Source organism: Littorina saxatilis, linkage group LG1 (assembly GCF_037325665.1).
Source record: "Littorina saxatilis isolate snail1 linkage group LG1, US_GU_Lsax_2.0, whole genome shotgun sequence".
Classification (NCBI taxonomy): Eukaryota; Metazoa; Mollusca; class Gastropoda; order Littorinimorpha; family Littorinidae; genus Littorina; species Littorina saxatilis.
In genome coordinates, this window is record NC_090245.1 from 62011202 (window position 1) to 62083290 (window position 72089).

Below are 72089 nucleotides of genomic sequence, written 5' to 3' on the forward strand. Positions count from 1 at the left end.
GGCAGTCTGATAGAACGGTGCAAGGTCTCGGCAAACCAAGACTATGCCATACTCGTAGCAAAGCCGCCGAATGGTACCGTAAACCAAGAATAGTGACGTAAGAAAATAGAATGTCGTCTTTTGATTTGGAACGTGACGTGTTTTAGAATGGAGATGTGGTAGTGTGTGTGTGTGTGTGTGTGTGTGAGAGAGAGAGAGAGGGAGAGAGAGAAGGAGTGAGGGAGAGAGAGTGTGTGTGTGTGTGTGTGAATGTCTGAAGAGTACTCGGGTCCAACGCGAGCGTTTTTTATTTCTGAAAAAATAAAATGAAAGGTAAAAATCTGGTCATCATTATTTGAAAATGTTGCTGTTTCTCATGTTCTAAATCTTGTGCTTGATTTTGTACATAGCCATAGGCTCTCCTCTCCTCATGTCTTGAAATCAACCTTCATTTCTCTGTTGCACATTATGTTACCTGAATGAGCTGTTTGAGGAGGTGGTCACGCTGCGACTGGCCTATTGCAGCTATGAGAAGGCTCTGCGAGCACAAAGGGATTATCAAGAAACGGTGCCAGAGACCCTAAGTGCTACTGCGGGGCCTGTCGACAAAGCCGACGTTGTAGCCAGGCAGCGTCGACGATTCAACTGGCGACCGACAATAATTATATTAGATTACCTCCACCTGTTCCAAGATAGGCTAAACGGTCATGATGAACAGAAAATGTTAACGGATGTACTTACACTTTAAACAGCATATTTGAAACCTGAGTAGATCTGCGAAGGAAACTGGTCCCTCACTGTGGCAACAACACAGGCAGGCAAAATCTTCCTGTTTTTCCTGCCCGTAGTGTGCCAAACCCATCGCACAAAACTGCTGTACGCAACATGTCGATATGTCCTGGAAAGATACAGGCAACAGTTAGAAGGATGTATGAAGTTTTTAAATAGTACATTAAAATTAATGATTCTTGGGATGTTAAGACTACCAAAGATTAATTTAAAATTAGTGCAGTATTGATCTAATCTTGATTACTTTTTTCTTTTCTTTTTTTAATAGGGCTTGGTGGGTGGGTAGTTCCAGTTGAATTTAGATTCAACCAGGAAGATGAAAGATGCAAGTCCTTAAATAAAACACAGTGTCACTTCAATAACGATGCTAGAATGATTCAGAGATGAACCTAAGAAATGTGAAGCAGTGAGAACTAAATGTATAGCCCAATCTTTGTTACTTTTGTTTTTTATATGAACGCAAGTATAAGTTTACATGAACAAGGAGGGTGTAGGGCGGAGTAACCTGATACATGTTTGTACATGTATGTAGAAACATACAGCCTACCTGTGTGGCTCATCCTTGTTCTCAAACTCTTCTTTCCACCTTTTCCTCAGTGACTGTTTGAAGAGGACGATAACTGATTCAATGGTGTACCTGGTATTGACAGATATGTTTTACATTATTGCAATTTTCAAAGTTTTTTTTATCATTATTATTATCATTATTATTGTTATCATCATTATTATTATTTAAGTTATTGAGACATCCCAGTGCACTAAGGGATTATAGAGCAAATCGAGAAAATTCATTATTGAACGAAGCGCATATCGCTGAGTTCAATAATTATTTTCGAGATTTGCTCAAAAAATCCCTTGGTGCTCTGGGATTGTTTCAATAACGATATTGTCAGTACCGCCAGAGAAAAAAGAAGATTCAAAACGCACATTTTGCTTCGCGCATTTGGATAGGCGTAACTGTGTGGTCAGGTTTGTGTCAGATCTACTTTTGTGTGGGCTGTCTCAAGTGTGTCGTGCTTTTGTCACACGCAAACTCTTGTTTTAATTTCTGTTGGTAAATTCTAGAGTACCCAGTCAGCACATCAACATTGCCCCAATATTGAGGCAACATTGCCGGTCACAGTGGCTCAATTTTGAAAGTCAATATTGGATCAACAGTGGAAGTGCAAATTTTTTCAATATTGAGGCAATGTTGGATTTCAATGTTGGATCTATGTTGGATTTCCATGTTGGATCAATGTTGGACTTCAATGTTGGAACAATGTTGGATTTCAATGTTGGATTTCAATGTTGGATCAATGTTGGATTGCAATGTTGGAACGATGTTGGATTTCAATGTTGAGACAATGTTGGGGCAATATGGTGATAGCGTTGACAGTATTTGTTTTCATTGACATGCTCACAATTAAGCCTGTGAAAAAAGTTCATTATATTTTTTTCTTTCAAAAATGAACTTTTTTCACAGGCTTAATTGTGAGCATGTCAATGAAAACAAATACTATATCAACACTATCACAACATTGCACCAATATTGCCCCTAGCATTTTATGTAACTTTTAAAACCTATTCACATACTCTTTAAGATTAAAACTATTTCAAATGTGTTGCATTTGCATCCGGCATTTGAAAAGTTGAATGTGTGTGTCAAGACTGAGCAAACAATTGCCAGACAATCAGATGACTGTATTGTTATTATATCAATTTAAAGGGACACAGATGCAGATGATGAGCTCAAAAATGTGTTCAGGTTTAATATTGTCTAACCAAAATGTGACTGTCAAAAGGTCACAAGAGCAGATTTGAAACGTGGAAGTAGAACAATTCGTCTGCTTCTATATAAATATAATTTATTGCAAAATTCATACTTTTCGAAGTAATAAATCATGCATTCTAGTCACAACTCCTAAAACAGTCTACTATGACAAAAGAAAATCATACAATTTGCACCAATTTCTTTGGGGGGGGGGGGGCTGTAGTAGAAAATTTCTTCTACTTCATTTTAAATTAGCTCGTTTTGTTATTAGGCCAAAATTTTTTTGTCTGTTTAGGGTAACCCGGCCGACCCTAAAACTTTTTTCTCAATTTCTACTTTAATAGCTTTTCAAAAGTCATATTTTTTCCAATTCTCAACGGAATATGGTCATGTTGCATATCAACTGAAAGGATTTTCAATGTCTGAGCTACTTAGACCATTTATGAAGCTCTGTGATAACTATTACAATGAACATTTGTCTTTAGGATTCTAAAAAAAAAAATAAAAAAAAAGTTGCCGACCTACCGACCCCTAACTTTTTTGGACATGTTACCCTAAACAGAACTTTTTTTTTTTGGCCTTAGCGACTTTTATACAGCTCAACTTTGGCAACAGGTACAGCTTGAAACTTGATTTTTTTTTTACCTCATAAACATAACATATGTTCGGTTTCATTCACAATAATACTTATTACAGTTGGTTTTGTTTTGACCAAACAAATCACTGGAGTTCTCGTAGTGAATAGTCATTTTTAGAGAATAATAGCATTAATTGAAATTTTCTGACATGCACACACAAACATGTCACTCTAATAAATAGTATTTTTACAGTTTCAAGTTTATTTGTTCCAAGTAAGCACATAATACTGAAATTGTAAATGCAGTTGCGGTGACATTCTCACTAATTCATGCTGAACGATTAAGGCTTTTATGACATAAGTCATAGTCATACTAGTTATTGCTTATACATAAGACATAAGACAGTTATTCAACAGTTCGTTTCGGGTGTTTTTTGCAACACAATATGCCCTGATGGCCAGTTATGAAAACAAACAAGTCAAGAAGATAACTATATTCTGTTAAAGCAATGACAGAAATAATACTGTAATTAGCACAAGAAGTAATTAAGATGAATGGCAAATAATCAAGAAAATAACAATCATTGAGGTCTTTTCTATAGTCTCTCTTCTCCCTCTCTCCTCTCCTCTCTCTCTCCTGCCCCTCTCTCTCCTCCCTCTCTCTCTCCTGCCTCTCTCTCTCCTCCCTCCTCTTCTGCTGCCTCTCCTGCTCCCTCTCCTGCTTCAGGCCCCCTTTGTCGCAGTTGCGTGTGAGACAATACCCAACCGTCAAATCCATATCGGTATCCGTGATATCTGGAAACCGCACCCTCACTGCTCCTGCAATTCACATAACTCAAGCTTTACTTCACCAGACAATTTACTTATTACTACATAATTATATTATGTAGCAAGATCAGAGTAATATATATATATACTAGATGAATACCCGCTTTGCCGGGTAGCCGGCTACTTCGCCGGGAAGAAGTACTTAGAGCCGTACGCCGGCTTCGCCGGGTCCGAACAATGGACCCGCCAAGCTTAGGTCCCTCCCAGATTCGTGGAATGGGAACAGCACGAAAATGATTCAGTGGCCATAATGCCATTCCTGACCATATCGAGTCCCATCCTTGTCGACGAATGTAACCGTGTTAATCACCTTTGGAGGCGAACTCCACTCAAACAGGATTGAGCAATTTAGAGCCCTTTTGAACTGTTATGGCTTCTCAAAGGAAGGCCATAATGATAAAATCGTTTACAACTATACAAAAGCCGCCAGACCACATCACAAACAGAACTGAACAATCCACAGGTGTTGCCCACATAGAGACACACACACACACACACACACACACACACAAACACAGAGAAGCCGTATATATAGAGATAGATGACAGTGTATTTTTCGCGTGGCTATAAATTGATTCGACCTTTGCACTTTTACAGTGAGGATAATTTACGGGTCCAATTTACGTTCTGGACACTGCGGTGACCTTCTAAAAATAGTAACAGAACGCCGGGAATATCCGAAGATGCCCCCTCATACTATAGTGCACCATACGAAGGAAGGGAGGTAAACGCTGAAAACATGGAGAAGATAAGGAAGAGTTACTGGGAATGGTAAAATGAACAGAAAAACCAAAATCGGTTCAGCGCTGCGCGCTGAGAGCACGTGTTGAAATATCTCATCGATGATATTGTGTCCGGGGTGTAGCTGAATACGGTGTCCAAATTTGAAAAAGATCCACCGAGAACTTTGGCTTTGGTGTGTCGGTATGGGGGCCCGGGTAGCTGAGGTGGAACCAAAATCGGTTCAGCGCTGCGCGCTGAGAGCACGTGTTGAAATATCGACCAGGTTGTGTCCTGTCCCGGGTGTACCTGAATATGCCCACCAAATTTGAAGCAGATCCATCGAGATCTTTGGCCGTGCATCGCGCACACACACATACACACACACACAGACAGACAGACAGACAGACACAAGTCGTATATATATATATATATATATATATATATATATATATATATATATATATATATATATATATATAAAACATCAGAAATTGTGAAAGAAACAATTGAAAGTCAGCAGAGACTTTCTTCCGAGATTTGTTAAAATCTCTTAGCAGAGATAGAGAGAGAAATAAGTATCCCTTCACAGACAGCCTATTGGGAGCATCAGACCCTCCTCAAGGGGGACCGAGATTTACAGAGCAAAGTCCCTTTGTGGGGGACGTATCGCAAGGTAATCTAGTCCTGAGGAGGACCATTGTATTTGTACCTAGACCAGACACGTGTTTCGACACTATTGTGTCTCATCAGTGGTCAGGTGGTACTGATGGCGAGAGTTGTCAACCCATGGTATCCAACTAAGAAGCAAACCATTCTCTGAATGGTAGCTTCTGTTGGCATGGGAGACTACCCTCATCTGACAACCCCAAGAGGATATCTGTGAAGGGAAACACTTTGATTTAAGGCCAAAGTGTAGAATTGATATTTATTAAGAAAGAATTTAGAAATTTAGACAAGTTTTAACCAAGAAATTAGGTTAAAACAAGGGAAATTTGAAAAAGCCTAAAGGGAGGTAACTCTGTACCAGCCTGCAGATCCAGAAATGGATACGCGAACAAGTTAGATCTAATTTTGAAAAGGTTAAACAGGAAAAGCGGTCAACTTTTCACTGCTGTTCAACACAGGACTTGGTAAAGAAGAAGTTTTCTGCTTTATTCAATTGGATCGCTTTAAAGGCGATGCAACTTTCACGGTGACCACATTATAAAACATCAGAAATTGTGAAAGAAACAATTGAAAGTCAGCAGAGACTTTCTTCCGAGATTTGTTAAAATCTCTTAGCAGAGATAGAGAGAGAAATAAGTATCCCTTCACAGACAGCCTATTGGGAGCATCAGACCCTCCTCAAGGGGGACCGAGATTTACAGAGCAAAGTCCCTTTGTGGGGGACGTATCGCAAGGTAATCTAGTCCTGAGGAGGACCATTGTATTTGTACCTAGACCAGACACGTGTTTCGACACTATTGTGTCTCATCAGTGGTCAGGTGGTACTGATGGCGAGAGTTGTCAACCCATGGTATCCAACTAAGAAGCAAACCATTCTCTGAATGGTAGCTTCTGTTGGCATGGGAGACTACCCTCATCTGACAACCCCAAGAGGATATCTGTGAAGGGAAACACTTTGATTTAAGGCCAAAGTGTAGAATTGATATTTATTAAGAAAGAATTTAGAAATTTAGACAAGTTTTAACCAAGAAATTAGGTTAAAACAAGGGAAATTTGAAAAAGCCTAAAGGGAGGTAACTCTGTACCAGCCTGCAGATCCAGAAATGGATACGCGAACAAGTTAGATCTAATTTTGAAAAGGTTAAACAGGAAAAGCGGTCAACTTTTCACTGCTGTTCAACACAGGACTTGGTAAAGAAGAAGTTTTCTGCTTTATTCAATTGGATCGCTTTAAAGGCGATGCAACTTTCACGGTGACCACATTATAAAACATCAGAAATTGTGAAAGAAACAATTGAAAGTCAGCAGAGACTTTCTTCCGAGATTTGTTAAAATCTCTTAGCAGAGATAGAGAGAGAAATAAGTATCCCTTCACAGACAGCCTATTGGGAGCATCAGACCCTCCTCAAGGGGGACCGAGATTTACAGAGCAAAGTCCCTTTGTGGGGGACGTATCGCAAGGTAATCTAGTCCTGAGGAGGACCATTGTATTTGTACCTAGACCAGACACGTGTTTCGACACTATTGTGTCTCATCAGTGGTCAGGTGGTACTGATGGCGAGAGTTGTCAACCCATGGTATCCAACTAAGAAGCAAACCATTCTCTGAATGGTAGCTTCTGTTGGCATGGGAGACTACCCTCATCTGACAACCCCAAGAGGATATCTGTGAAGGGAAACACTTTGATTTAAGGCCAAAGTGTAGAATTGATATTTATTAAGAAAGAATTTAGAAATTTAGACAAGTTTTAACCAAGAAATTAGGTTAAAACAAGGGAAATTTGAAAAAGCCTAAAGGGAGGTAACTCTGTACCAGCCTGCAGATCCAGAAATGGATACGCGAACAAGTTAGATCTAATTTTGAAAAGGTTAAACAGGAAAAGCGGTCAACTTTTCACTGCTGTTCAACACAGGACTTGGTAAAGAAGAAGTTTTCTGCTTTATTCAATTGGATCGCTTTAAAGGCGATGCAACTTTCACGGTGACCACATTATAAAACATCAGAAATTGTGAAAGAAACAATTGAAAGTCAGCAGAGACTTTCTTCCGAGATTTGTTAAAATCTCTTAGCAGAGATAGAGAGAGAAATAAGTATCCCTTCACAGACAGCCTATTGGGAGCATCAGACCCTCCTCAAGGGGGACCGAGATTTACAGAGCAAAGTCCCTTTGTGGGGGACGTATCGCAAGGTAATCTAGTCCTGAGGAGGACCATTGTATTTGTACCTAGACCAGACACGTGTTTCGACACTATTGTGTCTCATCAGTGGTCAGGTGGTACTGATGGCGAGAGTTGTCAACCCATGGTATCCAACTAAGAAGCAAACCATTCTCTGAATGGTAGCTTCTGTTGGCATGGGAGACTACCCTCATCTGACAACCCCAAGAGGATATCTGTGAAGGGAAACACTTTGATTTAAGGCCAAAGTGTAGAATTGATATTTATTAAGAAAGAATTTAGAAATTTAGACAAGTTTTAACCAAGAAATTAGGTTAAAACAAGGGAAATTTGAAAAAGCCTAAAGGGAGGTAACTCTGTACCAGCCTGCAGATCCAGAAATGGATACGCGAACAAGTTAGATCTAATTTTGAAAAGGTTAAACAGGAAAAGCGGTCAACTTTTCACTGCTGTTCAACACAGGACTTGGTAAAGAAGAAGTTTTCTGCTTTATTCAATTGGATAAATATATTTATATATGTGTGTGTGTTCGTTTTTCATAAAAGGGACGTCCCTTTTATGAAAAATGAACACATGTTATGAATTTGCTGTTTATTCTAATAACAATTATGGATTTCAAAATGTCCAATGTTACTTTGTAGCAAAAGGGCAGCGACTCATTCCAAAATGCATGCTCAAGTTATATTTATTTAACAGGGGTCCTTTAACTGGGGAAAACTCCTTATCAGCATAGATTTTAAACTAATTACAAAAGCAACTCTTTCATCAAACAAACATTGCAAGGCACATTTGAACCATCCTTAACTTTTTTATGATGTAATAGTCCAGCAGCACGGACCATTAATCGCCTACGGAGTTGACAGACAGTACGCAGAGATCTATAACTCTGTCAGTGTGCTTGTGAAGCAACTAGCTATTGGTTCACATGTGAGCCGTTAAAAGTTTCCGTGCTCCTTGTTTGTAGAACCTTTGTCACTTTTCTCTACAATAAAGCACAGATCAAACAAAATAGGAAAATAATTTCAACCGCCATGTATAATTATTTCTACTCACTATAGATAGTGTCCACGAGGTGAGTCAGATCCTTCTGCCTTCCCTTGTCCTTGTTCCTCCCCGTCAAGGTGTAGCGCACAGCCAAGCGGGGACACAGCAGCCTCTCCAGGATCTTTGTAGCCGCCTCACGACTGGTTGACCCGCCGATGTAAGAAAGGTGCTTTACCTGCAAACATTTCAAATCTCGATATAAACATGAGTTCGAGGTAAGGAGACATAGCAAACGGTCTTTACGGAATCATAATTTTTATTAGGCAGCTCTGAAGAACACAAGATAATTTTTTAACAGATTAGACTGAAATAAGTTAATGCTTGGTTCGACATAAATTTTATCTGTGGCAACACAGATCAATAAGTCACTCAATCCGTCCGTCGGTTTGTCTGTCTTAAAAAAAATTCCATTTAATTACCACAGTTTAAACTGTGTAAGCCCGGTATGCAGGTTCACCAAGGACATATTTGTATTTCTTATGTAAACATTGTGCAGCTGGAAGCGACTCCAGGATGCTTACTTTCGACTAGTGTAGGTCTTGCTTCTTACAATACCCATTCCCTGTTGCTTGCTATCCAAAAAATAGCTGTGCATGGTGGACATTTTGTGAATTTTTGATTTCATAAGTGAAGCTGGTATAAAGTTTAAAAATGTATTTGTAAAAATTGTCCACCTTCCACAGAAACTGAGAAATGTATCCAGAAAGATGGTCTTACCCCCGTGTAAAAAGCTGGACACACTTGAGATCATGAACCACTCATACAGGAAGGGTTGTGAATTCAAATAAATAATGTAAGGCGACATACCACACATGATTATGGTTCAAGTTACAACTTTAAAAGAAACAATCTGTTCATAAAGATGTGACCGATAAACAATTTCGTTGTACAGTGGAACCCCTCTTTCAGCCTTTGAAGACCTAAGAAAATCTGAGAAAATCAGGTCTTAAAAAAGAGGGAGTCTTAAAATGAAGGTAAATTTACAGAGGCTATGAACAGAAAATCTGAAAAATCTAGATCTAACAAAGGGAGGGGTCTTAAAAGGGGGTTCCACTGTACATGTTTTGCTGCCCATCCCCCCACCCTCCCAGTCCTATGTGCACACACATATATTCTCAATGTAATGCTAATAATATCCTCATAGCCATAACACTGCCAGTGAATCGTTTATATCAGTTTACACACACACACTCTGTCTCTCACACACCCAATAGTCAATACCTTCCTTATCAAAACTCTGGGTTAATACATTAATGAAAAAACTTGGTCACTACTGGATAAAAACATCCTTAATCAGAATATCGCCAGTACTGATGGTCTGCACTGCGATGGTCCTTGTTTGGGGCTTGTTAGTTTGAGAAGAAACCTCACAAGATTTACTTACCTCCAGCAAGAGTACCTATAAAGTTGGTCACAGATACAGGTTAGCCCTAAGTTGTTTAAACCGATACATTAATACTAAATACCTAAAGAAATGTACCAAAGCAACATAAGAAATATCAACACAAAAAAGAACAAACACACTTCTAACATAAAACTCCATGGCCACAGTTTTCTTGCAACATTGTGGATTGTCATATTTTAAAAAATCCAAGTATGCAAAGAGCAAATCAAAACAAAACAAGTGTCATTACAGTGGAACCCCCCCCCCCCCTATAAGACCTCCAGAAACCCAAGAAAATCAGGTTTTATAATGCAGGGAGTCTTAAAAGGGCGATCCATTACAGAGGTTATGAATAAAATATCTGAGACAAAATTTAGGTCTAAAAAGGACGGGAGTCCTAAACAGGGGGGGGGGGGGGGGGGGGGGGGGGGGGTGTTTCCACTGTATTACACGAACAGAGCAAGATTAAAACTTTTTTTGAATTAGAAAAGGAATGCATTTCCTTGCTGGAGTGTTCATCACTCCCCGAATCAGGCTGGGTTGGTTGCACCAGAAACCGGGAGGTTTGCAAATCATCCTCCGCATGTTTTAATTCCTGGCCCTATAAAAACCAAGGGCATGAGCAATGAGCAACTGCATGGGAAAAACAGAAATGACAACACAAACTTATTGGTGTCATTACTAAACAAACAGAACTAGGTCAAATATTTTCTTTATAATAAGAACAGGGAATGGTTACCTTGCTAGAGGGGTCGTCGGTTTCTGGATCACTATATAAGGGTGGCATGGACTGCCATTCGTGTGGTCCAGCGCCTGAAGTGAAGGTGAGGGTGACCAATTGGGAGCAAGAGTGGAACCAGAACTGGTCACATGTTCCTGGCCCTAAAAAGCAATGGCATATATGAAATAAGTGTTTCCATTCGAGAAACAGACATAAAAATCCCAGAGAGACAATTGATAAATGAAATAACAAAAAGAAGTCAAAACAAGCAAGTCCCCACATTTGTGATTGTGTACTGACTGGTCATACCATAAATCATGCATACCAGGAGTTGCATAATGCTGTCCACACAGCCCTGCAGTGCTTTCCGTTGCCGACGCTGCCATCCCCCTCCCCCCCCCCCCCCCCCCCCCAGAGACAGCGACAACTCAAACCGAAATTAGCTTCATGTCAACACACCACCGCCACAGGTCAATGACTGAGCAAGTAAAGTCTACCTCCCTCCCCTTACCCCACCCCCCCCCCCCCCCCGAGATTCACAGTCCAAAGTCCGTGCTATTTATAGATGAGTTGTTGCTGTCTCCGGAGTCTGTGGTGGTGTTTTTGTTCTGGGGTACTTATAGCTAGTTATTGGAACAAGAGCATGCACAAAACACCCGGGAAAAACTTCAAAAAGGCTCACCAATTCATCTTCTTCCATCCCCTCCGTTTCAGATGGTGGCGGTAATGTGTCTGTATCGGAGTCCGTCATATTCGACTTTTGTCAGACTCTGATGATCACAGGCAAGAAAGTTTCACTCAAGAATTTTGTCAAGGGGGAACTGAATCGGAAGCTTCAACGGGTTTGTTGCAAGATGTAACGCTCACAATGCAGACAGACAGAACAATGTGTGACGTCAATAATCCACACAATCAACTTCCGCTTGTTTTCCTTGATTGGCGCATGCGTCGAAAGTCGTCTGACATCACAATCTTGCGCGAGCCCGCAATTCGCTGTGAGCCAACGTTTACTGTCTCGATCGAGCAACACTCGGTGACAGCTGCGCCCGCGGCGCAGCCAGAGATTGCCGATCGCGGTGTGGCGATGGAAGAAACACCGTTTGTGAGAGTGAGCTTGATATCCAACAATAAACCAATGTTGAGACAACATTGCCTCAATGATCCGTGCTGACGGTAGCGTTAAGCTAAAAAGTGATGATCTTTCATACAGACCTCATTTAAACTCGGAGAAAGGACTGTACGTGCTCTTAGTTATTTGCGATTCGAAACCTTCATCGAGCTTCGACAGATTGACTGTGCAGAGTGTTGCCCCTTGAATTGATTCCATGGCCACGGTTAGCACATTTTCAAAGTAAATGTGGTATGTTTCTCGTGTTGTATCTTCACTCATCGGGGAGTCTGGTACTATATATGAACGGTAAGAATGCTCTGAACTCTACACGTATTACATCCCCATCGTTTGTTTGTTCACATTCGCCCAACATGTTAATTTGCTGCGGGGTTTATGTCGTCTGCTAGGCGGCCAGGGCAATCGAACCACTGCACTGCAGTCTCATTTTAAAAACAAAAATTGCTCGTCTGCACGCATGAGGCAGGTTGGTAATAAGTTTTATACATGGTAAGAACGTTCTTAACCCTACACGTTTTCGATTCCGATTGTTGTTGCCTTGAAATAATAATTCGGAAACCATTCATTGCAGTCGTATTTCAGTGTAATCTACTATAACAGAGTCTAGCTGGTACGTTATCGGAATAACACTTGTGTTTTGTGTTTGCCGCTGGGAATTTTATACTAACTCATCATTTGGTAATATGGTTAATAAGCTACATGCCACTAACACAGCATATGAGAAGAATCTTTGCAAGTCAAAACGAGAAGAGACCATTGTGGAAGAGACACAGCCGCTTCTATTTTTAGATCAGTAGGATTCACTGTGGCACAGGCGCCTGCGATCTGTCAGAAAAAAACCACTTCTGCTTTGAGCCGCAGGAAATTTATGGTTATTTTTTGGTAAAGTGGAGAATATAAGCTACATGTCATTAATTAATTCTGAGGATGAGAGTACAGTCTCGCTTTGGCAAAGGGCGTAAGAATACGCTCTGTGGAAAAGTTAGCGCACTCCAAGAGTGCGCTAACAGATTTAAGCGCATCGCCATTAGCCAATCAACTGGTTCACATCAGTCATGTGACACCAGTACTTACTGACAATTATTATTATTATTTAAGTTATTGAGACATCCCAGTGCACTAAGGGATTTATAGAGCAAATCGAGAAAATTCATTATTGAACGAAGCACTTAAAAATACAGTCGCCACAGCGGCGCTGTAACGATAAGCTAATGGTCTATGGGAGACAACTCCTTATCGTTGTTCATTACCATGTTTGATTGTTGCCCTTGCGGAGCTCTTGTGGAATAGAGAAGAATAAATACACTTCTACTTCTGCCCAACATGGAACCGGTGTGGTCTCAATATCGTTGTACGAATCCATTGCTTGTTCACGCTCACATCCACATCCAGACATGACAGACATACAAAGGAACAAGACATGGTGTCAGAAGTGGGGTCAAGTACATAGTGAGTAGAGATGGCGTTCAAACCACCTGCAAACTTTGACTTTGTGAGACCGGCCGGTTGGGCAGAATGGCGCCAACGCTTCGGACGCTATCGAGTAGCATCAAAGTTGATGAAAGAAGATGGAGAAATTCAGGTCAGTTCACTCATCTATAGTATGGGTAATGAGGCAGAGAAAATATTCTCGCAGTTTAACCTGAATGCAGAAGATAGCAAGAAATATGACGTAGTGCTGGAAAAGTTCAATGAGTACTTTCTGCCAAAGAAAAACGTTATACATGAGCGCGCCAAATTTCACAGACGTGAACAGAAGGAAGAAGAGAGTGTCGAACAGTACATACGAGCATTGTACGATCTATCTGAATACGCTGAGTTTGCTGAGAAAGAAACCACGATTCGAGATAGGTTAGTGCTTGGTGTTGTAGACAAAGAACTGTCACAAAAGCTACAACTGGAGAGTGATCTAGATCTACAGAAAGCTATGAGGATTGCAAGACAGCACGAACAAGTGACTCAACAGCTCAAAGAACAGAGACAGAGTACTAGTGGTGCTACAGCTTCAGTTGATTCCACCAACAGAGACCAGAAATGGAAGTTCAAGAAACACGCAAACCCAAGACACACAGCCACAGGTGCTTGGAATGACAAGAAGAAGTGTACAAAGTGTGGTACTGTACACAAAGACTCTGAGTGTCCGGCTAAAGGAAAGAAATGCCACAAGTGTCAAAAACTTTCACATTTTGCAAGGTGTTGCAAGTCCAAGACTGTTAGTCGAGTCAACGCTCAGAAAGAAACTGAAACTAGTGAAAGTTCCAGCAAACCACAGGAATATTTCATTGACTCTGTGAATAGTGATGAAAGTCCCTGGAGAGAGAACCTCACAGTGTGCGGTCAGCAGCTTACTTTCAAGATCGACACAGGTGCTGATGTCAACGTTATCAGTTCTAAGACATATCACAGTCTCAAAACACCACCCAAGTTGAAGAAAACAAAGCTGGTGCTGAACAGTCCTGGAGGGAGACTTCAAGTTCTTGGACAGTTTGAGACCAAAGTAGGTGATGTGTGTCTGACAGTGTTCGTCGTAAAACATGATACAGAGTGTTTACTCAGCAGAAAAAGTGCTACAGAGATGAACTTTGTGAAGCGAGTCTGCGAGATTTTCAGTTCAGTGAAGTGTGAACCTGTGCGCATTAAGCTCAAAGAGAATGCGGTTCCATACAGTGTGTCTACAGCCAGACGCGTCCCTATTCCTCTTTTAGGGAAGGTAGAGAAAGAACTGAAAAGAATGAAGGACAACGGTGTGATAGAAGAGGTGAAAGAACCAACAGAATGGGTGTCGCCTATGGTTCCAGTTGTCAAGCCGTCGGGAGATGTGAGAATCTGTGTGGATTTGAAGAAACTCAACCAGAACGTAGAAAGAGAACGTTACATGATTCCGACAGTGGAAGAAACCATTCAACGGCTGGAGGGTTCCAAGGTCTTCTCAAGATTAGACGCTCGTTCCGGATTCTGGCAAATTCCTCTTCATGAAGACAGCGCCAAACTGACTACCTTCATAACGCCGTTTGGTAGATATTACATGAAAAGAGTACCTTTCGGTATCTCGTCAGCTCCAGAGATCTTTCAAAGAATAATGACAGAGATACTCGGGGACATAGAGGGTGTTATCTGTTACTATGATGACATCATGCTACATACCTCAACGAATGAAGAGCATGACAAGCTCTTGAAGCGAGTCTTCCAAAGACTGAAAGAGGTAGGCCTAGAGCTGAATGAAGACAAGTGTGAGTACAAGAAAACAGAACTGAAATTTCTTGGTCACGTGATCAGCGAGAATGGAGTGAGGCCAGATGAGAGCAAAGTTGAAGCGATCGTCAAGATGAAGGAGCCTGAGAACGTCGAAGAACTGAGACGTTACTTAGGTATGGTGAACTACCTGGGAAGGTATGTGCCACATCTTTCCACTGTGCTACAGTCGCTGAACAGCCTGTTGGTCAAGGAAACAGCATGGTTGTGGGGACACGCACAAGCTTCAGCGTTCACCAGAGTCAAGGAGCTACTGACTTCAGCGCCAACACTAGCGTTCTTCGATCCGACGAAACCAACAGTCGTAAGCGCTGACGCAAGTTCCTATGGCATCGGAGGTGTCCTGTTGCAAGAGCATGAAGAAGGTCTTCGACCCGTTGCGTTTTGCTCACGAACACTTTCACAAACAGAAACACGATACGCACAAATCGAAAAAGAGTGCCTTGCTTCAGTGTGGTCCTGCGAGAAATTTGACAAATTTCTCATGGGATTAGATACGTTCAGACTCATCACAGACCACAAACCTCTAGTCACCCTGATAAACAACAAAGACTTGTCAGAAACTCCACTACGCTGTCAACGGATGTTGATGAGGCTCATGAGATATAAGCCCATCGCTGAGTACACTGCAGGAAAGAATATGGTCGTAGCAGACCTACTCTCACGTAGTCCAGCATCAACAGAAGCAGATACTAGTCGCACGGAAGACATCAGTTCACACGTAAGCGTAGTGTATGCTTCATGGCCAGTATCGGACACTAAGCTGAAACAGATCCGAGAAGAGACGGCCAAGGACGTCAACCTCAAGACTGCCTTCGATTACACTGTTGCAGGATGGCCTGAGTACAAGCAAGATGTGATGCTTGCAGCAAGAGACTTCTTCGCAATCCGAGGGGAGCTCAGTGTTTGTGATGGACTTTTGATCAAAGGTGATCGTATTGTTATTCCGTTTTCCATGCGCAAAGAGATTCTCGACAGAATCCACGATGGACATCAAGGAATAAACAAGTGCAGAGAGCGTGCAAACCAATCAGTGTGGTGGCCACGTATCAGTAAGGACATTCAGGACAGAGTCGCGGCATGTAGACATTGTCTCGAGAAACGACCGTCGCAACCGAGTGAACCACTCTTGCCGACAGAGTTACCTGATCGTCCTTTTCAGAAGATCGGTGTAGACTTACTTGAGTTTCAGGGAAAACACTACCTTGTCATGAAAGACTACTACTCGAGATACATTGACATAGCATATCTGTCGAGTACCACAGCTTACGCCGTTATCTGCAAGATGAAGAACTCATTTGCACACCACGGGATTCCAGAATCAGTAGTCTCGGACAATGGCACACAGTTTACATCTGAAGAGTTCAGAAAATTTGCATCAGACTGGAACTTTCAGCAGCAGACGAGTAGTCCACGATTTCCGCAGGCCAATGGGGGAGCGGAAAGAGCAGTGGATACCGCCAAAGCTATCCTCAGGCAAGATGACATCTTTCTTGCTCTTCTGACGTACAGAGCAACGCCAATTCCAGAGCTAGGCGCGAGCCCAGCCGAGCTTGCGTTCGGGAGGCGGCTACGGACAACGTTACCGTCGCTTCCTACAAACTTCACTCCGCGTACAGTCAACCATGACCAGCTACGAGTGAAGGACGAGGCCTTCAAAGCGAAACAGAAGTTTCACCACGATAGACATCGCGGTGCACAGCAGTTGCCGGAACTTCAACCCGGTGACCCAGTTCTCATCAAACACGATGGTGAGAAAGGATGGAAGCTGCCTGGCGAGGTGACGAAGATGGTCGCGCCGAGATCCTACCTGGTACAGACAGACAAGGGACCTCTTCGACGCAACAGAAGACACCTGCGCTACAGAAGCTCCAACGACAGTGCCGGTGAGACCAACAACACATCAGGTCCAGTCATCGTTCCTGATGCGCTACGTCATTCACCAGAGCCACAGCAGACGCCAACACCAGCGCCAGATGAATCTCCACCTCCAGATGAGCCGACAGAGCATCAGCCATCTTCAGGCGGATACCACACTCGCAGTGGGAGAGCAGTTGTGAAACCTGCCCGATTCTTGCAGGAGTGATTTTGTGTTGCTGTGAAAGCAAAATTGTGTTTGTGTTGCTGTGAAAGCAAAAATGTGCTTGTGTTGGTGTGAAAGCAAATCTGTGTAGTTAATTTTGCAATGATTGCAAAATGTTTAGTTATTCTGTGTGTTGGATGGTATCCAGATTTCGGTATTCTTCAGCAGAATTCAAGGATCTTCAGTTCAAGTTTAATTATTAACTGTATGCAAGAATAATCGAGAATTATACTGACTGTCAATGACAATTTCTAGAGACTGAACACTGACAAGAGTATGTGCATGCGTTGAACTGGAAGATCTACGCCTTGAATATTATTTGAGTTAGATTATGATAAAAGCCAGGAAGACATTTGGTTACAGTTGAACTTGCGTCAAAAGGAGTTAAAAGAATAATGATTTTATAAAGTTGATTCTTTTAACTTTTAAAAGAAAGGGAGATGTAACGATAAGCTAATGGTCTATGGGAGACAACTCCTTATCGTTGTTCATTACCATGTTTGATTGTTGCCCTTGCGGAGCTCTTGTGGAATAGAGAAGAATAAATACACTTCTACTTCTGCCCAACATGGAACCGGTGTGGTCTCAATATCGTTGTACGAATCCATTGCTTGTTCACGCTCACATCCACATCCAGACATGACAGACATACAAAGGAACAAGACAGGCGCCTTAACTTTTTTTGTTTTTAACACAAAGCCAACATCATCAAAAAGCCTACGACAAATATTGACGATAACCAGCGAAAGCAAATGCTCTTACGGATGTATGCGTCAGTTTTCATAAAACATCTTTTTATTTGTCTTTGAGATTTACTTTCCACAAACAGAAACACACACGAACACACACGCACACATGCATATCTCTACACACACATACACACACACACACACACACACACACACACACACACACACACACACACACACACACACACACACACATATATTTAGCGAGACGAGCATCCTCTCCCGCCATCGTTAACTTGACTGAATGTAAAAAGAAAACGAAGAAGAAACAAGTCGCGTGAAGCGAAATTAACACACACACACACACACACACACACACACACACACACACACACACACACACCAAACATAACATATCTATATATTGTTAAAATCAGGAACAAATAAATGCAATCCCATAGTCCGGGCTTCATCAAAGAATGCTTGACCAAAATGTTAATCAATTTGATCAAAAAATGAAGGTATGACAGTGCCGTCTCAACTTTTGTAAAAAGCCGGATATGACGTAATCAAAGACATTAATCGAAAACATGAAAAATATGTCTGGGGGGTATCATTTGCAGAACTCTTGTGTAAAGTTTCATGATAATCTGTCCAATAGTTTTCTGGGAATCGCTCAACACACAAAAGAAAGAAATAAAGATAGGACGGGGAAAGTGGGGGGACATTTGTGACCCTCCACCACGAAATGAGTCGCATGTCACCTTTGCATGATTTTCATATTTTTACATTTTCCTAAAGAGTTTTTTATGCTCTATCCAGTGCTGAAACCCGTTTTAGAAAAGAGCGAAAACTGTTTGAGTTATAAGCCTGTGACTAAGGTGACCCTCACACTGTTACCAGACACTCCCCGGACTTATATTAAGCCTAGCGCAGAACCGCGCGAGGTGACATGCGACTCATTTCGTGGTGGAGGGTCACATTTATCCAATAAATGGCTCCAGCCGCCGAGAGTTTCCTCCCATGGCAAAAAAGCTCTTTTGAGTTCGGTGGGGACGGAACAGCATTGACAAGCCTGCAAGTGGGGCGAAAGGGAAAATGGCGGAAAAGGCAATCATATATTGCCATCAAGTCCGACCACCGTACTGCCCCACAGGGACTTCTGGGCCAGGAAAGGAAGAAAGGGGATTGAGGAGGGGAGGTTTGAAGGCCTCTTGTCTCGATGTCAAAAGCACTGGGAACGAACGTAAAAGGCAGAGGCCCAGGCTTAAGCCTGCATCATCCACCGTGCGACCATTTGCAAACCCGTGTCAAAAGACTTGTTTGCACGTGCGCCTTTGGAAAAAATGATTCTTCCCGGTGTCGCTGAAGCCACGAGCTTGGCTTCGATCCGTTTCTGCCTGAACAGCAAGGAGATCCTTAACTCTCTCTCTCTCTCTCTCTCTCTCTCTCTCTCTCTCTCTCTCTCTCTCTCTCTCTCTCTCTCTCTGATGATTTAGATTTTCCGATCACCCCCTGGATACGCTGAGTTTATAGACGGTTTTGTATATTTGATTGTATTTGCTGCAGTTATGCTAAAATCCTCATCATTGATTCTCTATTGTGCCTTGCCACAGGAATATTATCTACAAGTTCCTATCCCTCTTCGTTGGCTCTGTCGACGCCCGTTGTCAACCGCTTGCTTCCCTTTATAAAATAAAGCGACCATAGAGCGTCGTCGTCCCGAACTAAATCTTACAAATCTCCAAAATCGTTTGGAATTCTGGGTTGGGAAACCCTTTCATGCAATGAGTTATGACGTCAATGCCTTTCTGCGATTGGTCAATGCATTTCCGAGCCGGACTACAACATAATGTCAATCACACTTGAAATTAACGCTACTTGAGATTGCTTTCCAAACTCATACGAAGTGAACGGGAGCGTAGGGTCAGTTATCAACTTAACCTACCTGAAACAGTGAGATCGACAGAACGTACAGTACACAAATACGAACGGAGAAACCGTGATACCGACGAGTCGACACATGCTCGAGAACTCACGTGTACTATTCGAAGTTCAACTTTTAATTTTCTCCCTGGAGAACTGTTTGCCGGTGTAGTCGGAAAATAACACTGCGGGGAAAAATCACTACAACAGTGTTTTTTCACCAGTAAAATATCACTGGGAGTGTTATTTTCCTAGGAAAATTACACTCCTTCACCCAGGTAAAAATGACTACGCCCAGGAAATTAACACTACCCCAGGGAAAAAAAGACTGCTCTAGTTTAAAAGTGCACTTGCAAAAAAAAAGAAGATTAAAATCCTTTCGAAGTGCGCACAGAGGTTCACCTAATACATTTTCTCTTGGGTTTCAGCTCTGCCATGGGGGTTGTGATCGAGCCACCTTCTCTCATCTCCACTTTGCGTATACACGCTGATCGTGGTGTTCAGGTACATGGCAGCTGCCATGATCTGTTTCTGTAGCCCAGATACCATTTGCTGCCATCTTCGTCGATTTGAGGTATTCTTCTGTGTCCATACCAATATAACGGCCCAAAACGTCTTCGTTGTGTTTGATGGTTTCTACAACTGCGCGTCGGATCTTTTCATGAAAATCTTAAGACCCTGCGACCTCCAGGCTTAACGCTCTGAAAAAACAATTCCCGTCACCAATAATTGTTTCTGTTTGACGCGGAGCACCCACTTTCGTTTTCGGTCTGAAGGGCATTCTTTTAGGTCGGCTAACCCCAGAGTCTTGCATTTCAGTCTTCTCCATGTGGAGTTCGTTGGGGTAAACTGCTTTGGAGGCGCAGGGTCAACCCTAACAATTTGTGGTTCTGATGAACGGTCAGGTTTTACCCGTTCGGAAGAGTCATAAACAGGTTCGGCTCTGTTCTGTCGCTTTCTCTTGCTTGAGCACAATTCACCTTTCTCGTCTTGCATCAACTGCTGATTGATGTTGACGTCATCAGACGATGAACTCTTGGGAACACTAGCACTGGCACTTCAGGAAGTGTCGAAAATGTTGGCGTCGTCAGTAGATGAACTCTGCGGAACACTAGCACCAGTATTCATTGAAGTTTGTGGACCGCAGTCGTTTGCAGCTTTGTACGGCTTTCAATTAACGCCATGTGCTGTTTGCTTTAAGATTGTGCCGTCAGGGATTTTCAAAATGTAAGTCTGATTTTGATTGACAGCATGTACCACATAGGGACCTTGCCACGGCCGGAGCCTTCATTTTCCTCCCTTTCCTATCCGCGCGACGCAGATTCCACAGAAGTACCTGCTCATCCACCACAAACATTCGCTTTTGGCCGTGGCGCTTTTCGTAGTCACGTTTCTGTCTGTCTTGCGCCTGAGTGATGTTCTCTGAAACTTTGTCTTTCACGACAGTGGACAGCTGCCTGATACTGTCCAGCCTTTGCTTGATATCTACAGGACAAGACGTGTCTTCACAACCTTCGAAGACGCTGACATTAACGTCGTTGCCATCGGTCCTCAATCGGTAGTCGGGCTTGTCGGCCATACAGCAAAAAGAAAGGGGTGTACCGTGTGCTTTTCTGTGCGCTCGTTCTGAAGGCAAACAACACACCTGGTAAAGCATCAACCCAATCTTCTTCATCACGCAGAGTTTTCAGCAGCGAAGACTGGATTGTTCGGTTGTTTCTCTCAACAAAGCCATTGACCTGTGGATGATAGACGCTTGTTATATTTTGTTTCACTCCACTCAGCCTGTGAAGCTCAGCAGACAGTTGATTCACGAATTCTCTTCCCTGGTCATTAATCTGTATCTTGGGACACCCGTGACGACAGATCAGTTCATAAAGGAACCTTGCAGTGTCTTTTGCCGACTTTGATGGCAGGGGCTTGGCTTCCACCCATTTGGTAAAATAGTCCACAGCAACAACGATACTGCTGAAACCACCTGGAGATTCTGGCATTGATGTGATGTCGATGCCGATCTGAGTCCATGGGGAGGATGGCACGGCGACACTGAAGAGATGGAGCTGACTTTTCAAGTCCGGGGAACAACACGGGCACTGAGTTCGGCTCACTGCCTTCGTGCACTCTGACCAAAATGAACACAATTCACGCAGTGTTTTTTTCCTGGCAGTCTTATTTGCCGCCGTAGTGGCAGTGTTATTTTCCTGGCGCCAGTGTAATTTTCCTAGGAAAATAACACTCCCCTTCCGAGATTGCAGTGTTTCTTTCCAAGGAAAAATACACTCCCAGTGTATTTTACCTGGAAGTCTTTTATGCCTCCTACACCGGTTTGGCTCATTGGTATAGAGTTTATGTTTTCTCCTCGATCTCTCTTGAAAATAAAGTGAGAGCAAACAGGAAGTTACCAGCGCAGAAGTCAAGTCTTGAATGAAGCTATCAAGGTCATGCGGGCAGCGCAGATCGAGATTCAGGCCGCCTTCGATGTACAGTACATAATTCTGTACAAAATGTCCAGTCCTATATCTTTTCAAACACATAACTCCGGATAGGCATACAGAGACCTTAGCTTTGAAGAACCCTGCGAACATCTGATTCAGAAAAAAAGAGTACAGATTGCTGACAGATCAGACTTGCTGTGTGACATCAATGTCATGCTTGCACCACCCCACAGCCCCCTGCCTTTGTATTGTTATTGAAAATTAAAACAAGACCACGGTTTAGGGAATACACAGTGTGTTCATATTTTAGCGTGGAAGCCCACTTACCGCCTGACAAACATTCACATTCATTGACTCGACCCGGCTCTGCCGTTCGTAGGTAACTTACCAAACGACTGTTCCGTTTCTTAATTCCCTGTTTCGTGTACTTCCTGTCCATCTTCCGCTTCAACCAGTTTCCTTTTGCGGCTTGAGGCGACTGATTGCAATCGCAGAAGCGGCAGTAAAATGTGGACAAACAGACGTGAGGGAATCGATAGCATGATGGCCACCACTGCCTTAAAGGGGATCGATGACATACTGCAGGAAGAACTTGCGCCCATGTGCCCCACTGTCACTGATAATGCCTCTCTGGTTTGCCGAGGAGGGTATGCGGCGGCTGTGGATGGGGACGTGTGACGTGCCCAACTGTCGTTTGCAGGGCCTGTCTGGTTTTGGACTTGAAAGTTTGTGCGCGAGGAGGAGTGGATGTGTGGAGCCGGTGTAACGATATCAGGTTTCTTATTCAACCAGCTTTCCACTTCGATTTACACCCGCGACTGAAATGTTGTTTGCTGTTCAAATTAAAAAAAAGTACAATAATTTGAGGGAGAAAAGCATGTCAGTGTCTTGCGATTGAATGACATTTATTATACGCTATGACTGCCAATGAGTTTGTTTGTTTGTTTGTTTATTTGTTGCTTAACGTCCAGCCGACTACGCAGAGCCATATCAGGACGAGGAAGGGGGGGATGAAGGGGGCCACTTGTCAAGCGATTCCTGTTTACAAATGCACTAACCCATTACTTGTGTCCCAGCAGGCTTTAGTAAAACTAAATTAATACCTACTGGAAGATTACCAGTTTCCAGTATGTTAAAATAGGCTTAACCTATCTACTGCTGGACTTACATCAGAACACTAACAGATTAAACTATACATGAATCGGGGATATAGCTCAGTTGGTAGCGCGCTGGATTTGTATTCAGTTGGCCGCTGTCAGCGCGAGTTCGATCCCAGGTTCGGCGGAAATTTATTTCACAGAGTCAACTTTGTGTGCAGACTCTCTTCGGTGTCCGAACCACCCCCCGTGTATACTACATTGGGTGTGCACGTTAAAGATCCCACGATTGACAAAAGGGTCTTTCCTGGCAAAATTGCTTAGGCACAATTAATAATTGTCTACCATACCCGTGTGACTTGGAATAAGGCCGTGAAAGGTAAATATGCGCCGACATGGCTGCAATCTACTGGCCGTATAAAATTTCATCTCACACGGCATCACTGCACAGCGCCTAGAACTGTACCCACGGAATATGCGCGATATAAGCCTCATTGATTGATTGAATCGCGAGACAAGCGGCAAGAGAAGAGATTTTTGGAAAAAATACAGGTGAATGAGCAAGAAGGCAGAAAAAAGAAAAGAATTCATGAAGAAAAAGAGAGCATGACAGGAAAGAGGAACCAAAAATCTACCTAACAGCAAACTAGAAAGCTCCTGCGGTTCCAAAAACAGGAGGGGCCTTTAATTTCATAACCGCAGTGCCCCACTGCGGGAGCCAATGAGTTGTTGGGTCGTCCTCTCTATGGGTGCTCAATGATGAATAGTGATCACGCTGATCAATCACACACAGTTTGACGATGATTCGTCAAAAGGGTGAGCATTTTTATATCTAAACTGAGCAAAACAATTATTGCACCCATTTCAGTAATGTCTGAATGGATTGCTTCGAAACTTTCAGGATATTATAGACGTTGCGGGGAAGACTTGACCGACGACGACGACGACAACGGAACCGAGACAAGCGTGTTGTCGTTCGGCGTCATCGCACGTACCGACACTTGTAGCGTTTGCGGGGGGGACGAGCGCCAGTGGCCAGAAGATGTCAAATCCTGGACGCCCGAACGAATGGTTTTGACACGACTTGTAGAGGCGAAGCCCCTCGGGGCATGTTTTGGGTGGTGGGCAACCTTCACCACTTCTTTCACGTGCGTCCCGTGTTTTTTGATTTTGTTAGCCACTCAACAAAGCAAGTCTTGGTCTCGGTAACCCTGACCCTGTCTCAGTTTTAAAGAAAGTCTCGGCAAGCCTCAAGTCTCTCTCTCTCTCTCTCTCTCTCTCTCTCTCTCTCTCTCTCTCTCTCTCTCTCTCTCAAACCCGGAGTATCCACCATCTCTCTCTCTCTCTCTCTCTCTCTCTCTCTCTCTCTCTCTCTCGGTGCTCTCTCAAACCCGGAGTATCTCTCTCTCTCTCTCTCTCTCTCTCTCTCTCTTTCTCTCTCTCTCTCTCTCCAAAAAAAAAAGCTTGAGATTTAATATTTATGGATTGGCAACTGATTCTGTTAACATTTTAAAATCTTTCCTGTCAGACAGACAGCAAAGTACTTATCTGAATCAATCATACTCTTGTAAACAAACAGTAAGGTTTGGAGTTCCACAAGGTTCTATTCTTGGTCCTTTACTATTTTCTATCTATATTAATGACCTACCATTATTTGTTAAATGTATGTGTGAACTATTTGCAGATGATACTACAATTCATTCTAGTCACAAAGATCTAAGTGAGCTAGCAAGAGTCCTCCAAGAAAACATTGATCGATTGCTGGAATGGTCAGAACTAAACCATATGTCACTGAACCCAAATAAAACTAAATGCATGCTTCTAACCACTAGACAAAAACGACAAAATCTATCATCAAAATTTCCTAAACTACAAAATTTAATACAAAATCAAGATGTAACTGAAGTTGATAACCATAAAGTTTTGGGAATAACCATTGATAATAATCTGTCTTGGTCAAAACATTTAGATACACTTTGTAAAAATACTTCTAAAAAAATATATCAGTTATCAAAAATTAAACACTTTCTAGACCTACGCACACGGAAACTGTTTTTTCAGGCATATATTCAATCAACTATTGATTATGCGTCCACAGTGTGGGACTCTGCAAGTGCAAACACTTTGAAACACTTGTGCTCTTTACATAGACGAGCTGTAAAATTAATTCTTTTAAAAAATGCATCTCTCTCTACGTCTGATTATAAAAAATTAAAGATTCTTCCTATCAAATCAAGATTTATCTATGAAAAAAGGTGCAATGATGCATAGAATTATGTCAGGGAATGCACCTACATTCATTGCCTCAAATTTCAAACTGAATAATTCAATAAAACTAAACAAATTAATTACCCCAACCCCTAGAATTGACCTTTACAAATCAAGTCTTTCTTATTCTGGCGCCTTATTGTGGAACTCAATTCCTGATTTAATTAAAATGCAATTCAGTGAAACTTCCTTCAAAGAAATGTATATGCTGTTTCTCTTGGAAACAAGTAAATAATTATGTGATAATATTACATCATTGCTTGATAATCATAATGCATTTTGAATGTCTTTTTAATTGTTTGACATGTTAATTATATACATTGTATTGTAATTAACTTAACTTCTATTTCTTCTTGTTATTAATCGAGTTACTCTCAATGGGCGAGGGCCGGACGAAAAAAAAGCATGTATACTTTGCTTATTCTGTTACCCTCGATAAATAAATAAAGTTCAAAGTTCTCTCTCTCTCTCTCTCTTTCTCTCTCTCTCTCTCTCTCTCTCTCTCTCTCGGTGCTCTCTCAAACCCGGAGTATCTCTCTCTCTCTGTCTCTCTCTCCTACCCCCTCTCTCTCTCTACTTGAGTGTGTGTGTGTGTGTGTGTGTGTGTGTGTGTGTGTGTGTGTGTGTTAGTCACGTACAGCCTAGAAAACGGGTACAGCTCAGATTTTCTCTCTCTCTCTCTCTCTCTCTCTCTCTCTCTCTCTCTCTCTCTCTCTCCCTCTGCAGGCGAATAAGTCGTGAAATTCGAACGTGCGCAGCGCGTGTGTATAACATACATGTGTGTGCGTGTGTGTGTGTGTGTGTGTGTGTGTGTGTGTGTGCGTGTATAGGTGTGTGCATATAAGTCGCGTACCGGACGTAGGAAACGAGTACAGCTAGTATATTAGGCCAAAAAAAAAATTGTCTGTTTAGGGTAACATGACCAAAAAAAGTAGGGTCGGTAGGTAGGTAGGTTTGTTTTTTTTTGTGGTTTTTTTTTTTTTTTTTTTTGGTAAATGCTATGTTGGCCGAACATTCACTTCTTATATTTGATGAATACATGTTTCAAAACTAACGTATAAATAAAACAGAGAGAAAGGGAGAGAAAGAAACGCCAAATGTCTCTTTTTAGCATTTTTACCTCTTTTTTCTTCTTTTTTTTTTTTGAAATCAAAAAAAAGTTTTTGGGTCGGCGCCAAATCGATAGGGTCGGTCGGGTTACCCTAAACAGACAATTTTTTTTTTTTGGCCTTATATGGGGGGGGGGGGTCAGTCTGTGTGTGTGGTGGAGGGTTGTGTGTGTGTGTATAGGTGTGTGCATATATAAGTCGCGTACCTGACGTAGGAAACGGGTCCAGCTAGTATATTATATGGGGGGGGGGGGTCAGTCTGTGTGTGTGGTGGAGGGTTGTGTGTGTGTGTGTGTGTGTGTGTGCGTGAGTGCGTGTGCGTGCGTGTGGGTGCGTGTGTGTGTGTGATCGTGTGTGTGTGTGTGTGTGTGTGTGTCTTTGACCAACCCTGTATACCTCAACGATTTGCCCTTTCAAAAACATGGTTTTGCTTTTTAAACGACCACAAACTGGAACCTCAAACAAAAATGAAAAAAACATCCAAACACCTTCAGTTAAGAAAAACACGAGTAATTTATTCATTCGTTCGGCCCGGACGTGAAAAACATCAAATTTCGCCTTTGCAGCCGTTCTTTCAGCACGGGAAAAGTGACGCCACTCTAGTCCATTGTGTACCCAGTACGCGTCCGTCTCCTGCGCAAACAGTTTACAGTGGCTTCTTTGCAAAGACTTATGCGCGTCTGAGATGGTACCTGACCAAAAAAACTGTAAATCCGCGCCTATCAAAGATTTATTCATTTTTTCTTCAAAAGCTATTTGCAAAATGAACAGTCTATATGTCCATAACACACACTTTGCCTTAAATAAACTCGACATAACAGCAAAGAGCCATTGCTATCTTCCGTTTTGGCCACGACGACAAATTGCTCCATTTTCCAGTGAAAACGGCTCGCAAAGGCCCCGTCCCGACTGCGTGGAAGGAAAACAAGTCGCGTAAGGCAAAATTACTACATTTAGTCAAGCTGTGGAACTCACAGAATGAAACTGAACGCACTGCATTTTTTCACAATGACCATAGTCCGCCGCTTGTGCATAACGGAGTAAAACTGACGAGCCTGTTCAGCGCGGTAGTGGTTTCGCTGTGCTGCATAGCACGCTTTTCTGTACCTCTCTTCGTTTTAACTTTCTGAGCGTGTTTTTAATTCAAACATATCATATCTATATGTTTTTGGAATCAGGAACCGACAAGGAATAAGATGAAATTGTTTTTAAATCGATTTCGGAAATTTAATTTTGATCATAATTTTTATATTTTTAAATTTCAGAGCTTGTTTTTAATCCAAATATAACATATTTATATGTTTTTGGAATCAGGAAATGATGTAGAATAAGATGAACGTAAATTTGAATTGTTTGATATAAAAACAAATTTTATTACAATTTTCAGATTTTTAATGACCAAAGTCATTAATTAATTTTTAAGCCACCAAGCTGAAATGCAATACCGAAGTCCGGCCTTCGTCGAAGATTGCTTTAAAAAAATTTCAATCAATTTGATTGAAAAATGAGGGTGTGACAGTGCCGCCTCAACTTTTACAAAAAGCCGGATATGACGTCATCAAAAGTATTTATCGAAAAAAGGAAAAAAAAGTCCGGGGATATCATTCCCAGAAACTCTCATGTCAAATTTCATAAAGATCGGTCCAGTAGTTTGGTCTGAATCGCTCTACACACACACACGCACAGACACACACACACACACACACACACACACACACACACACACACACACATACACCACGACCCTCGTCTCGATTCCCCCTCTATGTTAAAACATTTAGTCAAAAAATGTAAAAAGAGGGCAGCAGTCACTTGTCGTCGTTCGGAGTTGTGGGGCGTCTTCCCCGCAACGTCTCTATTAAGTCGACATACGAGACGTACGTCCGCTAACATTTCGCATCGTTACATAATTTTTTTGAGATGATATGCAATCTTCCGGAAAATGTTTTAAAACGTGTCATAAGTTTAAATTCATACATCCCAAACATTCATGACTTTGCATGCATACAGACCAATGAGTGTTACAAATACTGCCAACGGTTCATTGAAGTACAGTTACTAGTTTACGTTTGCTAGTCCTGTAAACACGATCAATTTTTTTTGAGGATTGCAGTGCGACAGCGATGTCCAGTCAACTGTGACAGCAGGACGGGACAGTGATTTGACTTTACATTACAACAATATCTGCGAAAGGAAATCGGGACCGTGGTAGGGTGGGGAGGGGCGGGGGCGGGGGCAGGGGTGGGGGGCGGGGGGGGGGGGGGGGGGGGGCTCGGAGAGATGATGACTAACGCTGACTTGCTCATTTAATTTTCCTGCAGCAGTAATGATTACATCCATAATTTTATCTAATTTTATCAAACTAAGTCTTGTGTAAACACAACCATACCTCTAAATAACACAAACATTACTTTCAACAACTATATCGAACAAAGATATATACATACGAATAATAATTAAACACGAAGTTATCAACATTGTAACCATAAGGTACTCAAAATATATCACTTTACCTTATAAAACTATGTACCTTTTCAAATATATTATTATTTTCAGAAAGACGTCGGCTTTGCAAGCCAAATAATAAACATTGTAAATTCTGATGCTCAACCGGTAGGTTTTGTATTGTTCATCTTCGAACATCATTATAATTAATACAAAATAATAGGTAATGTTCAACATCTTCCTTGTGATATCCGCAAAGGCGTTTCATCAGATCATTATTCAAGAGAATACCATCTGACAATGAGAGATATCATTGTGCAGTGATAAGTCCACAACAAAAAACAACAAACATTTGGTTACACTAACAACAAACACAAGGAGCCCTCACTCAAAAATTAACACCGTGAATAATGATTACATAACAAGGTTCGAGTCGCTTCATGCACAACCTCACTTCAAGTGAAGGCACAAGAACAGGCATGCATTTGCCTTAAAAAAAAAACCATCATGCAACGGATTGCTAACAACATACAACGGTGGATGCCGGGGGTGGATGGGGGGTAAGAAATAGTTGGCATATGCCCGCTGCGCCGCGTTGGTAAGGACTGACCACAATGTGTTGCTCTCCCGTTCTTATTAGACCCCCGCTGATGCATCACACGTGCAAGCCCCCCGGCAACATGGACATTGCGGCTGGGCTCTTCTCCTTGACTTTCACAAGTCCTCCTCTCCCCTCTCTTTCTAATTACGGGCCTAAGTGTTGATATCCGGCTTTACTACCCTCTCTTCCCTACCTGCTAACACTGATCCTTTTAGGCCTACCTCAAGTATCTAACATCCTCCTCCTCCACCCGCGGCTAATCTGTCTCGTTTAAATAGAATTTATCTGACGCTGTCCGCTCTATCTAAACTCACACTTAAACTACTCACTTATCGCCCCCCCCCGGCGCAAATCAAGAGCACACGATAATCCCAAAGAAATGACACTCCTCTTTCTCTCCCTCTTATTACTTACAGTTATACTCACACACCTGCGCGCGCACACACTCACATACACCTGACACACACGCAATCACTCTCGTGCGCACATACATCACACGTAGCCAAGTCATGTATTGATTTTGGGCAAATAACGAGGGCAGTTTATTCAAGAGAATACCATCTGACAATGAGAGATATCATTGTGCAGTGATAAGTCCCAAATTAGAGGTACTACTCGTTATTCAGCCCAACTAAAGACAGTATACTAGGTTAGAGGTGGGAGGTTTAGGATTGTTGTGATGTTATACATGAAGGGGTTGCCTGGGCTACATGTGATCTGTAAGAGTCAATGATCTTTGGTGGCAGCTGGTCTAAGTAGCCTAAGTACGCGTTGCTTTTCCAATCCCCCATCACCTTGACAATTTCCCCCGGCACACCACAACTCAACGCCCACGCGGCACCACCCCGCCGAAAGCTGTGGCTGGAGAAGTTTCCCCCAGCAACAGCGGTAGTCAAGCGCAGTTTCTTATTAAAGTCTGATCCTTTCATCGGGAAGACCTGCGCCTTGGGGTCCATCGGCCCCAACAAAGGTAACACAGCGGTCACGGCAGACACTGGACACAAGGGATGGAGTGACATTGCCGGGAGCTTAATTTCAACAGAGCGCTCTTTACGCTGAATCGTTTTGCTCCATTGGAGCGTTATTGACATGCCCGTACCCAGAATAACCACCTGGTCTCTTGTGAGCTGCTTACTAGGGTCGAAGTTCCCGTTGTCCTGAAACAAGTTCGATCTCCGGAGAACTCCGAAAAAAAGCACCAAACACGCAGCCCAGAACACAATATCTTGCCTACACCCAAGGTCCAGCTGGCTTTTTATTATGTGTAGTAATTCAGGGGTGATTGGGGTTTTCTTATTAGTGGCACACCCCTTGCATTTTTCGATGCCCTTAAGTGTTGTCTGGACGTACCACGAGTCCCTGAATCTTTCAAGATGAAGAATGCGAATAATGTTGATGTATTGCTTGATGGAGGACGGTTTCAAACGTCGGGCTAGGTACGCTGCGTATTGCGCAACAGTCTGCTCGTTCACAGGCACTGGCATTATGTCCATCTCCGCAGAGAAACGTAAATACGAGGTAAGGTGGGTGCGGTAAGTCTTCTTAGTGTTATCAGAAAAGGCACTTGCTCTGTAATCCAACACTTCTGCCGTCAGTTGCGCCCCTAATGGGGGCTGCTGGTCTGAAAAACAAGGAACAAAAGGGCTTGGTCAGACATATGGTCACACAGGTTGATGTCGGGGGGTCTCCCCCGGTGCCAGAATGTCAACAGACGCACTAAATCTTCGCGCCGTCTGGGCTCATGGAGGCGGGAAATAGTGTCAGCCATGATGTTTACACTACCAGCCACATGTATCGCCGCGATTTTGCAGTTCACTTTTGCACATTCCCACGCCATTTTACGGAGCAGACTGTTCACATACTTATTAGTCGATCTGCCCTTATTAATGATAGCTTTTGCGACAGTACTATTGGTATGAATAATCACTTCTTGTCCGCACCACATCGGAGCCCATCGTGTCACTGCTTGCACCACAGCGCACACTTCTTTATAGTTAATATGTAGCTCCTTTGCTGCCTGCATGTCTTTTTCAAAGATGGTGTACTGCCAGTCACCTTGCCAAAAGGCACCCGCTGCAATATTACATGCATCTACATGAACATGCTGTTTTGCATTGTGAAAATAATATACTGTGCCGTTAAATACATGCATAAAAGAAAGCCACCATTGTACATCCTTATGAAATTCGCCAGATAGTTTCGCTTTGTGTCGCTGCTGCTGAAGGGGTTTAATCGTGTCCAGTATCCGCCGCAGAAAGAATTTTCCTCCTCTGACAGCCTGACAGGCCCAATTAAGGGACCCCGCTATGCTTTGTAGCTGAGTTTTTGTCGCGCGCTTCTTTCCTCGGATCTGGAGGAGTCGCTGCCGCAGTTGCTGCAACTTGTCACTTCCAAGTGACAGGGTGTTGTTTCGCGTGTCGATGTCGACACCGAGAAACGTGATACGCTGGGTAGGCCCCACCACCTTCTTCCAGCTAATGTTGAAACCCAGTTCCCTCAATAATCTAATTAAAGACAGTAACATGTCATTGCACTCTTGTCTGGTAGCTGCTACCAGAAGAAAATCATCAATATACGCTAACACACCTGGTATGCCTTTCCGTGCCATGCATCTGCGAATAGCTTGCGACAGGCGATGGAAGTGTGACGGCCCTACATTGCTGCCAAAAGGCAGCCGACTGTCAAAGAGATAAGTAGGTTTCTTTTCACCTGTGAAATGCCATTTCAGCCCAGTCATACAATAATCGTCCGGACTGATGCATACTGACCGATAGGCGGACTGCAAGTCCACTTTTGCACACCAATACCCTGTCTTCGCTAGGGCGCACGCGTCAGATACGGTTTGAAATTTAGCTGACTCAGGTATAGAATAGTCGTTCATTGCCCTACCTGTGGGTTTGCTAGCGTCATGGATCAACCTGATGCTGCCATCATCCTTGGGAATCGCAGCGATAGCGCTTACCACAGTTGGTTTTCTACTAGCTACAATGTAATAACCTTTTTCTATCTGATCTAATAGCTCTTTTTCCACAGCTTTATGGTGTTCGTTCGATGACCTATGGTTTGTTTGCTCTACGTCTAGTACGCCTGCCCTACTCTCTTCTGTTACATGGAAACCGTTTCTTATGCCATCTAATAAAAAGGTTTTGTCGTGATCGCCTTCTAGCACCTTGTGCCACATTTGAGATTTAGCATTAATGGAATCACTATTTCCGAGAAATTCGCACTTATTGGAATCTAGCTGAGGGAACGGGCTGTGGAAGGTGGGGCCTACCGTTTTGTCGGCAATTCGCTGCGCTGTGTCCTAGGCTGGGGAGGTGGTAGCTGTCACTTTGTGGTCCTTGCCGGGGTGGCCCATGCCGCAGGTGTCGCAGACGTGGAGGAATCTGCAGCGGGACCCATAGGGACAGTCGCCTTTGTTGGTATACAATAAGCACACTTCCTTCCCGTTGGGTCCCGCTGGTCGCCGGGAACCGCCGCTGGCCGTCGTAGCCTTGCCGCCCTTGTTGTCTTGGACGCCATGCTGGGGCCGGTCCCGCAGGATCACCGTGGACAGGTGGGGGTTGGGGGTTCCCCACTTGAATCCGCTGGACGACTGGCGCCTTCTGTACTCGTCGTCGTACAGAAGCACCGACTGCCACAAGTATCTGGCCCCCAGCTCGCCTATCATCTCTGTGTACTGGAGGTAGGCGGTCGAGTCAAACCCGGGCTTCTCAGCAATCAACCTCGCCATGATGCGTGCGTTTGCCACAATCCAGTGGCAGGGGGAGACTTTGTCAAGTTTTGGTCTCTGGTTGAGTTTTAGGATGACACCTCCCCCGAGTGTCACCTCTTCCTCGGCCGCCATCGATCCCGGCACAAAATCCAGAATGGAAAGATAAGAGGTCTCACCTGTTGGCTGCAGTGACAAGCCGCCTAACAGTCCCTGGAGTGGTTCCACGCTTTTTCCCTCAGTCACCCGCTGGGATAGTGGCCCTCCCCCGCTTCGCTTCTGCAGAGCCGCCACTGCTACTCTCAGCGCTACGTAGTGGCCACGCTTGAGACCCAGGCCTTCCAAATCCTGGGCAGTCACATTACTCAGCACATTGAGGGTGTTCAACTCCTCATCCTGGAGAACTTTAACCACCGTTAAAGGCAGATCTGTCGCCCACACTCCAAATTCGAAGTCCATATTGTAGTAAGAAATAGTTGGCATATGCCCACTGCGCCGCGCTGGTAAGGACTGACCACAATGTGTTGCTCTCCCGTTCTTATTAGACCCCCGCTGATGCATCACACGTGCAAGCCCCCCGGCAACATGGACATTGCGGCTGGGCTCTTCTCCTTGACTTTCACAAGTCCTCCTCTCCCCTCTCTTTCTAATTACGGGCCTAAGTGTTGATATCCGGCTTTACTACCCTCTCTTCCCTACCTGCTAACACTGATCCCTTTAGGCCTACCTCAAGTATCTAACATCCTCCTCCTCCACCCGCGGCTAATCTGTCTCGTTTAAATAGAGTTTATCTGACGCTGTCCGCTCTATCTAAACTCATACATTATTATTTTCAGAAAGACGTCGGCTTTGCAAGCCAAATAATAAACATTGTACATTCTGATGCCCAACCGGTAGGTTTTGTATTGTTCATCTTCGAACATCATTATAATTAATACAAAATAATAGGTAATGTTCAACATCTTCCTTGTGATATTCGCAAAGGCGTTTCATCAGATCATTATTTAAATCACTCATCTGTAATGATAATCTGCAGTGTATAATCATTAATGCCATCTTTTCTCTTACCATAATAATAATGATGAGGAACTTGACTATTTGAGCGACATAAATAATGTTTAAACTGGCTGACTGATGTTGTCTGGGAGAGAAATCCAAATTTGGGTAGTACTTGGAATAAATGACTTTCCGTACAATCCATTTCTGTGTGATGGTACAACCCGTTGAAGTGGTTTCCGTCTGTGGTAGGGATTTACAGTTTAAACAAGCGGAGGCAATAAATCAGCGACGTTCTGTAAACACTTTTTATGCACCATTTTGTGATACAAAATCAATTTGTGTCTTTCCCGTCTTATTGTTAAAATACAAAAACCAGATTCTTCATTTAATATTTCGTGACTGCTCCAACAGTTACCCTTACGGCCTCAAGATAGAGCTGTTCCAATATGTTTGATAAACCTTCTGCACAGCAATCCCAGACAACATTGGCGTAATCAAAATATGGTTACACGTGGGATTAATACATAATTTCTGAAGATTTTCTGCTGAATCTGTGTTTACAAAATTTCAGACAATTGATCAATAACATAACTTTACTTGCAATGCTATTAATATGGACATTCTATTTAAAATCATTTTGTAATACAACGCCCAAGTGTTTGTGATTGACAGTGGCCTGAAAATCAATATAATTAAATGTCAAAAAATCAAAATCGTATCACATCGTCTCAAATTTAACAACTCTGTTTTTTCATCATTAAAGTTTACCAATCATTGGTCCATTTCTTTAATTCCTGTGCATCTGAATTCACAACAATTTTGTGTAATTGGGAATCGTTCATTGACAAATACATGCTTGTGTCGTCTGCAAACAATTGTTACATTGGATTGAACATTTAAAACAACATCGTTTATATATATCAAAAAGAGTAGTGGCCCTAGCACAGATCCCTGGGGAACATCAGCTGGTACAGTCTGTGGGGCCGACTTGTGGCCTTTCACAACAACACTCTGTAACCGATCTTTTAAATAACTTCTGATTCAACACAATAAACGTACGTCCTCTTTTGTCAATGGCCTCTAATGTGTACAATAAACCTTTATGCCAAACACGGTCAAAGACTTATGACATATCCAGAAAAAAAGCTTGTGTTGGGAGTGGCCTGGTATGACACCAGATTGCACATGCGTTATTATATTATTTAACTTAAAGATATGATTGTGGACACACTTTTTAAACATTTCCCTCTTGAAGTTTTGGAATTATGAAACACTGATGCTATGGACAAATATAAAAATATATCTAAAACAAAGTCTTCCATCACTGTGACATTTCGCAATTTGACATTAAAGGCCAAGATACACGATCGGTTTCGCCCGTACGTTTGAGCCGGACCGCCTGAAACTGACCACAAACCGACCGAGTGGCATCCGAACAGCACGTCTCACACGCTTGATAGCACCCGTCCCAGTCCGTCCGTTCGAAATACGGCAGGAACTATTCCGAACGAATGGCAAGCATCCTCCAGCCAATGAGCGCACTTCTTTCAGTAGCCACCCACTTTGCAAATGGCGGTCAGTTCAGCATTAAAACTTGCTGATTCGGAATCAAAACATCCCATCAAACTGAATCTTGGCGACGAGTTGGAATCTATGGAACCATGGAAGTAAAAACTACAAAAACCAGCAACATCGAAAACTGTTCCTTCCACGTCAAATGTGGGGTGAAACTAGGGGTAAGCGTCATTCTTTTCTCGCATCTGTATCAAAAATGGTTTGTCTGCCTCTGTATCTATGCTTTCCTTGCTGTACGCTTTCGTCTTGAAGGCAAGTATGTAGCTCTGCTTTGTTTACCTTCATTTCTTACATTTCTCTTCTGTTTCTGTCTCTAATCTGCCGTAGGTGTACTACAGTTCTACGTTCAAAACACTTCTCTACCTCTTGCTGCACAATGTCTCCTTTACTGTGTAAAATTGTCTGGCAACTAATATCAATATTTCATCCATTTGGGAAAATGCTGTCACTTGCCAACACTTAGAAGATTGCATAAGCTGAAATTAATGTACACCAAATATGAAATAATTTGGCCAACACATGTATGAATATCAGTATTTGTGTGGGATGCAATATTTTGGGTCACCATATGCTTTGTAGAGACGGCATGATGTGAGAATGCATTATACTGGGGTGTGACCATCAGGTTTTTGGCAATGAGATTCAAGAACAGAAATTAAATTGTGAACAAGCTGTCACGGATGTTCCAAGTGTCATGTTTACTGTGATACTTCTGTTGGTGCCAGGAAACTCTTGCCTGTGTGTGTGTGTGTGTGTGTGTGTGTAAATGACTTGCCTTAGTGGGATCTCAGTGCACTAGCTGTCACTGCTTGTCGGCTGATCTGATACACACAGGTGTTACCTGCATCATTTAAACCATCATCATCACTGTTGCTGTCATCATTACATTTACTGATAATGCTACTTCTTAAACTGTTGCTGTTATTTCACCACTTTCACGACTAGAACACAGTCACAGTGGTTATTCATTTCAATTTACACTTTAACTGCGATGTAGGTGATTCAGTGTATGAAATACTATAACATAACATAGAAGTATTATTATCCTACATACGTGAGTGAGATCACTCATGAGATAACATTAGGGAGGTTTAGATACTGCGTCACCTACCCCGGCCTCAAATATCCGCTTTGAGATAAGTCACGCAGAGGAATGTTTTCAAAACTGATAGTTAGGTACCACGTCACGTATCCAAGAAGGGCAAAACTGCTTTCGAACATCATGCATTTCGTGCTTTAACAAATCGTGGACAGTGCGCTGAAGTCCGCAACAATACCCAGCACTTGAAACTGCTGCTGTCATTGTGTGGGTGTCGCTGTGAGCAGAGTGACTTGAACTTTTAGTTTGAGAAGAGATTTGGAGTATGTTCTTTCATTCTGTCTGCCTGTTTCCTTTTCTCTTTTTCTGCAGGACAATGTGGTGATGTATGCGCGCGGCATATGTATGTGTGTGTGTGTGTGTGTGTGTGTGTCTGTCTGTCTCTCTGTGTCCGTGTAAATGGGCAGGTTTTTGTGTGTGTGCGGGTGTGTTTGTGTGCGAATGTGTGTATTGGTGTGTGTTTGTGTGTGTGTGTGTGTTTGTCTGTCTGTCTGCTTGTCTGTCTGTCTGTGTAAATGGGCGTGGCCGTGTGTGTGCGAGTGTGTTTGTGTGCGTGTGCATGTCTGTCTGTCTGTCTCTCTGTGTCCGTGTAAGTGGGCGGGGTTTTGTGTGTGTGCGGGTGTGTTTGTGTGCGAATGTGTGTATTGGTGTGTGTTTGTGTGTGTGTGTGTGTGTTTGTCTGTCTGTCTGCTTGTCTGTCTGTCTTTTGTAAATGGGCGTGGCCGTGTGTGTGCGAGTGTGTTTGTGTGCGTGTGTGTGTGTGTGTGCCACGGTTTGTGTTTGTGTGTGTGGGTGTGCGTGTATGCGTGCGTACGTGCATGCCTATATGTGCGTGCCCAAACTTGGCAATCACTTCAAATAAATTGGACGGAACATTACTTGCGGGTCGTTTAAAAAGTCTTTATGAAACAACACATTCTTGCAAGGCAGTTTTACCAACCAAAATAAACACACACACACACACACACACACACTCGCACTAACACGGCCACGCTCATTTACACAGACAGACAAGCAGACAGACAGACAAACACACACACACAAACACACACCAATACACACATTCGCACACAAACACACCCGCACACACACAAAAACACGCCCACATACACAGAGAGAGAGACACACACACACATGATACACGTGAGCATTGGTTTACAACACGTTAGGCTCACATTTTGACTCAGCCGTTTCCTTCCATAATAACGCCGTTTCCGCCCGCGGCATCTGCAGTCGAAAAGCACGCGACGTTACGTTTTGAACAAGTCGCGTAAGGCAAAAATACAACATTTAGTCAAGCTCAGTCGAAATCACAGAATGAAACTGAACGCACTGCATTTTTTCACAATGACCGTAGTCCGCCGCTTGTGCAAAACGGAGTGAAACTGACGAGCCTGTTCAGGTAGTGGTTTCGCTGTGCTGCATAGCACGCTTTTCTGTACCTCTCTTCGTTTTAACTTTCTGAGCGTGTTTTTAATCCAAACATATCATATCTATATGTTTTTGGAATCAGGAACCGACAAGGAATAAGACGAAATTGTTTTTAAATCGATTTCGGAAATTTAATTTGGATCATAATTTTTATATTTTTAATTTTCAGAGCTTGTTTTTAATCCAAATATAACATATTTATATGTTTTTGGAATGAGAAAATGACGAAGAATAAGATGAAATTGTTTTTGGATCGTTTAATAAAAAAATAATTTTAATTACAAGTTTCCGATTTTTAATGACCAAACTCACTCATTAGTTTTTAAGCTACCTAGCTGAAATGCAATACCAAACCCCGGCCTTTGTCGAAGATTGCTTTGCCAAAATTTCAATCAATTTGATTGAAAAATGAGGGTGTGACAGTGCCGCCTCAACTTTTACAAAAAGCCGGATATGACGTCATCAAAGGTATTTATCGAAAAAAGGAAAAAAACATCCGGGGATATCATTCCCAGGAACTCTCATGTCAAATTTCATAAAAGATCGGTCCAGTAGTTTAGTCTGAATCGCTCTACACACACACACACGCACAGACAGACACACACACACACACATACACCACGACCCTCGTCTCGATTCCCCCTCTATGTTAAAACATTTGATGACGTCATATCCGGCTTTTCGTGAAAGTTGAGGCGGCACTGTCCCGCCCTCATTTTTCAACCAAATTGGTTGAAATTTTGGTCAAGTAATCTTGGACGAAGCCCGGACTTCGGTATTGCATTTCAGCTTGGTGGCTTAAAAATTAATTAATGACTTTGGTCATTAAAAATCTGAAAATTGTAAAAAAAAATAAACATTTATAAAACGATCCAAATTTACGTTCATCTTATTCTCCATCATTTTCTGATTCCAAATACATATAAATATGTTATATTTGGATTAAAAACAAGCTCAGAAAATTAAATATATAAAAATTATTATCAAAATTAAATTGTCGAAATCAATTTAAAAACACTTTCATCTTATTCCTTGTCGGTTCCTGATTCCAAAAACATATAGATATGATATGTTTGGATTAAAAACACGCTCAGAAAGTTAAAACAAAGAGAGGTACAGAAAAGCGTGCTATCCTTCTTAGCGCAACTACTACCCCGCTCTTCTTGTCAATTTCACTGCCTTTGCCATGAGCGGTGGACTGACGATGCTACGAGTATACGGTCTTGCTGAAAAATGGCATTGCGTTCAGTTTCATTCTGTGAGTTCGACAGCTACTTGACTAAATGTTGTATTTTCGCCTTACGCGACTTGTTTCTGATTGGTGTGAGTTGTTCTTTCGCTTCTTCGAATACACGGGTTCCTCGCTTGGAGTGGTGTGGACACCGCGCCGGTTCTTGACAAACTCCTCGAAGTTGGTGAGTGGTTATTTCGAGTTTGTTGCTTGAAGTGAAAGCTATTAATCATTTTTACATTTAGTCAAGTTTTGACTAAATGTTTTAACGTAGAGGGGGGAATCGAGACGAGGGTGTGGTGTATGTGTGTGTGTGTGTGTAGAGCGATTTGGAGAAAACTACTTGACCGATCTTCATGAAATTTTATATGGGAGTTCCTGGGTATGATATCCCCAGACGTTTTTTTCATTTTTTTGATAAATGTCTTTGATGACGTCATATCCGGCTTTTCGTGAAAGTTGAGGCGGCACTGTCACGCTCTCATTTTTAAACCAAATTGGTTGAAATTTTGGTCAAGTAATCTTCGACGACGCCCGGACTTTGGTATTGCATTTCAGCTTGGAGGCTTACAAATTAATTAGTTGTCATTAAAATCGATTTTTCGCAAAGAGATTTAAAATTGATTGCATCGTATTCTTCATGACATTCTGAATCTAAAAATATATACATATGTCATGTTTACTCTTAAAATGTGATCACAATTAACGAAAATAGATTAATTAGTCTTACGATTAAAATTTAAGAAATCGATCCAAAAATGAGTTCATCTTATTCTTTATCGTTTCCTGATTCCAAAAACATATAGATATGATAGGTTGTATTCAAAACAAGCTCAGAACGTTAACACGAATACAGAAAAGCGCGCTTTCCTGCTTAGCACAATACGCTACCGCGCTATTCTGGCGTGTGCATATCACTGCGTTTTGCACGTGGGAGGTGAGCGATTTCCTTCTCGCGGGGATTGACGAAGCTGTAACTGTCTTGGTGAAAAAAATACAGTGCGTTCAGTTTCATTCCGTGAGTTCGACAGCTTGACTAAATGTAGTAATTTCGCCTTGCGCGACTTGTTGTTTGTGTCTGAGACTCATGCGTTCGGGAAGGGGGTGCAGGTGATGTAGGAAGCTTGAAACGTAGCGAGTCGGCAATGCTGAGCTTCCGGCGTCATAGAAAGGTACAGTAAGGATGAAGGAGTAAATAATGATCGACCAGCGCTCGACATGGTTTTCGTGTCTGTGTTTGACAGTGTGTGTATTTGTGTGCGCGCGTGCGTGCATGTCGATGAGTATGATTTAAGCACGGGAGAAAGAGTATTTGCATGGTTCTGTATCTGTGTGTCTGCTGCTTCGTTTTCTATTGATGTCTGTCCGTCTCTCCCTTAAAGTTTGTCTGGAATGCTAAAGCGTGAGCGCGCGCGCGCGCGCGAGTATTTGTATTCGTGTTTACGTTTGTGCAGGCGACTGTGTGTCAGTGGAGGCCATGGGGGAGTGGGGGGGGGGGGGGGCGTTTGTGCGTGCGCGGTTGTGCAAGGGCGTGTGTGTGCTTGCGTGTTTGCAGGCGTGCACGTGTTTGTCAATATATATGTGAGTGAGTGTGTGTGTGTGTGTGTGTGTGTGTGTGTATGTGTGTGTGTGTGTGTTTGCGAGGAATTTTCTTTGCGAGTGATTGCGTGTGTGTTATGATGTGGGAAAGAATTAATCATTCATCAAGGACCGTTCCAGGAAATAACTGAAGGTTTACAAAAAAAACACCGGGTAGTCTTCTATATTCGCGCCATGATGGGTAAAACGACCTTCACCTCGTACGTCCCAGGAGCATGTGGTGGCAAGCATCTGACCCGTCCGCCTCAAACGTACGTGCGAAACCGATCGTGTATCTAGGCTTTATATATTAAGGCCACACATGGCACGATATTTTGGTCCAAAAATTTTATTATGGGTTCTCAGCATTTGTAGGTTTTTTGAACACCATTGTGCGAAGTAATTTTGTCATCTTCAACCTCTGTCTTGCAATAAAGCGATCATTTTCAAAATGTTTTATTAATATTTGACACCATTTTAAAACCTTTTGACGCTGTTTTTTCAGTTTGAAAAAAGAGAGCCCGGAAGCAGGTCACGCAAGGTCGTGTTTCTCCAAGCAGACGAATTTTCTGAATCGCTTGCTTCTTAGAAGCCAACCGCCGCCGATAAGTTCGTGTGACTCGCAGTCGTTTGTTGCATTTTAGATTCAGAGGTTCACAATAACGTGCTATTGAAAGTGGCATTGAAATCACAAACTGACGACTAAATTGTGAAAAAAAAGGAAAGTGTATCACATGGGTTCACGATGGCTCAGGGGTAAAATAAACCACGAAATCTGGTGTGTGGTTTACGCAAGCTAAATAGCCATTCAAACGAACTGTGTCATTTAATGCTATTAAATGCTATTGCAAGTGTGTTCCATAAAGTTAGAACTGCTTTTTTCGTGAGAAGATTTAAATCGTTCTGTAAACCATTTGAGACAGACTGGGGCTTGTGTAACAACCTTGTGTTGCCGATCGTGAAAGTGTTTTATTCTGTTCAACTGATATATTTTCCTCGACATCGACAGCAGACTGAACTGGCACGCTTTTTATCGCTATGAGTGACGTGCCAGTTAAGTCTGCTGCGCTGAACTTGGGTTTGATGTTGGAAGACCTGTTTTTCGTAATCATGTTGTTGTTTCGCGTTCACATTTCCATACAACCCATGCGCGTTGTTGCTTTTGTACCAAAATTGATCCCCAGTTGTAATATTCATTTGTGTTGAAGTGTGCAAAATGCTGAATTGTTGCAACTATACTTTTCTGAAAAGTTCCAGTACGTCCAAAAAAACTCATCAAAACGCCATGATATTTTACACACTGTTTAGCAATTGTGTTATCAATACTCATGTCAAATTTAAAAGCAATACAATAAGCCATTCCAAAACAACAGGGTTTTTACCCACATAGCCCACAAGAAATGACGCCAAAACAGGCCTTTTACGGCTTCTGACGAGGCTGACACCTGTCTTCTTCAAAATGGCACAACAACACTGCTAGGCACAACAGCTGAACCAAATCAATTTGTGTGGGTAGAAAATGAGTTGTTCTTCAATTTGCGATCAAAAACGGGGTCACGCTTGCTTATTTTGATTTTTTTGGTGTATTTTAGTGTCTGCAAATTTACTTTTGCGAATTTGATTTTGGGGGTGTCTATGTCTCCGGTACACTGCATAAAAACTAACTGATGAAAAATGAAACTCTTTGTTTCAAACAGTAGGGGAATGAATTACCTGTCTGGCTTGGTTTTACATATAACTGGCCGCATCACAAAGTTCTACAGCTAGATGTATGTGTTTAGTTTTTTTATGACGATTAGTGTAGATGCTATTAATTGGTTACATCATTAGCCGGCGGAAAACCGTAAAGATTGTAGGGAGGAACACGATATGTAAGTTAAGTTCAGAAAATGAACAGTTATGGCAGATATGATTGTGTGTGCGTGCACTCTTCTTTTCTTGTCTAGTTTCCCTCGCGTTGTGTTTTTTCTCTAGTGCTTGCACTCCTAGAATCTGTCTGTCACCTAAACTACCCTTCTTTACCTAAAATTACCGGCATGGCTTATCTCTAGTGTGGGGAAATCACGAGAATGAAAGACAACTTCCACGAGACATGAAAATCACTCAGACAGACAAATGGAGTCCACACTTGTTTGTCCTTTTCTACTAAACGTATTTGATATAAAAAGTTAGCAAAAGTTGGCAATTCAATACAAATAATCGCATGTCATACAATTCATCAAAACTACATAGTTTTCTACAAAATCCCGGGTCGCCTTTATAAGGCAGTTATCACAACAAAGGCAATACAAAAGCACTAACCTTACCTATCCTCCCATCCCCCTGAAACGAATTCTAATGTGAGGCCTTGCATATCGAGTTAACTAGTCTTTGATCCCATACAGGATAGGTTATTGCTAACTGACTATCAAAAAGAAACCTTAAATTGTACGCCTATTTAATTTCTGGGACACTAACTAATTGGAAGAACAGTTCTTCCCTAACTGGGTAACTTTAAGGATGGTCTAAAACCTCTATTTTACTATTTTATTTGAAAAGAACCAGGTAGCGCACCACCTATTCTGTTCCAAGTTGACCCTAACACCTACATCGTCATTCCCCTGTTTATTTGTACCGTACGTAAATCAGACCAGAAACCCGAAGGCATTTTCTGGATCACGCAGGTCACGTAATTTTAATTCCCACCTATCTAGCTAATTTAGGACCGTTCAATCAAGCATCACCTGATGCTCTAACAGTCCGGGTCTTATTTTTCTAACTATCTGCGAATTCAACGCTTAGCTATCTTTTGAACCTTTGTTGGTGTTTGAAGTAAACAGAGCCAACAGCATGTGCGGTTATCCTATGAAACTGGCTAGAACTCCTACTCTAGACTACCTTTAGAAAGAAACAAGAATCTCTATGTTCTTTTGCTGCTATGGTTGACCTATTCTGACCTTTTATACCAATAATTCGAAGTTTTGAAAGTTTGAAAAAAGAAAAGCCCGGAAGCAGGGTCACGCAAGGTCGTGGTTCTCGTAGCAGACGACGGTAATGCCTATCGCCAATTCCTCTGAACAGTCAAAAGCCATCGCTAGAGTTCGTGTGAATCACAGCCGTTTGGTGCGTTTAGATTCAGAGGTACATAATAATGTGCTATTGCAGATTAGCTTACAGCGAGTTGCATTGGAAATCACAAACTAATGACTACATTGTGAAAAAAAAAAGGAAACTGGATCACACGGGTTCACGATGGCTCAGGGGTAAGATAAACCACGCAAAAATAAATTCTTTGAAAATTGCTCACTCTTTACGGAGGGCACCTAAGATGTTCTCAAGCGGTGAGTGTTTAAATGAAAGGGTGTTTGTACTGTGTGTAAAAGCCTGACAGTATCTGTGATGGTTTACGGGAGGCTTACTGGGCCTTTAAAAATGCCTCTATAACAACTTTTATCCATATTTCCACCCTTTAGCCTATTAACTGACAGCTTTTCTCAATGTTTACGAATCTTTACCGATAGACAACATCGGGACCATCCAAAAAGGCCGACCAAAACAGAAACCCAAAGTGAGATTATCTCCCCTGCATAGGTAATCGCTTGATTCAGTCTTGTTTACATTCTTTTAAAGGTTGGAGCCAGCAATAGCACAACAGAGGGAACTCTGTTTGCCATGGCAGTATCAAACCTTCACTCATTACATTTGATATAATGCTAACTTTTTTCAAACGGAAAATTAAAAGGTGTGGTCTCATGATAGTAAATCTGCATTGCTTAAATCAAGAAGTCTTTTGTGACTATTGGGATTGTAGCAGAATCAAAGAGGGAAATTAACTTTTCTCTTGTCCACTTTTGCCTTTTCAATCTCCTCGCTCAGCTAGGAAGAACAAGGAAATAGTCCATTTACAGGAGAGAGCTATCGTTTCAACTCGTGTGCACTATGCGGGGACATGACGAAATTTGGTGTGTGTGACCACAAAGTTATACTTTACACATACAACCAAGGTCCTCAAAGAAAAAGAGTCGGGTTTAAGTGTGGGCCGGGATTTAGTGAGGGAGGGTCCGTGGTATTGAACTACCGAAGGGAGCTAAGTGCGGTTTGAAAATAAGCGCGAGGAAGAGTGTTCTCTCTTGACGACTTTTGACACCAGCCAATCAGATTTCAAGTTTTATTTTTGCACGATGACACCAGCCAATCAAGCTTTGCGTATTGTTCACGTTCGACTGTACAATGGCTGCCTCCAGCGGAATCGAAGATACCTGCGGTAAGAACCTCGGTAATCTTGACCAGAACCTCATTATTACACCCCCGGTATAGGGGTGTGTATAGGTTTCGGTCGATGTGTTTGTGTGTTTGTGTGTTTGTGTTCGCATATAGATCTCAAGAATGAACGGACCGATCGTCACCAAACTTGGTGAACAGGTTCTATACATTCCTGAGACGGTCCTTACAAAAATTGGGACCAGTCAAACACACGGTTAGGGAGTTATTGGTGGATTAAGATTCTACAAGGACTTATAGAGTGACATATTAATGGTCAAAGGGAAATAACCTTCTCAGTTGGTGGCAGTGAGAATGGTTATTTCCCTTTGACCAACGGGGGTGTTTTTCCTACCTCGAAGGAATTTCTTGTTAATTTTGTTTTTGATTTCTGTCGTCTGAAACTACATCACACGCATTACATGTCGTTGTGGAAAGATTGATCATGTAAAGAACCGCCTAAAGTGTGTGGATTTTTGTTGTATCCAGAAGATACGATCATCATACTTATAAAAAGTGAAAAGCCCCAAAAAGCGTGCGTGATTGTTGTTATGATACGCAGTATTCTGCATCAAATGCCGCTGTCACTGCTTTTAATAGTCTGAACAATAAAACACACACACACACGAACGTGTGTTTAACGAAAAATAAAACTGTTTTTATTTGCAGGTCAGACATCATGCTGCATACATTGTGATGGTGTTAAAGAACATGCAGCCGCAATTTCCATAAATCCTACGAGACGTGAAAAGCTGACGGATTTCGCAAAAGAATGGTCATCCTTAGCCTGCGCCCAAGGAGTTGTGGCCACACAATTTTTACGAAATGTGTCTGCTGACAGATACCAGAAGGCCTGCTACATGCGTTTTTGTGATCGCAGAAGGTAAGCTACATGATGTTTTGGTAATAAATCATTGCAAACACCTGTTATATTTTGTTGGAAGGTTACAGGGGCAGGTTTGGGAGCAGAAATGTTCCAGGGAGATGGATAAGTGGAAGTGAAAGGTTCACGTAAACCCTATAATACCCCCCCCCCCTCCCTCTCACTAACGGCTTTGTGATAGTATCCCTGTTACGCATAGGGATTGACACATGAGATTGCTAACATTAGAAGGCATGCAATATGTTTAGCACAATAGCAGAATTGGTTTTCTTTATTGAATGAAGGACAAGAAAATAACGTCAAACTTCGAAGGTGATTTTGACTCAAAAACACAATCCTTCATGAAAAACAGTGTATTTAACCACCTCAGATATGGCTAGGCGTTCACGTTAGATAAGAACGTCCGTAAGTGGTTTCTGAAAAAAAATAAAACATAAGAATTCTCATTCTGCATCCAGGCAGTTGATTGTTAGTATGTGTGTTAATGGAGGGATTGTCTTATCCCATGTAAAGGCCTGGCCAGATCAGAGTTGGTGAGCTAAATTATTTAACAATAACAGGGAAGCATGACATGACATTAAAATTGTACTTGTTGTGCGCGTTAAGTTATTATTCCACAGGGGTAACCCGCTAATGATCTATTGTTGATGTGTAAAGCCCTTTGTATTTGTCAACAAGTAATGATTTTGAGTTGTCAAATGTCGAAGATATACATCGAAGATTTGACTCCTGCCACCTGACATGTGTATGGTTGACTCTGACTTTTCTGACAGAACAAAAATATGTGTTCAGCTGGGACTTTCAATGACAAGACTGTGACCATGTGTGTCAGATTAGACGCTGTCAAGACCAGCCAGGCAGGCAAGCAAGTGGGGGGCACTGACTGCCATCTGGAAACACCGGTACCATTGAAGAGGCTTCGCACTGCGTCACAAGAGATTCACAACCCGCAGAGAAATGCAAACGTGTGTCATCTGCAGGTCAGGAGATCCAATTTCTTTATATGACAAAGTGACCCGAAAGAGATCTAAAGAGAGTTTGAGTAATTGTCAACTACTGCATAGCAAGAATCTTTTACATGCAGCGAAAAAAAGGGGCGATGATTGCATACTGACAGAGATTCACGATCGAGATTTGGTGGCAATTGAGGTACAGCATCACCGATCCTGCTACAAAAAATATGTTAGGATAATATATTCAAAGTCCGAAGACACCCAAGAGAAGACAGAAGATGAAGGTTATTCAGATTTCTGTAAACACTTTATAATGCACAAGATTATGAAAGAGAGAACATTTTCAACATGAACAAAGTATATGACTCATATTGTGAAGCAGTGGACAGAGTGAACGAATCCAAGTCACTTGACATTGAAAATATCGGCAAACGATCTCTAAAAACAAAAACATTCCAGTGACTTTCCTTAAAATCAGTTGCATTAGGCCAACACTAGCATCATCCAGTGATATCGTGTTATGCAAGGAAACGATTCAAAGTCTGTTGGAGCAGCTTAAACCAGAAACAAGTGACGATTCTGACGACGAGGACGACCATAGTTCGTTGGAACCAGCCAAACCTGCAACTCATGTTGAGCGCGACGAAAAGCGCTACTTATTCTTGAGTGGCTTGTCAGTGAGAAACGACGTGAAGGAAGTTGCCAAGCATCAGAAATCAGACTACTGGCCGCCTACAGCGGACAACCAGACAGAAGAGATGACTGAAGAAGTGGTTCCGTCATCACTCTTTAATCTGTTGGCCTGGATAACAAATAGTTCCGACGATGTTGACTTTGAGAATTTTGTTGACGTTCCTGAGTAAAACGAAAAGGAAACTTTTAAGTATTGCCCAAGACATCATTTTCCTTGCTAACAACGGATGCGTGTTCACATCTAAGCATTTCTGCCTTGGTCTTACTATCCGTCATCTGTGTGGATACAAGGCTACTTGGTTTTGTTTGGGGGTTCGAAAGAGTGAGAGGGGAGCGAGGGGGGGGGGGTATAATTATATATAGAGAGAGGGGAGGGCGGAAATAGAGAGAGAGAGAGAGAAAAAGAGAGAGAGAGAGAGAGAGAGAGAGAGAGAGAGAGAGAGAGAGAGAGAGAGAGAGAGAGAGAGAGAGAGAGAGAGAGAAAGAGAGAGAGATGGGATTGCAATTACTTAACGTTCAGAATGAATGCTTCCTTTTGTTACAATCGTCAACATAAGTGGGTACTCAGTATTCAGTTAAGGCGTATATATTTGCTTGGTCTTGTACATTAATTTGACAGAATATCCGATAGTTGCTATAGTTTTTGTGATTTCAATAAGAAAGGCAAACCATTCGAGTTTTTACACTCCAACATGGTCACGCTTGCAGCATGTTTGTTTGTTCGTTCATGGGCTGAAACTCCCACGGCTTTTACGTGTATGACCGTTTTTTACCCCGCCATTTAGGCAGCCATACGCCGCTTTCGGAGGAAGCATGCTGGGTATTTTCGTGTTTCTATAACCCACCGAACTCTGACATGGATTACAGGATCTTTTTCGTGCGCACTTGGTCTTGTGCTTGCGTGTACACACGGGAGTGTTCGGACACCGAGGAGAGTCTGCACACAAAGTTGCAATTGACTCTGAGAAATAAATCTCTCGCCGAACGTGGGGACGAACTCACGCTGACAGCGGCCAACTGGATACAAATCCAGCGCGCTACCGACTGAGCTACATCCCCGCCCAACTTGCAGCATGTGATGCAATACGTTTACAGTGTTTCTGCTCTTTATAATCAATGATTAAGTTGAACTCAACCTTTAGTGGCTTGTGTTTAAGAAATAGTCGTCCTATTTAATGAAAGGTAGTGGTAATTCACAGAAGAATGTTGTGTTTTACCTTTTTTTTTTTTTTTTTTTTTGGGGGGGGGGGGGGGCATTCTCATAATCATCGGACCACGCTATCGCTCATGGTCTCTCTGACAGGATGTATAATTACTGCGCGGAATCTATCAAAACAAGAATACAGAGTTATCTCTCAACTGAGACGAAAGTGATCGCAGATTGGCCGACTTCGACAGTGATCTCCGTTCTGTTCTTCACAGTTATGATAAAGACATCGTTCTAAGGTTAAAACAAGTCGAAATGTTGAGACTGCTGTGGGAAGGAGACCGTGATATTGTTGCATCACTCCCAACTGGTTACGGAAAAAAGTATCGTCTGCTTCGTAGCCAAAGTTGATTATCACGTGACACTTTTGCCATATTTAGAGTTGTTTGCACAGTAAATACACCCGCGAAAAATAGCTCGCTTGAATCTGTCTCCTGTAATTTAAAAATTACACAACACCATGAAAAATCATTATCGGCGATCGCGAATCTGATTATATCAATAACACATTACGAAAAGCTCTAAATATGTAAAAAATCGATTTCTTACCCACAGAAAGAAAACCAAGGCATCCTGTCAGGGATAAATGAGACCCGAAGGGAAGTAACTCATTTTGACCTGAGTTCAGGATGGGGGGTGGGGGTGTTGATGCCATTTCTGTCTCCGATTTAAGCAAGAACATAATATTGACTTAATAAAATCCCACTTGTTACCTCTTATCTTGCTTTGGACTCTGTTTTGCTTGCCAAGTTTCGTTATATTTGTGCAATTCTTGCATTTTTAATTTTGTTACTCTTTTGTTCTTGCTCCGTATACATAAAGGGATGTAGTACAAACAAGAACAAGGTTAGCTTTGAGGAACTTCATAATTCACAAACTAGGGTCCACAAGACATCATTTAAACACAAAAAATGTATGTCACACGAGCCAAAAACAATGATGCGATAACGCTCCTTGGACAACGGTCTAAAAAGGACTGTTTATCCAGGAACAAATGCAACATCCACACATTGCGGGCGGTAGCAGTTCTAGTATTATTCACTAGCCTCTCAACAGTCCGGAATATTCCAGTTTGTGAATGTAAGGTGTAGACTGTTCAAAGCGAACACTGTCCAAGGCAAACGCTGCTTGGTCAAATGAATCAAACATATGTGTGGTGATCAATTGGATCAGTCTTCTTCCTGAGGGCATGCAGACGAGGGTAATTGATCTAACAACTCTATCCGTTTGTTTTGGGTTGTGAATCGTTACATCTGTAGTTTTTTTCTGTTCTGTCATCTGTCTTCTTCGTTTTACATTTAGTCAAGTTTTGACTAAATGTTCTAACATAGGCGGGGAATGTAGACAATGCAGGTGGTGGTGGTGGTGGTGGTGGTGGTGGTGGTGGTGGTGGTGTGTGTGTGTGTGTGTGTGTGTGTGTGTGTGTGTGTTTGTGCGCATGTGTGTGTTTGTGCGCGTGTGTGTGTGTGTGTGTGTGTGTGTTTTGCTTTGCTTTGCTTTGTTTATGTGCCTGAAGGAGACCCCAGGGTCAAAACGTCGCTGTTATTTGTTTCGTCTTCTTCGTTAACACGCGATTACGGTATTGTGTGGTCTTTTAATTGGTAATTAATCTTATTTTCATGTATCTATTGTGGAACTGTTGAGCTCCATGGTAAAGTGTTGGAAACTGAAGATCTGTTTGTAGGGCATTGTTAGTGTCAGGCTCAAGGCTGCGTGTGTGTGTGTGTGTGTGTGTGTGTGTGTGTGTGTGTGTGTGTGTATGTGTGTGTGTGTGTGAGAGAGAGAAAGATTATGAACTTGTGTGTGTGTGTGTGTGTGTGTGTGTGTGTGTGTGTGTGTGTGTGTGACGGATTAAAATATTATCTGATGCATACATTTTTGAGGATAATTTCTTGTGCCGTTGTTCTCCGTTCTTTGTTAGCACTTTTTAATGGCGTCATATTTGCGTTCAAAAAAATCTGGAGGCGGCACCGGTTGTGGTCGACATTTTCACCAAGTAGTCTCTTGTTCAGTTCAGACTATAGGATTGAATGTCAGCTTTGTGGCTTGAAAATATATATAAAATGTTAATTCAAATTTTGCCGATTTTATTTAAATTTTAATTTCAAAAACCAAAAGTAATAACGTTGAATTCTTTACCACTTCTTGAATATAAACATATACTGTTTGTAGTATTTTATTGACAATGTACTTAAAATAAAGAAAACTGTTGAATACAAACCGCAGAATTTTCGACTTTTGAAATGAAAATTGACCTATACATTCTTGAGGGCATTCACTTTTAGTATCTCACATTTTTGGATAGCTTTATTTAAAGACGTTAATTTTGCTTTTTTACTTAAACTTGAGACGGCACTCTTACGGCTACATTTTAAAAGTATTTCTTCTAAATTTGTACTAAGTAATCTTCTTGGTTCCAACTATGGGACTACATTTAAAGGCACAGTAAGCCTCCCGTAAACCATCACAGAGCTCCCCGAGCGTCTACATATAGTACAAGCATACTTCCATTTGAACGCTCACCGAACGGGAACATCCTGGCTGCTTTCTGTCGAGCGTGAGAAATTTTCAAAGAATTTATTTTCGTGGACTTGGTCCTTAACAGCAATGGCGCCTCGTTTTGGTGCTGGACGGCTGTTATGAATACCGGAATTCACGCCCGGACAGTAAGCCTCCCGTAAACCATCACAGATACTGTCAGGCTTTTACACACAGTACAAACACCCTTCCCTTTGAACGCTCACCAAACGGGAACATCTTAGGTACCCTACGTAAAGAGCGATCAATTTTTAAAGAATTAATTTTGCAGATTGTCTCGAACACTTTTTGGACCCATCCTGAACTCAGGTCAAACATGAGTTACTTCCCTTCGGGTCTCATTCTATCGATGTAAACTGGCGATAGCCGTGAATCGATGATTATCAAAATGTTTTTGGACCGTGGTGCGTTTTTTCGCTAGACCTAACTTTTAATATCTAAATAATAAATTGACAGCTTGTTACACAAACATTCTTTAATCATAAAAGAATTCTTTTTTCATCAAGACAAGATCAGTACAATTCGAAGTTGTGAAAGTTTGAAAAAAGAAAAGCCCGGAAGCAGGGTCACGCAAGGGTCGTAGCAGACGACGGTTTATCAGTGCATATCGCCGTTCCTCTCAACAGTCAAAAGCCATCGCTAGAGTTCTTGTGAACCACAGCCGTTTGTTTCGTGCATAAAAACGTGCTATTGTAAATAAGCTCACATCGAGTCGCATTCAAATGACTAACTGACGACTACATTGTGAAAAAGGGAAACTGGATCACACGGGTTCACGATGGCTCAGGGGTAAGATAAACCACGCAAAAATAAATTCTTTGAAAATTGTTCGCTCTTTACGGAGGGCACCTAGGATGTTCTCAATCGGTGAGTGTTTAAATGAAAGGGTGTTTGTACTGTGTGTAAAAGCCTGACCGTATCTGTGATGGTTTACGGGAGGCTTACTGTGCCTTTAAGCTTCGTATGCCAAATCTTTGTTATGACCAGACTTCAGCATCAGACAGGCAGAGAGAAAGGTTCATGTATCCACTTAATGCATGCAGCGACAACCAAGTGTACAGGTCTTAAGAGTAATACTGACAGACGGAGTTTAATGCAGTTATCATAGATAAAGCAAAGTTGGCAAAATGAGGGCACAAAGGCGGCAGTACGCATGGCTTTCATAAAGCCCTAATTCCCTAAAATTATTCGCTTGCGGTTTACCAGCAAGCGGCCAAAAACTCAACCAAGCTATAAGTTCTTGTTACGTTTTGTTTGTCTGTGCACTTAAAAGAGGGTTGGGTCGATATATTTGTGATTTTAACGTATTGTTTTGTCAAAAACAAACGTTCCCAAAAATTACCTTTCTTGTTGTTTTTTTAATTCCTAATTCCCTAAGCAAGGCAAGGCAAGACAAGGCAATATTTATTTTTAAAAAATCCTAGGGTTACATGAATGTGAAAAAAAATTACAGTAAAAAAAAAAAAAAAGAAGTAATAATTGGGACACAACACTTCAAAATTAATAACCAGAAATAAATCAAACTAGATTCATAACTAGATAATTATAACCATACACGTGTTAACAGGACGGTATTTGTTTCTGGTTTCGTTTTTTTTAATAAAAGACGTGAACAAATAATCAGAACTCTTTCAAAATATTCGTAATAAAATATATCAAGTTCAATAACTTTCGTTTTTGTATGAATTCAAATAGATGTTTAAATTTGACTGCATTTAAAGCCCCAGTCTGTCTCAAATGTTTTACAGAACGATTTAAATCTTCTCACGAAAAAAGAAGTTCTAATCTTATGGAACACACTTGCAATAGCATTTAATAGCATTAAATGACACAGTTCGTTTGAATGGCTATTTAGCTTGCGTAACCCACACACCAGATTTCGTGGTTTATTTTACCCCTGAGCCACCGTGAGCCCATGTGATCCACTTTCCTTTTTTTCACAATTTAGTCGTCAGTTTGTGATTTCAATGCGACTCGCTGTATCTGCAATAGCACATAATTGTGTACCTCTGAATCTAAAATGCAACAAACGACTGCGAGTCAAACGAACTTATCGGCGGCGGTTGGCTTCAAAGAAGCAAGCGATATGCAGAAAATTCGTCTGCTTGGGGAAACACGACCTTGCGTGGTTCTAAAGCTGTGAGAGATTCAACGAAAGGGTGTTTGTACTGTGTGTAAAAGCCTGACAGTGTCTGTGACCAGAAACTGATGGTTTACGTGAAGCTGAGTATGCCTTTAAGTTTCTACGAAAATACAATGGTAGCAACTTTTTCCTCAAAGTGTTCAAACAAATTACACTGAAATATATAATGAAATTCATCTCCGATTTCTCCGGACTGGCATTTAACACATATTCGTTTGTTATGTGGTATATTTAATATTCGGCCTTTCTGAATTGGCACTTTATGATTTAATGTTCTAAAGCGTAAAATAGATAGTGCTAGGTTACGGGGTAACATTTTCAAATAATTTTCAAATGTGAATGTATCTTTAAACAATTTTTAATTCAAACAGCTTTCTTTTACATTTATTTTCGATAACCCCGACTGTATATATTGATCTTTTAGGCATTGCAACGTTTTTCTTTTTCAATTTAAACCATTTTTCGGAACATCGTAAATTAAACTGGTCATGCCAAAAACCACTAAGACCAAGAGCATTTAAAGTTATTTTAACATGTTTTAAATAGGGTGCTTTATATAGTTTATTTACATAGAGGCGATGCAAAAAACGGTACAATACATTTGAAAACGTATTACTATTATTACAATCCACCAATTTAAACCAAAAACAAAATATTCTATTTTTAACTTGGTCATCTAATTTCAAAATAATCTTATAAAAACGAAGCTGCAATTTTGTTGCTAAGTTTGGGCCATGATTTGATTTAAATTCTGATGATGGGAACCAGAGATTTCAAATTGATCAATAGGTGAAAAAAATAACAGTTAATTTATTTCGTCTTGTTTGCCTTTTTACAGCTGCCAGCGGCCGCATGAGAGTTGAGGCTCATACCTGGAAGTTTGCCAACTCTGTGAATGCCAGTGAAATCTGTTAAAACGCCACAACCACAGCCTCGGAAACCACCCGCAAGTGCACTGTTATATTATACATACAGTGGAACCCCAATTTAAAACATTGTTTTGCATATTTCCTGTTATTCGTTCAGTCCGCTCTTGTCTGACTGAAGAGGCCACCAAAACACTAATTTCCTCGTGTGTGCTATCTCGAATAGACTTTTGTAATTCAGTACTAATCGGTAGCCCCCAGACTATCATCCAACCACTGCAAAGGGTTCAACATTCAGCTACAAGATTAATTTGTAAATCCTCCAAGAAGCAACCTTGTACTCCCCTTTTGAAATATCTGCACTGGCTTCCGGTCAATCAAAGAATTAAGTACAAAAGCTCGTGTCTGTTTTAAAATTGTGCTTGCCCTTCAGTTGCTGTAAGATATTAAGATGACTTATGTAAATTCTGGAAGATGTCTTTTGATTGCTACAAAGAACCGACGCGCTCAAAATAAAACAAACACTTGAATAGAAAAATTAATCAAAGTTTATTGTGGATTGGTATACTTGTCATAGGAATCAGTTCGTAATATTAATATATAAAAAGCTAAACATAAACCTATGGAGAGCTAAATAACTTATATTGGAGCGTGGCGGAAAAACTGATCTAAGTTTAGAATATGAATTGATGCTAAAACGTGGAGTAGATATGACTAGCTTGAGTGGGAGCGCAGAACAGTAGAGCGTGAAGCGTGGAGCGAGAAGCGTGGAGCGAGAAGCGCGGAGCGGTGGAAACTGATAAAAAGAAAAAACTAAACTAAGAATTCGAAACATCAAACTAAACATAAAAGGTGTCCTAAAAACATAAACATCAAAGATGGACGCCAAAATGGCGACCAAAACAAGATGGCGGCAAATCAAGAAAAAATCACCAAAGCTATCCTAAAAACCAAGACAAAATATGTTAGAAAACCCTAACATAGAATAAACGTATAACAAACTAGGCTCACTAGACAAAAACGACACGCAGTGAAAGGAAGCTGACCAACATTACAGGACGGACAAAAAACAAATACAACTCGCAAACATGAACCAAAATCAAAAACAAAGATTCGAAACGAAATATCGCGAAGTCGGCAAATAAAAGAACAGAATGGAGGCAGTATGGCCCCTTTGTTGACCCAACAGAAGGGCAGGGGAGACAATCGGCCAGCAGTGCCCTGCTGTGCTATAATTTGATGCTAAACTTTTTCATGTTTTTTGTAAATATGTTTTGGAAAATTGATTTTGAAATTGCTATGATTTTTCACAAAAGTTAAATCATAAATAGCTTTAATTTAATTCAATAACATTTCACTTTACGTGGACTTAACTGCAAACAGCTGGTGTGGACATTTAATTTGTTGGAGTGACTGATAAGAATGGAACGAGCGGATGAGTGCGCGTTCAGTACAGCTCTGATGGACAGTAACCAGCTGTAATTCAGTTTGTTAGCACATGCACTTACACAAAGGATACTCGCCTTTGACAGCATCTATAATCTAAAACAGACTCAAGGCGAGCAACAGAACCTAAACTACAAAATAACTTAAAACAAAACTGGAGGCTGGCAGAAGAAACTGGGCCCCGGAACAGAGCAAAAAAAATCTATCTATACTGAAACATCTTGTTCCGTGAACGGCTTCCCAGTAAGTGACGACAAATACAGGCTATCAACTACGAAGGTGAACTAAAAGTTACTGCGCGTTACTACGGTTTTTACTGTTACAAAGCATGCGTTCCGTGCTCTCCGGGGAAAATCTCCATAGGCTAGCATGGTGTCCAGCGTGAGCCATACAGGCACATGAAATTAATATCAGAAAAACGCCGGCCACACTCTCGTTTATAAATTTGTTCGTTACAATATTTAACGTCAGTAAAACAAAAACAAAGGTCGTACCAGGACGCTCATACTTAAAAAAGAAAAAGAAAAGATAAAGAGCGAGCTAGACCCGCACGCGAACCTACAGAGGTGGCTGCAAGATGGGAACAAATAGAGGCAAAAGTGAGATAAGGAAAGAAAAGTGAAAGAAAAGAGAGGGGAAGCCACCACCACGGAAAGTCGCATGCGAGTCAAGCTAGAAGCAGACAAAAAAAAAGCCACAAACAAAACAAAAAGAATCTAAATACACAGAAGGCTCCTTAGCAGGGGCATTCACATTCCCCCCTCGAAGACATCTTAGTCTTTACAAAAGTCAAAATAAAAAATCAACAAAAATCATCCAAACTCATGAAAATACATACGTGGTTCCAAAAAAAAAAAAAATCCGAAACGTTACAGAATCCCTTTGGCATTAACCAAAACGTAGCTGTTCGAAACGCACTCTCTTTGAGTCCCAATCTAAAAAATCACACGTGTTCTTTCAACAAGCGTAACATCTTGTTTGTTTGCTTGTTGATGTAAACAAGATGTTACGCTTGTTGAAAGAACACGTGTGATTTTTTTAGATTGGGACTCAAAGAGAGTGCGGGTGTTCTTTCAACAAGCGTAACATCACCGGCCCCCGTGGCGCAGTGGTTAGCGCGTCGGACTGCGGGCCGGGAGATCGTGGTTCGAATCCCATAAGGGGTGGGTGGGTTTTTCGAGCTTCGGTCGGCTCCTACCCAGAGTGGAAGTGCTAAAAGTTCCAATGGGAAGGCTGGGATCACACAGCCGAGTGTCATTCACTTCACGAATGCGATTGACGCAGAAAAGCGCAAAAATAAAAAAGAAACTTGTCTCGATTCTTGTGACCCTTCCTGCTCAGGGCTCTCATGGTGACCTTGGTTCCAGTGTTCCTGTTCCAGCCATCCCTGAATACTCTGCTGCCGGCCTGGGATGCTCCAGGGGGGTCGACGGAAGGACGCAGTGGCGGTCTGCTCTCTGAGGAGACGCTCACTCAGTCTGGCTCCGCGACTTAACAGTCAGTGTTGTAAGTAGAGGGCTTAGTAGGTAGCGGTGCCTGTGTCCCTTGCCAGGAACAGGACCAATACTGAACACCGTCGAAGTGACTCAGCAGCAGTGCAGTGTCATCTTCCGAGGGTAGCCTACCGCAGCGGCCTGACATCCTTCCCTGGAGTGTCTGTAGAATTAGTGAGGGTGCCCAGGTGTCTGCCCAACACTGGGGGCTCACTGATTCGACAAAGTCTGGCGGCAGAACGAGGTTCAGGGGTGGATGTTGCAGTGAGTGCTGGGACGGGGCGGCGTGGTAGCAATCTGGGAGAAGGAACAAGCGTCGGGACAAGCAAAAAAGAGAAAAACGAGAGGAAGAAAAGTGAGAGAAAAAAAAAAAAAAAAAAAAAAAAAACAAGCGTAACATCATATTTCGTCGGTCCGTCACTCAACATATCGTGTCAACATTAATCTTACACCTTTGCATAAACTGCAACCCAGTATGGATGACTGTAGTCGCAACTTACAAAAGAATACATATCAAAAGAAACATCTTCAGTCTTCTTAATCATAAACACAGGCATCCGCACGCGGGAAGGACTAAACAAAACCGATTCAGTAAGCGCTTGCCTCTGTCAACGAGAGCTTTCGTTCCGAAATGCGGAACCAAAAACAAATACAAAATGCCGAAAAACCACAAAGTCACAAAAAATATTCGCATTAAGGCGAGATTTTCTCCCGAAACGAAAACAGCGCCACTTGTCAACAGAATCGAACGGATAACTTCAAACAAAGCATGCACAAAATGTCTGTCGAGCCAGTAAAGTTCACTGGAAAAGTCATTAGGTGTCGGGGTCTGCCTTCACTAGCACGGTCAGCTTGGAGATGGGGCGCCAGTAGTAGAAGGTGGAATGGCTCGTCTTCGAGGTGACCTTGACAGTCTTCAGCTTGCAGGTTCGCACGAGTCCATCGTCGCTGGGGCGGACCTCCGTCACGAGTCCAAGAGGCCAATCTGATCTGCATACGGCTTTGTCACGTAGCACGACGACATCTCCGACAGCAACGTTTCGTTGGGGAAGAAGCCACTTTCTTCTTCGTCGCAAAGAGGCTGAGAAATCCAGCCTCCACAGTCTCCAGAACTCGTCTGCAAGTCGTTGAACTCTTCTCTATTTCTTCTTCGTCGTGGTCTTCTTCGTTGTGGTCTTCTTCGTACTGGTCTTGTTCATACTGGTCTTCTTCGTCGTGGTCTCCTTCGTCGTGGTCTCCACAAAATCCTTTCCATGACATGGAGGGCGTCGGAGATGCTGGGTTCGGCGAGTGTCGTGCGATATACGAAAGTGACTGATTCACCTTCGTACTCGCTGAGACAATAATGTTCTGTTAGAGACACGTGCATCACGTCATGGACAGACTGTTTTGGCGACACTTGTCCCAGTATCGTCCAACCCAACGGTGTGAGAACGGCGTATGGGTCTCTCTTGATGACTCTTTCTGGCATGAATAGCTCTGCATGATCGTAGCCAATCAACAACCCGGGAGTGCAGCCTTCGAGCAATGGGGGAATCTCGCTGGCAATATGGCTCAAATGCTTGATGTTGCGAGCGGTTTCTGATGTGGGAATGTTCTCAGTGTCATTGGTGAGATGGTCCGTCGTGTAGAGTGTTTTCAAGTTGTGGGAAACATTGGAGTTGAGGGCCTTGACACGCAAACCGGTCACTCTCTGACATTCGATATGAGTGTTCTGAGAAGTCATTGTGTTCAGCCTCAACGACGCTGGTTCAGAATGAGTGTTCAGCTTGTCACTCAAAGATTCAGTGATGAAGGAAATGCAAGACATGGTGCCAAGCAGTGCGTATGTCGTATGCTCTACCGTGGGATTCTCTTTCGTCGAAACTCTGACCGGAACAATCATGGTAGTTCTGACGGGTCTGTCTGACTTGTTGGTCGTTGCGAATGCTGATCCAGAGGCAGAAACACGGGCATCTTGACTGAGACAGACAAACTTGGTAGAATTTGGCGGTCCCTGGGCATTCTGTTGCTGATTGGGAGTTTTCTTCCTGTAGCTGGGCGCTCCATGCAGCATAGTGAGATGTGGACCTTGGCACTTGTCGCATATCGCCCTGGCAGTGCAGTCTGCACTTCTATGGTCAGTCTTTCTGGCACAGGAGAAGCACAAGGACGTTTCGTACATGAAGTGTTTTCTATCCTCTACGGGAATCTCATTGAACTTCTGGCATCTGAGTAGAGGATGAGAAAAAGAGCTGGTCGGAAAACGAACGGTACAAAAGGGACAGACTTCGTCGCAGTTCGTATTCAGGACAGTTTTAGCGTGGTGCTGACATTTTTCACACTCTTCACATGCAGATGTAGTAGAACAATCCGTACTGTACGATGTTTTCTTTGGGACTGCTGAACTGGCGGTCTGTGAGGTGGAAGGGGCGGCAGATTTGCTTGCGGAAAAGAGGTGCTCACAAAGGATGTCCGCCTCTGTCTTGATGAAAGCTGACAGCTCCTCAAAGGTAGGGTAGCGTTTTTTCTCGTTCTTGGTCTTGTTTACTTTCCGCACCCAGTTTCTCACCAACCAATCTGGAAGCTTGCTCATGAGTGTCTTGTGATAGGCTTGGTCTTCCAGATTCTGTAGCTGGCCTATCACTCGGCTCGCCACAAGGCATTGTCCAAGAAAGTCCGAGAAGGCGCGGAGGGCTTGTCCATCTTTGGGTTTGATTACCGGCCATGCATCTAGTTTTTCTCGGAAGGCTCTGGCAACGACGAAAGAACTGCCGAACCTTTCCTCCAGCGTCTGAAGGGCCTGCTGATAGGCCTGGGCATCCCTGATCAGAAAGAGTCCCTTGACCGCATCCTTCGCCGGACCGTCCAAGTACTTCTCCAAGTAGAGGAGCTTTTCCTCTGCAGAAACGCCCTGCCGCTCAATCAAAAGAATGAATGAGGACCTCCAGAGAGGGTACGTCAATGGATCTCCTGAAAACGTAGTGGGCTCCTGCGTCGTTAACCTGTTGATAAGGAGAGCCTCAGCTAGAGTACGAGCTAGGGCAGAACTCTCGGAGAGCACCGGCTGGCCTTGCATCTGAGGAAGGTATACATCTTGCCCGTAGACGTCTGAAGGGCTCGCGACCGAAGCCTCTTGAAAACCATGCTGTGCGTAGTCGGTGTCAGGAGCAAAGCTTGCAGCGTGGTCATATTGCTGTGTTTGCATGGGAGGATGCGTGACAGAAGGCCCATATGCAAAGTTTGGCACATAGGTCGGAGACTCTCGGGAGGTCATGGCAGGAAAAGGACCAGGGAAAGGCCCGGGAAAAGGTCTCGCTGATGGATTGAGGGGTTTGCGAGGGAAGCGGGAAGGCGCGTAGATCTGGCGAGGACGATCTTCGTGGCTTGAAATCTCAGCTTTGACAAACTGAGGCCGAAAGGAGGTCGTGAATTTGCCTCCGACTCTCGTCGTCATCGTGGTGGCTGTAGTCATCGTCGTAGTGGTAGGAGCCGTCGCTGTGACTGCTGCTGGAAGTGGATGAAAAGCGGCGAAAGGTTGGGCAAGGGTCCTGGAGATGCCTCGAAGAGTGTCGCGGATATCCTCGGCGGCCGACTGGAGATGCGAAGGGGCATAAGCCCTGACCTCCGTGGGCTTCTGAAGTGGCGGGAGTCCAGGCTTGGCTGCCGCAGGCTGATGTTGCGCAGAGACGAGGGTGTTGGCTCCCGGCTGGTGACGCGGGCGGGCGTAGGTGTTGGCTGTCGCAGGCTGATGTGTATGTTTTAGATGTGTGTGCCTATCATACCCTACCGCCACATCTCCTATGCTCTCTGTGAGTGTACCTACATGCAGGGTGTTGTGAGTACCTAGGTACCTAACAATGGGGCTGTCACGAGGTAGTTGGGGCATGAATCTTTCTCTAGCCCTTTGCTGGTCTTCTATGTCAGTTTTAATGATCTTAAAAACTTCATGCTCTTCTTGCATCTTGCTTTCTCTCTCCACCCTCTCTAGTGCAGCCTTAACTTCCTTTTCTTTTTTCTTCAAAGCTAACCTTTCATCTTGAGCTTCTCTCTCCAACTCTCTTTCCATCTCTGCCTTCTCAGCAGCCAAAGCTATAGACCTCTCCAACTCTCTTTCTAACTCTGCCTTCTTCTCTGCCGCCAAAGCTTTAGACCTAGAAGCCTTCTCCTCTAAAAGCAAAAGAGTCTCTTCTTGTCTAGCCCTTTCATCTGCGACCATTTGCTGGGACCTAAATCTCGCTGCGCTAACCGCCAAAGCAGCATCTAGAGAAACCTCTCTAGCACCTCCAGAAGCGACTGTGGAAGTCAAGTCCGAGCTAGAGGCGTACGGGTCTAACTTGGGAAAGAGACTGCAGTATTGTTCTTTGAGCGTCTCCGTTTGCATGTGCATATCGCCCAGATCCTCTTCTATAGCTACATCACTTTCGGCCACTTGACGAAGCCTCGAGCTCGCTACATTCAGCTCGTCTAGGTGCTCACAGAGGAGTATCTTATGAACTTTAAGGACTCTCCTTTTGTCTGGGGTTTCCCTAAAGGCTGTGCACAACTCGCTGATCATATCCTTATGAGCTCGGCTTATGGCCCAGTACATGTCTGACAGTTCCCTAACCTCAGCATTAAGTCTAGCCCTAACAATGGCGGGGCCTCTTTCTTCTCTACTTCGTTCAACGAGATGATCTGCACTTGCAGCCTGTTGGAAGGGCTCAGTTCCTAAACCTTCCTGTGTAGGAGAATGTTCAGCTTGAGGGGGAATGTTATCTGAATTCAAAGTGTCTTGGGTCTGAGGGGGTTCAGCTAGAGGCTCGCCCTGAGCGCCATCATGGTCGCCTTCATTCTTACGACTATCAGTGTCCGAAGCAAAATGTTCATCCTTTTCTAACTTCAAAATGTTAGGGGATTGCTCGGCGCTCTCATGAGAAGGTAATTTCTCATCCATACTCAAAGTCAAGTGAAAACGTAAAGGTTAACAAAGACTTGCAAAATATAGAGAAACAAAATTCAAAAACGGCACACCTCGGGTCACTCACTAGAGGGGAAGGAAATACGAGGTGTGCGGTGCTATGGTCAACAAACCTAAAATAATGCCTAAGTTGCTCTGCTCTGGGCCCGACAAATAAATTGAAAAATTGTTCGCTAGATACTAACAAAGTTCCTTTAAGACAAAAGGTTCATGATCTCTTCACAAAATTCGTGAGGATAAGAAGTTCAAAAGCGTTAGTCAGCGGCCCAAATCACAGGCCTACAAAAGTTCATAAAGTTCTTTGTTAAACCCAATCCAAAATGTTCCAAAAAATATCAAAGTTTCCACTGTGCTTGCCCTTGAGTTGCTGTAAGATATTAAGATGACTTATGTAAATTCTGGAAGATGTCTTTTGATTGCTACAAAGAACCGACGCGCTCAAAATAAAACAAACACTTGAATAGAAAAATTAATCAAAGTTTATTGTGGATTGGTATACTTGTCATAGGAATCAGTTCGTAATATTAATATATAAAAAGCTAAACATAAACCTATGGAGAGCTAAATAACTTATATTGGAGCGTGGCGGAAAAAACTGATCTAAGTTTAGAATATGAATTGATGCTAAAACGTGGAGTAGATATGACTAGCTTGAGTGGGAGCGCAGAACAGTAGAGCGTGGAGCGTGGAGCGAGAAGCGCGGAGCGTGGAGCGAGAAGCGCGGAGCGGTGGAAACTGATAAAAAGAAAAAACTAAACTAAGAATTCGAAACATCAAACTAAACATAAAAGGTGTCCTAAAAACATAAACATCAAAGATGGACGCCAAAATGGCGACCAAAACAAGATGGCGGCAAATCAAGAAAAAATCACCAAAGCTATCCTAAAAACCAAGACAAAATATGTTAGAAAACCCTAACATAGAATAAACGTATAACAAACTAGGCTCACTAGACAAAAACGTCACGCAGTGAAAGGAAGCTGACCAACATTACAGGACGGACAAAAAACAAATACAACTCGCAAACATGAACCAAAATCAAAAACAAAGATTCGAAACGAAATATCGCGAAGTCGGCAAATAAAAGAACAGAATGGAGGCAGAAAAGGATACTCACCTTTGACAGCATCTATAATCTAAAACAGACTCAAGGCGAGCAACTGAACCTAAACTACAAAATAACTTAAAACAAAACTGGAGGCTGGCAGAAGAAACTGGGCCCCGGAACAGAGCAAAAAAAATCTATCTATACTAAAACATCTTGTTCCGTGAACGGCTTCCCAGTAAGTGACGACAAATACAGGCTATCAACTACGAAGGTGAACTAAAAGTTACTGCGCGTTACTACGGTTTTTACTGTTACAAAGCATGCGTTCCGTGCTCTCCGGGGAAAATCTCCATAGGCTAGCATGGTGTCCAGCGTGAGCCATACAGGCACATGAAATTAATATCAGAAAAACGCCGGCCACACTCTCGTTTATAAATTTGTTCGTTACAATATTTAACGTCAGTAAAACAAAAACAAAGGTCGTACCAGGACGCTCATACTTAAAAAAGAAAAATAAAAGATAAAGAGCGAGCTAGACCCGCACGCGAACCTACAGAGGTGGCTGCAAGATGGGAACAAATAGGGGCAAAAGTGAGATAAGGAAAGAAAAGTGAAAGAAAAGAGAGGGGAAGTCGCATGCGAGTCAAGCTAGAAGCAGACCAAAACAAGAAATTCCTACGAGGTAGGAAAAACACCCCCGTCAAAGGGAAATAACCTTCTCAGTTGGTGGCAGTGACTGAGTGAGAATGGTTATTTCCCTTTGACCATTAAGATGTTCCTCTATAAGTCCTTGTATAATTTTAATCCACCAATAACTCCCTAACCGTGTGTTTGACTGGTCCCAATTTTTGTAAGGACCGTCTCAGGAATGTATAGAACCTGTTCACCAAGTTTGGTGACGATCGGTCCGTTCATTCTTGAGACCTATATGCGAACACAAACAAACAAACAAACAAACACATCGAGCGAAACCTATACACACCCCTATACCGGGGGTGTAAAAACCACAAACAAAACAAAAAGAATCTAAATACACAGAAGGCTCCTTAGCAGGGGCATTCACAAAAATCATCACTGGTTCTGCACCTTCATATCTGTCTGAACTCGTAAACCTGTACGTCCCTTCCAGATCACTGCGCTCTGCCGCTGACACTCGAATGTTCCGAATTCCAACCAAAAAAAAGAAAAGTACATGGACAACGCGCATTTTCATTCGCTGCTGTTAAAACATGGAACTCCCTTCCTTATTCTGTCAGACATAGTCCATCCTATTCTTCTTTTAGATCAAATCTGAAAACGCACCTGTTCACACAGCATTTTCTAGACTAACCAGTAACTTTCAAACTGTCCAGTGACCCCTGCAGCAGCCAGTGATCTGGAAATCGTGTGCTGCGACTTTTTCTTTATCTTTATTCCTTGTGCAAACTACATATCGGTTTATCTAGTTAGATAAATGGATGTGCATAAGCACGAGCTTGGTCTTGTGATTATGTTTGCGATTTCTGTGTGTACGCCATGTATGCAGATTTGTGTAGGTATATTAGTATTCATGTGTGAGTGTATGTGTGTGTGTTTGTATGTATGTGTGTGTGCCTGTCTGTATGCGTGTGTGTGTGTGTGTGTGTGTGTATGTGTGTGCGTGTGTGTGTGTGTGTGTGTGAATCTGTATCTGTGTGTCCGTGTGTATCTGTGCATGTGTGTGGTGATAGCATGTGTGTGTGTATGCGCACGCGTATGTGCGTGCGCACGCGTGTGTTTGTTTGTGACTGCATGGATTTAAACGATGATTTTGCTTTTGTACTCCTGTTCTTTTTGTGTCTTAATGCTTGTATTTTGGTTTTGTACATGTGTATAATAATGTCATTGTAAAGCGCTTGGAGCTTTTAGGTAAGCGCTCTATAAGTTTCCATTATTATTATTATTATTATTATTATTCTCTGCAAATAAATCTCAATTTTTAGACTCCACTCCTTTTCAGACCTTACTTCTACAGCTTTTTGGATGTTTGAAAAAAAATCCAAAAAGCTGGATAATTCAGGTCTGCGTGTGTTTTACATAGACATAATTGACTTTGTTTTTTGTTTTCAAAATCCTCGATTACAATCTTAATCTATTTTGCTGGAGTGCAGTTTTACAGCTACAGTACAGCCATGTTCTTTGTTAAAGATGTTCTGTAGCTCAGTTACTATTCTAACATCAGTTTAGATGATATTATCCATTTAGTACAACAAAATAAATTAGAATTAAACTTGATGCTTTTGCTAAGCATATTTTGTAACCACAATTATTAATTTAAAAAAACGTGAGTAACTTTACCAGATATCAAAGTTAGGCTAGTCTTCGTGTACCTGGCCCCACCATTCCAGGTTGTATGTAGTTCCATGTCTTCCCTAATATTAAGCAAACTGAAAAATGAAGGAGAAAAAACCCGCAACAGCATTCACAGACAATCTGTTCCTAAAAATGAAGTGGCAGCATAACAAACAACAGCGAGTTGGTTTCACATTCCCAATTCTTCAACTGAAGCTTTCAGTTTTATCATCAGTTTTATTAATGTACAAAAAAAATACAAAAATGACATCATCTTACTAAAAGAGCACAATAATCATAAGCAAACAGTGCTAAGCTAGCACGACAACTACATTTGATAAACCAGGGCACATGTATGAAAACACGCTTGCAATAAATCAAAACTGAGGTAACTTTAATCAAGGTCTTCCCTTCCTTTCTGTTTGTATTACTCAGCACTATCGCATTTGTGTCATTACAGTTACAACGCCAGCCCCCACCAGAAGTCCTGAGAGACCACCACTTCACACTGGAAGATTTTGGAAGGATGCGTCACAGCTCCCACATCCATTGCTTCTTCTTGAGGATGGAGAACATAAGAAAGCATATTGAACTGTGGTTGTTTTTGCTTTCAAACTCCACGTCAGTGTATCGGCATACATGACCACCACTGTCACCGTGTCTGGCATTGCAAGACCACATATGACTGGAAACCTGTTGACAGTGCGCCTTAAACCTGTAGCAGTTTTCTGAGCCAACTGGGTCCCCAGTGAAACTTTTCTGGGAAGAACAATGCAAAGCTTTTTGCACCAAAGGCAAAAGGGATATGAAGTGGCATCCAGTGATAATCAGGCTTTGCGCTTCTCCTCCATAGAAACGTAGTGGACACATTGTAAGACTGCTTGCTGTAATAAATTATTTATTTTAACAAATTTGACTTTTGCTAAAATTGATTATTCAAAAACATCCTTCTGAATCAACATCAAACTGAATATTGAACTGTTGAAACAAAACCAAGATTCATTTTTAGATCTAACAATTAAATTGCCAGACTCAATTCTCACTTCTAAAACCTGAATAAATGCTTGTGCTTCCAAGTCGAGGTGTGTGCATGCTTAACATACTTACTCTCTCTCTCTCTCTCTCTCTCTGTCTCTGTCTGTCTGTCTGTCTGTCTGTCTCTCTCTCTCTCTCTCTCTCTCTCTCTCTCTCTCTCTCTCTCTCTCTCTCTCTCTCTCTTTGTGTGTTGGTTCCTTTGCATGATTGGTGGCTCGCTTTTCTGTTTGTCATTCATTAGAACTCTGTATTATTTAGAGGTAAGTACAGGTTGTAAGGAAAGGCGTAGCCGTAAACCTCTATCCTTGTAAAATAGAGTTCCATATTATCATCTTCATCATCTCTCTCTATCTCTCTCTCACTGTCACACACACAAACACATACAAACACAAACACACACTCGAACACACACACACACACGCACACACATACGTACATACTAGTGTTGTTCCTTTGGTACAGGCACGTCATCTTCTTGTGTTGATTCCTGAAGACAAATCAATTGCATAATCGATAAATATCTGAAAGCTTCTTCAAACTGAATATTGAACTGTTTAAAGAATCAGGAGTACCTCTCACACTGAATAGTAAATTGCATTGTAATGGCCTTATTCATTCACAAACACAGAGATATACCCAGTGGCAGTGGCTTCGAAAAAGATGTCGATCACTCGCACTGTTTACGTTATTTTGTGGTGATTAAACTCAAAACTATGTGTACAACGCTTTTAGACATGATACCCATAAAAATGGACGCACAACGTCCCGTTTTTTACCGCTCTTGCGATTGACACCTGCATCAGTAGGAATAGCATAGCACGCGACAGATGCAAGGTAGCAACACAAAACACGCTTTACAGGGTAGATAATTGGTTTGACTTTCTTCTCGTATGTCAAAGTTGCAAAGTTTTGCCTATTGTGATTTTTGGTCGATTTTTCATTTGGCCCTTCCGTTTTTGTCTTTTCGATTTTGAGGGTACCCTTACTTGAGAGGCGGTCACGTGAAATATTTAATCCAAAAGGTGATCCTGAAAGTTAAGTGAACGGCCTTAACTGGCATATACAGTGTTAATGAAATGACGCGGGAATTAATGCTTTAATATTTTTTTGAAATCTGTTGCAATAATTGTTTGGCCAAGTTTGGTAACTTGTTACGGAGTGAGGTACTGAAAGAGGTCAATAACCAAATTTTATATAAGACTTAAATTGTATCAATGAAATTATCATTCAAAATTAATATGCTCGATGTTGCACTTTCTTTATTTACAATTCAAGACTCATTAAAGTGATACCCCTGTAGAGTCCTTATCATGTTCTTATTTTTGCCTACCTATATAATATCTCTCTCTCTGTCTGTCTTTCTGTCTGTGTCTGTCTGCGTCTATCTGTTTGTCTGTCTGTTTGTCTCTCTCTCTCTAACTTGCGCTTTGAGTTTTGGTATATAGGTTAAAGAGAGAGAGAATTGAATTGAATTGAATTGAACTTTATTTAACAAGGATTAAGATAAAGTTCAATTCAATTCAATTCAATTCTCAGAGAGAGAGAGAGAGAGAGAAAGAGAGAGAGCATATTTATGTTACTACGCCGACTGCTCTGCTGCGCACACATGTAATTAAAGATAGTGCACCTAAGGCGCCATTTTAGGAAAGTTTTCTGACCATTTGGACCTTAAAAAGTTCAAGGGACATTAGCTGTCCTGTAAAAAGGCGTCACAATGAGAATTACAGTCGTGGATTCCCACTCAAAACACTGGCGTTTTGTTTTGTTTTTTGTTTCGCTTGTTTTTTCCCAACAATTTTAATCAATCAATAAATAAGTGATAACAAACATGGTATATGTGTGTATGCTGTTTGTACACAGACTTTGTCATTTACATGAGGTGCAGAAAAACCCACCAGCTGTAATTACTCTTATTCATTATGTTAAATTTTACATTATACAAAAGGACAATAATTAATCATAATTATGTGAAACAATATTGTTTTGTCTGCTGGTGTCAACATGTGTGGCAACACAATGATTATATGTCATCATATATGAGTCCATTCAAAATCAATATTCGCATTTTAACATTTGCCTGATTTTACCTTAAATCATGGACAATAAACAATAATTTCTTTCTAATTAATAAAACTTGCATTGGCTGACTAATTTTTTGTGCAGAGTGTGTTAAGTTTGCAAGCATATTACATTTTGAAATTTTATACAACATGATTTTCAAAAATAATTTCCAGGGTTAATCGTGAATCGTTTTTTTTTAAACGCTTACGCACATCTTTGCGATTAAAATAATGTGATTAATATTCTTCATATATTCGCCGTTACCTTTTATACCAAAAAGGACATCTGTGACATTCAACCTAATTCTTTCGCCAATGTTTACTAATATGTACATTTCAATATATTTCCAAAACCTGAGCACGGGTGAGCATTCAGAGAAAAATTGTTCCAATACATCAAGCACATCCTTACAATATGTACAATTTTTATCAGCCTTCACTTTCATTTTACACAATAAAATGTTCGTTGGATAAATGTTTTGCAATATTGAGAAGGAAAAAAAACCACCGGCGTTTTCAATGTGAGTAACTCAGCACTCAAACGTTATTTGTAGGTGTTCCTGGTGTGTGGTCACATAATTACAACCCCCATCCTTAAGTGTATAGCTCTTGGGGCGATGAGAGAAAGTTTTTTTGTTAGACATTATCACTTTAACGGTCAGTTATGTCTCCGGTGCGAAGTGAAAGTGGGTACAAAGATTGTTATTGAGTCCATGTAGGCTAACTTTGGGCAGCATGTTGTAGCTCAGTTCTTGACTGACGGCAGACGTAACGCGGCGCAGAGATACTAAAGACTTTGCATCTCTCTCTCTCTCTCTCTCTCTCTCTCTCTCTCTCTCTCTCTCTCTCTCTCTCTCTCTCTCTCTCTCTCTCTCTCTCTCTCTCTCTCTTACGAACATTTAATTGCTATAGGCCATCGGCCCCTTGCAATTGGGGTATTACATAATATCACGCGCGACGAAGGTACGGTACAAAAACGTGTGCAAAACCAAACCCGAAATTATTATCCACTTGGCCACATTTCCCGAGTATTGCTTGTTTCCTCGCTAACGAAGCCGTACCAAATTTCTTGTTGGTGCTGAGGTATTTTCGGTCGAAGCTATTTCTGTGCTGCCAGGGTGTTTCTGTTAGACACCGATGCTAGTACTGGGGTATGTAAAGACCGGTCTGGAAACACTTTCAGAAGAATATTCTAAATGTGCAGTTTGAGGGCGTGAAATTGTCAGTGACGCAATCAATTTGTACAATTATTAGCGCTTTCAAAACCAATTTGTTCAGCACCACGCTTTGATGCAATTGATACAGTTCACCAAAATATACTTGACCTGTTTGGTACTGCACTGTCTTATGTATGTTCTTGTAGTATTCAAAACAGCAAAAGCAGACAAACGAAGCGTACATGAACAGTTTTAGAGAAACTTATGTCTAGCGTATGAAAAGTCAAAAAAATAATGTCAATATGTTGGCATACGTCCAAAAAAAGCATCAACATTCTAAATTGGACTTATGCATGACGTATTCATAGCGTGTGTCTAACTTATTAGAAACACATCACTAACTTATATAAAACGTAGGCTAGCATATCATAGCGTATGACCAGCGTATGTCTATAGCGGCCTCGCCTTATGCCCAACGTAATGAGTAACTTATGAGAAACCTATGCGCAGCGGGCTCGGCGTTACAAGTAAGTTACTAATAGGTTATCGAGAAGTTAGCTGTATGGTACACCTTCCTGCTAGCGTATCTCGACGTATTTCAACGTATCTCGACGTCAATCAATCAATCAATATCAATAGGAAGCTTATATAGCGCGTATTCCGTGGGTACAGTTCTAAGCGCTTGTCGAAGAGTTGTCAACGCAGGACTAACAAAGAAACTAACATCTACAGACGGACACGAACCCTATCACACACTAGCAAACCCTGATAAACATACAACAAACAACTGTTTAACAACAATGTACACATCAATAGCTAGGTCCAAACAAAATAATATTAAGCACAAAGAAAACACCTCTCACAGAGCACAGCACAAGAATGTCTTTTGGGGCACAACACATCACGTCGAATATGAAAGTCGCAGCCAGCTACGGGAAGAACTGAGTCTTCAACTTACTCTTGAACGCGTCAAGAGAGGGGCTCTGGCGAAGCTCAAGCGGCAGGGAGTTCCAGACGGAGGGGCCCGCGGAGGGAAATGCACGCTGACCAGCAGATGCGAGTTTCGAGCGAGGGATGTGAAGGCGGAGTGGGTCAGCAGCAGAACGAAGGGGACGGTCGGAGGGCTGGGTGTACAGGTCCAGGGAGGATTGAAGGTACTCGGGAGCAGAGTCGTTGAGACACTTGTAGACCAGAGTGGACAGTTTGTAGGAGATTCGGGTGTTGACAGGGAGCCAGTGCAAGGAGCGAAGTAGGGGGGTGATGTGGTCTCGCTTCGTCTTCCTCAACGTCAGCCTGGCAGCAGCGTTCTGGACTCGTTGTAGGCCATGAATGGATGAGGCAGGGAGGCCAGCCAGAAGGGAGTTGCAGTAGTCCAGACGACTGAAGATGAGGGAGACAACCAGCTTGACACAGGCGTCGTGGGTGAGGTAGCGACGGATGGAGGCGATGCGTCGTAGGTGGAAAAAGCAGGTCTTGATGATGAAGGAGATGTGTGTCTGCATGGAGAGAGTGGAGTCGAGAAAGACGCCAAGGCTCTTGACAGCAGGGGAGAATGGAACAGTCGCGTCATCCAGCTGGAGGTCGGTCACAGTGAGGGAAGCAATCTTCTGTCGTGTTCCAACGAGAAGGGCCTCCGTCTTCTCACTGTTCAGCTTTAACTTGTTCTCAGTCATCGAGTTCTTGATGTCAGTGAAACAACTGAACTGGAGATGGATCCCAGGAGATGGTCAACGTCCTCCGGCTTGGCGCTGTTCTGGAGCTGCGTGTCATCGGCAAAGG